The following is a 61,622-nucleotide window of genomic DNA, read 5'->3' on the forward strand; positions in this document are numbered from 1 at the left end:
TTATCAAAATTTTGGCAAGAATGAAAAAGATGAAAAACATACCAAATTTTATCTTCATCCGATTGGGTGTTTGAAAAATTGGGTTTATATTCAGATAAACAAAACCCTCGATGAGTTGTTTCTCAATGCTACCCCCTACAGGTTTTATCATGAAATTTTTGAAAATGGCATTTAGCCATAATTGAAGAAGCCAAAGTGGACCTCCTGTGTTGTTTATTTTGTTGTCTTGGAGGTCACAGACAAGTAAGCCAAGTTCTTCGAAAATGTGCCCGAGAAGAAGTTTGGCCAAGTTGAGAACTTTTCCCTCATGTAACAGAGCAGCTAAAGGAAGGAAGAGTTTTGACATATGAACACTTCGAGAGGAAAACAAAATTGCATTTAACCAGTAGAATAAAAAGGCTACATGTTCATCATTAGTGATTTCTGTACCATCTTTGCCCATGTTATGAGCGATGAAGTCACTATAAGGGGTGCTGAAATTGACATTCTATTGATGTTGAGGTTGCATGTCAGGAGTGCAGTCCAGAGAGTTTATCGGGAGCCTTGTAATAGCGGCTACATCAAGGAGAGACATTCCAATCATTCCACAAGGAAGGTGAAAATTGTTGGTAGTTCTGTTCCAGAAATAGGTCACTGCTCCAATCATCCAAGGATGTGTAGTGAGTGAGAAGTGAGAAAGCCTCAATAGTTCTTGTATTCCTAGGGTTTCCCAGGAAGCACCCTTTGTGGGTTCGAGGCGTTGATACCAAGTTGTAAAATCAAACCCTTGAGGTTTAATTTTTGGGTTGTTTCGGAAAGGTTTCTGGTTGATAAAGTTAGAAATGTTGAAAGTTTGATTTATCAGTAAATCTTCTCCTTCAGCATTTGGGAAGAACGAAAGTTTTTTGTTTGTTCTTTCAAGAGTTTCAATCGGCCCGAGGAGACAATGTGTATCTGCACCAATTGTAAAAGAGATAAGAATCCTGTTATCGTTAATTTGAAGATGGGGTCATAAATAATTTCATCATCAATTTGATTAAGGATGCGAAGAGCTGGTGGAGATGGTGGTGCGATGGCATGACCTTTGCCTTTGTCTTGAGTAGCAGCATGAGAGGAGGAACTAGCCATTGTCAAGAAGAATTGAAGGTTGGAGATTTTGTGAGAAAGTTTTGATGCAAGGGAAGTTCAGAGAATAATGAATTTAAGAGACTCAAATAAAGTGAGAAAGGTGAAATTTAAAAGTATCATTGTAGTCGTTATTATAGAAAAGATACAGATGGAGGTAACTTCGTGAAGAAGATAAAGTGGTGGAAAGAGAAAACGTAAGTCTCAGAAGACGTGTCGAATGGATCAGCAATAATGGGGAGTTTAAATGTCAATTATTATTGGTTTGAAAACTGACGTCTTTTGGATTAAGTGTTTTATTGATTCGATAGTAATATCGAAGCCAACCACATTAATCCAAGGGGACAATTTGTTGATCGAAAAATATTTTCGATACAAATAAGATGAGTCGAAACAAATCGTATGATTTTTTCGAAGAAGATACAGGGTCGAGATGAAGTTGAAAGTAATCGGCTTTAATTCAGGTTTCAATTGTGCTGCTGATTGAAAAAGTCAAATCGAGTAAGAGTCTCGATTCGAAGAATAAAGAAGAGCTTTCGAAGAGCCGTTCGAATATTGATGGAAGCGGCAAAGTTTGTGGCTTTTATCACACGAGAAAAATATTGAAAATATCTACAATCACATAATGGAACGGTTACCAAGAGTGATTGCATTTCGAATTTGTAATTTTTCATTTAATTGTAATTAATTGTAATTAAGTTAACCGTTATGTAAGATAATATATAAATACTGTGAAGCATTAGGGAATAAGGGTTGGAACTTTCACTCAGAAAAAACACTCTAAGCATTCTCACATCTCAGCGATTTCTTGAGTTTGCGATCGAGTTATACTTTCTGTAGGGTTCTTTCCACTACTTTCTTCTTTAATTCATTTTCCTTTCTGTAAAATTTAACATTTCAAATAAGCTTATTCTTCCAGTGTTCTTTATTTTCTTTGTCTATTTAATTATTCTGTATTTTATTCTGTTTGATGAATCTTTCAATTTAATTTAAATTATCGTTATTGATTTTTCTTTTAATTTTCAAGCGAATCTTCATTTTCATAATTTATTTAGTCTTTGTTCAAAAATTTTAATTTCTGAATTGCATTTATTAATTTTACAAATTTATTTTTATTTTCATTGTAAAAATGTGTCTAATTGAAGACGCTTTTTTATGCATTTTTAGAAAACTGGTACTCGCACAGAGGAGTTGGTTTCACTCTAGACCATTAGAATCGAACCACCATCGATTTGCTAAAAATCGACAAAACACATATAATACTCTTTTGTCCATTTTTAATAGCTCATGAATATTTTTTAATAATTTTTTTTTAAATTATATGGTGAGATATTACATGATTCGAATTACACATGGGGAAGTTCGAATCACTCTTATTCGAATTACATGGTGAACAATTTGAATTCTATACAATACTCTTCTGCCCATTCTTGATAGCTCATGAATATTTTTTTAATAAATTTATTTTAACTATACCACAAAAAAATATTTTATTCTATGCAAAATAATTTAAAAAATGGCTTAAAAAATATTAAGAGTACTATAAAAATTTGTAATGTTCTAATGACTTAGGTAAATACATGCATATACACAAATTTTAAATAAAATACTCTACATAGTCAATAATAACTTAGAAATTAAAGAAAATATTTTATTCCATCCAAAATAATTAAAAATATATTTTATTCTATACAAAATAATTTTAAAAAAATGGCTTAAAAGATATTATGAGTACTATAAAAGTTTGTAATATTCTAGTGATTTAGGTAAATACATGATAAAAATATATTTTCTTTAATTTTTAAATTATTATCGACTATGTAGAGTATTTTTTTAATGTCCTAAGTCATTAAAATTTTTATAGTACTGCTAACATCTTTTAAGCCATTTTTTAAATTATTTTGCATAAAATAAAATATTTTTTTGTGGTATAATTAAAATAAATTTATTAAAAAATATTCATGAGCTATCAAGAATGGGCAGAAGAGTATTGTATAAAATTCGAATTGCTCACCATATAATTCGAATCAGAGTGATTGAACTTTTCCATGCGTAATTCGAATCATGTAATATCTCACCATATAATTTAAAAAAATTTATTAAAAAATATTCATGAGCTATTAAAAATGGACAAAAGAGTATTGTATGGAATTCGAATTGATAGCTCATTAATATTTTAAAGAAGTCTCGTAATTAAATATTTTGTTAGCTTTTTTTTAATGCATGAAATAAAATATATATTTTTTAATTTTAAATTATTGTTTTTTTAATAAATTTTTTAATAAATTATTAATTTTTTTAATAAATTATGGTGTAATTCGAATCAACCTAATTCGAATTATTGTATGTGTGTAATTCGAATCAGGTTGATTCGAATTAGTGAGTGTGTGTGTTTGTGTGTAATTCAAATCAGGGTGATTCGAATTACATGTAAATCAAATTCAAAATAATCTAATTCGAACTATATAAAAATGTGCATCGGTTGATTCATGAAATAATTTTTGATTTGGCGAATTTGTGTAATTTTTTGCTTCCCTTGGCTTATTTAAGTGATTTGCCCTATAATTATAGAAACAAATCAAATTTGTCAACCACGTAAATGAATAGTAATTATCTATAATTATATATTCTTCCTTTTTTAATAGTAATAATTTTAAGAGTGAAAATAAATTAATTTTTAGGCCTTTTTTTTTAATTTTATGGAAAAATATTTCGGCTAATACTAAAGAAAAAATATTTTTTATTTTATTTTTTAATTTTTTTCATCTAATAAACTTAATTCTAATTTGGTTAGTGATACATATATTTAGAGTAAAACCCCAAAATAGTCCCTCAGATTGAGCCCGTGCACCATTGTTACCCCTGACATTCAAAATGTTCTAATTGAACCCTTCAGATTGAGCTCCGTGCGAAATCCTGGTCCTTCCACCCAATTCCGGCGTGACTCAGCTGCCGGAGTGCTGAGCTGGCTGCTTATGGTCCACGTAGGCAGCCTTAAACGACGCCGTTTTGCCTGGAGGGTGTTAATGAATCAGAACGACGTCGTTTTGTCTTGGAGGGAAATTGAAAGGTTGCTTGGGGAGAGGGTTGATCATTCGTTAGTCTTTCTCCTACCTTTGTTCGAACGTTTCTTCTCTCTTTCGTCCAGAGAATGCTGTGACATTAGGGCACGTTCTGGTTAGTGCTTGACTAAGCTCATTGGCAGGAGAAGGAAGGACGCCACAGGTACGAAGTTGTTCAAGCAGAGGGTATCGTCATCGTCAGCTACAACAAGGTTAGTAATACACTGTGCAGTTGAAGTTTTAAATTCTTTTTCTGGGTTTTCATTGATGGCTCTTAACGTAGTGTGTTGATTGAAGCAGATTTCATCTTCGTTTGGTGTTTTCTTTAGATGTCTATGTTGTTAGGTTTTTGGTGGTTATGCTGTTAGTATGGGGTTTGGGTTGCTCTGTTTTTTTTATGTATCCAAGAAGGGTTGTTTCCTCTGATGATACAGTTCTGTAGTTATGCTCAGAAGTTAGTGTTGCATGTGTTTAATTTTGTTTGTTTACTTATCTCGCAGATGGATGAAGTACTAGACATTATGTTTCATCATGGAGGAACTTTTGAAAAGGGTGCGGATGGAAAGATTGGTTACTATCCGGACAACAGAAACTGCCTTGGTGATGTTGAGGTGGATAGGCTGGACGTATTTTATCTGAGAAACTATTATAAGGAGCTAGGCTATGATAGAATGAAAGAAGTCTAGTGGCTTGTACCTAGAAAGAGCATAAGGGAGGGATTGAGGAAGTTAAAGAGTGATGCAGACCTAAGAGAGATGTGTGAGATGGGTTCACAGAATGCGGGTCTTGTTGATATTTACATTGAACATGAGGTTTCGTCACCTGAACTGATAGAAGGGGAGGAGGTTATGGTATACATTGATGATCAAGTAAGGGACCTTGGGACGCAAGCTAAGGAAAATGTTGCAGCTGCCCCACACAATGGTGCTCGGCTAAATGATGAAAAGAATCCTGCTGCTAATGTGAGTCGACCTAGGGACGAAGGGGTTAAAGCATCTGTTAAGGTGCTGATTTAAGAAAAAATTAAAAATAAGGCCAAGAACACCCCGAAACCAAATCAAACAAAATTTCATAGGAGGTATTGCCTGAGGTCTGCCACTGGGATAGGAGGCAGAAAGGCTCAAAAAAGGGGGCAGGGTAGCAAGATCCCAGTGATGTTGATGTCCTCTGATGAGGAGTCCTCTAATTCTGATGATAGTTCAGAAGATGAACCCTATAAACCAGTAAGGAAAGACAACTCATCTGACTCATGTGCTGCAGACCCTGTTCCTTCACGTAAGGTAAAGGATAAGAAGAAAACAAGTAATAAGAGTGATTCACAGGATAAGGGTAAGGGGAAGAATAAGACGAAGGAGAAGATTTGTGTTGATGACGATGCTTATGTGGAGATTAATTCTGATGTTGAAGTGGATTTTGGGAAAGTAGGAACTGATAAGAATGATGAGTATGATGCATACGATCCTGGTTCCGATTCTGATGGTGCCAACTCTTGGCATTCATTGGAGATGAAAACGCCACCCAATTCTGAAGATGAATTAGAAGAGGAGACCGAGTCTGATGAGGTGTTTCCAGTTTTTAGAGAGGGGGCTAGGTTCGGGGAGCTTCACTTAGAGGTTGGAATGAAGTTTTAATACGAAGTGGGATTTTAAAGAGGCTGCTAGGGAGTACACCATCCAGGAGGGAAGGCGTATTCGATTCAATAAAAATGATAGGAAGAGGCTTAGGGCAGTTTGCAAGGTAAAGGAATGCAGTTGGGTTATCTTTGCTTCCAAGGACCGAGACGATACTTGCTGGCAAGTGAAGACTTTCAGAGATGATCATAGCTGTGCAAGGGAGGATAAGAACAGAGCAGCCAATCGTAACTGGGTTCCTAGTAAGCTAGTGAAGAAAGTCAGAAAGTATCCCAACTTGAGGCATTGTGATGCAAACACCTTCTTCAAGACCAAGTATGATCTGTCATTGAATAGAAACTCGATCTCAAGGGCACTATCTGATGCTAGAAACCTAGTATATGGTGATGAAAAGGCACAATATGCAATGGTGAGAGACTATGGAGAGACACTGTTGAAGACCAACCCGGGTTCAACTGTCCAAATTTGTACCATCCCACAGCCAAACGGTGATGTCATATTTGAGAAAATGTATGTGTGTTTAAGTGGCTGTAAGAATGGATTTAAGGCAGGATGTCGTCCACTCATTGGACTTGATGGTGCTTTCCTGAAAACTGTCTTTGGAGGGCAGATTCTATCAGCTGTTGCCCAGGATGCAAACCACCACATATACGTCATTGCATGGGCAGTTGTGGAAGTTGAAAACACTGCCAACTGGAAATGGTTCCTGGAACTATTGCATGCAGACTTGGGAGATTACAAGACACATGGTTGGTGTTTCATTTCTGATATGCAAAAGGTACATGGCTGCTAATCCCTTCTGATTTAGTTTCCTCTTTGGTTGCCTTCACTATATTATAATATATTGCATTTGTTAAGAGGATTGCTGATATGACAGTAGGACTACTTTAGGTGCACGATAGAAAAAGTTAGGGACAATTATGATGCGTTTAAAATACTCTCAGGGACTATTATGGTGAAAATATTAAAAGTCAGGGTATATTATGGAGAACAAATAACTATCTTTTCTACCAACTTCTCTCTACTATTTGTGTGTTAATTATTTTTTGCATCCACTCTGTGTTGCAGGGACTCATAAATGCTGTACAGGAGGTGATGCCCAATGTGCATCACCATTTCTGTGTATGGCATTTGTGGAAGAATTTCAACAAGCAACGAAAAGATCTGGAGCTAAGAGGCTTGCTGTGGGATTGTGCACGCGCCACAACCTTTGAGGAATTCAGGGAACATAGGGAAAAGCTGAAGCGGCTAAATCCGGAGGCATGGGCATACCTAGAAAAATGGCCAACACATTCTTGGACAAGATCTCAGTTTAGTCATAGGCCAAAGTTAGACTCAATATGTAACAATGCGTGCGAAGTATTCAACGCAAAGATTAAGGAAGCTAGGAAGAAGCCTATAATCACACTGTTGGAAGAGGTTAGGATGTTCGTAATGAGGACGATGGCCAAAAATAAAGTGAAGTTGGATAATCATGTGGGGATACTTTCCCCAGTGATCAAGAGCAGACTGGAGAAGCTGAGGAAGGAATCTAGGCAATGGCAACCAATCTTGGCTGGAGACACCGGATACGAGAAGTTCGAGGTACATGGACACTCTACACACCATGTAGTGGATTTGGGGAAAAAGCTATGTACTTGTCAGTTTTGGATGCTAACAGGTATTGTATTTAACTGTTATTTAATTATTTAAATACTCTGCCTAGTGAGTCTTATTAACTATGCACCTAATTGTTATTGCTGATTATGGTGTTGCAGGAATCCCATGTGTGCACGCATGTGCTGCTATTGCTAGAGTGAACAAGTGGCCATAGGATTTTTGTCACAAGCTCCTCACAATGGAGTCCTACAAAGCCACTTACTCCCACCACATAAATCCTTTACCTGGCCAACAATTATGGGAAAGTTCTGAGGCCAACAGACCTTTGGCACCTTTGGTTAAGAGGAAACCTGAACAGCTCCAAACCAAGAGAAGGAAGGATACGGATGAGGGGGGTCAGTCTAGCAAGAAATCAAAGCCAACCACCACTCTGAAGAGACAGCTACGACCATTCACTTGCAAGCATTGCTTGCAGAAAGGTCATACAAAAAGAGGGTGTGAGAAGAAGAAGGATGCTGAAGCTGCAGAGGCTGAGAAGAAGAAAGCTGCGGAGGCTGCTGCTAAAGACCCTAAGGCTGCTACTCATAATGTCACTGCAACTGCCTCTGCGTCAGCTACAACAACTACTTCCAATGCACCTCAAGCTGCAAGTGCCTCTGCTACTGCTACAGGCTTTGAAACTGCAACAGCGTCTGCTACTGCTACTGCTACTGCATCTGCCCCTGCTCCTGCCACTCTTGTGGATGTGGATGTCCAGCAGGCTGAGATTGATTTGTCTCAGCCCTCATACTCTGAAGATGAAAACTCCCAAAAGGTATTGTGTTTAATAATGCTTCATGTAATGTGTTTTTATTTGTTGACAATCATCTTATTTCCTAGGCCTTATGTAAGGTATTGTGTGTATTGCAGGAGCATGAACAAAAGAGGAAGACACCTACAAGATCTGGAAAACTGCCACTTAGAAGAAGGTCACCTACTCCAATAGAGGGAGCTAGTAAGGCAAATGCAGCAAGGCTGGCCAACTTCCTCAAGTTTGTGCCCACTCCAGGGTTTAAACCACCAAAAAAGAAGTGATTATATTCCTAGCTTTAGGTTGAAATTATGAAAGTTTGTAATATTTTGTGAAACAATTATCTTAGTCTTTTTTGTCTGGTCATGGTGATTCATAGACACCTCTGCAACTTTTAAATACTAACTAAGTTGCTGGAATCTAGCTGAAACAATGCTCAGTATTTTATTGCTTGTTATTGACATCAATCCATTATTGGAGAGTTTTATAAGAACTAATGTTATTGTCATTCAGTTATGAATTGTGCCTTATGTAAGCTTTTTCTATTGTTGCTTATCCATTAATTGGGTGTTCAATTGTGTTTACAAAAACTAAACCAAATAGTCATTCAATATATCAAAAACAATCTAATGTCAATTACATTGTTCTTAAACTGGATTACACTGGTTCTGTGTTTCAGTTCTCAGCCTAATCAAACCTTCAACATCAACATCAACACAAACACAAATAACATGAATACCCCTAAACCAAGCACTTGGACCATGAACTTTACATTTCTCATATCTGCTTCTAATTTGCCCACCTTCCACACAATATTCATCTTCATCCCACCATGCTCATCTTCTTCATCAAACTTCAGCGGCACCTCATCCTGTACAGAATCTGCCCAGACAAATAACCTACACCAATTCTTTCCACTAGTCTGCAAATATGCATCAACCTTATCAAACAACTACCTCATCTAACCATTGCTAGAAACTTCAGTCAGTAAATGCACTCACGTTATAATTCGGACACCCGAAGAATGGCTTATTAGGATGACTCTCCGTCCCTGACCACCGAAGGACAGGCCTGCACCCACAACCACACCACTCTGGAACTGATGAACGCCGGCTACGCACATTGTTCCCTCTCCAGTTTCCGGTCGCAGATGAGCGATTCGACCTTCGAGAAGCGTGACTGTCACTCATGGCGGGAGAGGACGAAGAAGAAGAGGGAAGAAGAGCTTGAGCTGGACGACGAACCAATTCACGCAGGAAGAGGGAAGAACAACTTTAGGGTTTATAATTGGTACCAGGGACTAATTTGGGGAATTCAGAGATTCTTTGATCAAACTCCACGTCAGCTAGCCGTTTAAGGCTGCCTACGTGGACCATAAGCAGCCAGCTCAGCACTCCGGCAGCTGAGTCACGCTGGAATTGAGTGGAAGGACCAGGATTTCGCACGGAGCTCAATCTGAAGGGTTCAATTAGAGTATTTTAAATGTCAGAGATAACAATGGTGTACGAACTCAATCTGATGGACTATTTTAGAATTTTATTCCATATATTTATTAACAATAGATCAAATAATAAATGGTCTCTAGTGTCACAAATTCTCTTTCTTCCCCATTTAAAAGCCAACCCCGTGAACTACTAACATTACTTGGCTACACAAAACTACAAGAGCTAATAGAATTGTCCAGTGTTCACAATGTTATCCACTTATCCTCACAAATTCTCCCACGGTTCACGATACTACCAGTTTTATCTTCACGATGCACCTTCACATTTATGAGTCTATATTGTTATTTTAATACTCAATTTGCACCATTAGAATTTTTTATTGTAAGAATCCACGACACTGCACACTAGACACTACCATAACAACGAAGCAAAACAGTACAGTGGCATACTTAAAAACTTTTTTATATTATGAAAATAATATATCTAAAGTTATTCTACCAAGTACGCGCGGCGCCCCTATTTTAAAAGGAAAAAAAAAAGAGTAAAGTCCATTTAATTATAACGTTACCTACCGCAGAAGATAAATTTTAAAAGAAGCTTAGCAAATCATCGTGTGAACAAAATATAAAAAAAAAATAATGCTGTATAATATTAATTAAGATCAAGATCCAGCTTTTAGTTATGGGAACAAACTATAAAAGAATAAATAATGCTATATAATATTAATTAAGATCAAGACGCTGTTTTTCGTCATGTGAACAGAGTCAACAAAATATAAAAAAATAAATAATGCTATATAATATTAATTAAGATCAAGTTCCAGTTTTTAGTCATGGGAACAAACTATAAAATAATAAATAATGCTATATAATATTAATTAAGATCAAGACCCTGTTTTTCATGATGTGAACAGAGTCAACAAATTATTTAAAAAAAAATTCTTACCAGCTACTGCTTGTGTTTTTACTTTTTACTTCCTTAACAAATAGTTAAATAATACTCTTCTGTCTTTTTCTACAACACTTATAATTTATAAATGGTAATGAAGATTTAATAATTATCATTATGTAAAAATATATTATTTTGACTATTAAATAATAGATTGTAGAGTTTGATTTTATTTAAATTAAAAGTGTTACTTTTATTTAAAATATCGTAAATTAAATAAATTATACTTTTTAAACAAAAATCATTGTGAGAAGAAATTTTTGGCATCTTCACGAAAGTGACTGCCTTTATAAATATCCACTTTCGTAGCGATTGTTGCTTGAAACATGATTCCACCAGTCTAGGCTATTTGATTATTGAAAGAAGCCTCTGTTGCCTTTGTCTTTTCACTTCACTTCTCTTTCTTTCTCTTTTTTTCTTTCTTTTGTTTTCCTGGTCTTGCATGCAACACATTACTATTTTCACGTCTTTTTTATAAACCCAATTCTCACGGAAAAAAAAAAACACAAAACATAAAAAACAAAAAAAAAACAAAAAACACAAAAAAGCTTCTTTGAATTGACCAGACAATCAGGGCTTCTAATTTCTGTTATGGTTGTTTGCTGTCTTCGATCTGGTTAAGGACTAATCGCAACATGATACATCCTGTTTGAAGTGGAGGTTTGTCTCTCATTTCATTATCTACTTTTTTCAGATTCTTGTATCTTTATTGGGTTTATATATTGGTTAATTTTTTTAGTTATGAAAATTTAGAATGTGTTATGTTCAATTATAAAAAATGGTGTTTTTTATGGATATAAAGATAAAAAAAAAATTTAATTAAAATTCACAAATCGAAAGCTCAGTTTTAAAAACAAAACTTTGGATCCGATTTGGGATAATAAAAAAATCTGAACTTTAAATTTGTATTCGCTAAATGAAAATTTTTAAAATTTTTTATTAATAATAAATTTATCATGTGTTTTTAGAACACAAATTTACTAAATCATTCTTTTTTTTTACATGTATTACCAATCACTTTTCGAAAAGAAAGAGAACTATTAATTTATTGAGCAAGACACAAGCTTTAGATTATGGTCTTACTAAGAATATTAATTACTAGAAAATTTTAATCCAAAGCTTTAAGTTCAATGTAAATTATTATTATTATTATTATTATTATTATTATTATTATTATTATTATTAACAATCTATTTTTTAATTATTTTATTTTATGTAAAGTTAATCAAAATAATAAGTATCTTATAATTAAACGAAAAGTTTTGAATTCAAGACTTATTAAATACCATTTTATAAACTAAATATATATTATAATAATAAGTATAAATTAGTTAAAATAATAATTTTTTTGACATTTAAAAAAAAAAGTAAATTTTTTTTCATTCTTTAATAATGCTTTTTGGATTTTTTTAAAATTAAGTTTATAAAATATTACTTTAATGTAACTTTTTACTAACTTTTTAAAACCCAAGATCCATTGACCGGTATTTTTGCTAATGCAGGAGATTGGAAAAGGATGCCCTATTAAAGGGAGGGTTGATAGACTTGAAGATTGATATAGTGTCCAATTTTGGAGATGATCCCACAAAAAATGAGGTAAATATTTATGATAATTTTTTTTTTCTTATTTTTATTTCATCGTAAGATATGAAAGTTAATATCATATTCAGAGTTTTAAATTAATCTTATCTACGCATAGTAGGATTTTTTATTTTAATAAATAAAATAATTATAATAATTATCGGAATAAATAATTTTATTTATTACAATAAAAAATCCACGCATCCTAATAGAAAGTATGACATAATTTTTACTACTTATTCCGTTGAACTGATCAAATGTGTGAGAGAAACAGTACAACATTTAAAATTGTAACTCTATCAATACAAAAGTGAGAAAAGAAAAATACAAACATTGTGCTAGATAAAGTGTGATGCCCTGAGAGAACTAATTTTTATTTATTTTATTTTGTCGAGAGTAGTGAACTTAAATTTAAAATGCTCTCTTATTGGAAGTTCTTGGGGAGAGGGCACATATTTTTCTCTTTTAATAGAATGAAAGAGAGATTAATAAAGATAAGATCTACATTTTGAATAATAATAAAATAATAAAAAATAAATATAAAAAGAATTATATTCTCTCTCTATACCACTTACATGTGTAAAGTAGAATGTCCTATTTATTATAAACCACTCTTTATGAATTAGGCTGATAGATCTTTTACTCAGATCTAGAAAACCGATGAGTGATATTCATATAGTCAAACCCCACATAAGATATATAACATCCTAAAAATTAAGATACAATTCTTAAGTCATAATATTTTAATTACAATTATTTATTTGACCTCATTCCTTTTTAATGTAATATTTATATATATCTTGTTAATAATAATAATAATAAAAAAATAAATATAAAAAGAATTATATTCTCTCTATACCACTTACATGTGTAAAGTAGAATGTCCTATTTATTATAAACCACTCTTATGAATTAGGCTGATAGATCTTTTACTCAGATCTAGAAAACCGATGAGTGATATTCATATAGTCAAACCCCACATAAGATATAACATCCTAAAAATTAAGATACAATTCTTAAGTCATAATATTTTAATTACAATTATTTATTTGACCTCATCCTTTGTAATATTAGTAATAATATAATAATAATAATAATAATAATAATAATAATAATAATAATAATCTGTATGAAAAATTTTGATAAATTTATTCTTCTTGTAAGACAAAGAAATAATTAATTATGAAAAAAAATGAGAAATTATATGATTCACATATTAAAAAAATATAAAACACAACAGATTCATAAAATCATCATAAATATCAACAAAAATTAATTATAAATAATATTATTCTAAGTCTTTATTTAACTTGATTAAATTTAATTCATGAAAAAATTTAAATATATAATATTATTCATAACAAAAACATGAGAAAAAAAAAGGAAATAGGTACTATCTAGCCTAAGCAAAATAAAATTCAAGCAAATTTAACACCTCTATGTGAGCGAAAAAAAATTGCCATTCTCACATAAGCAATTTTTTGTAAATGGGAAAAAATTTACATTCTTGCTACTCATAAGTTACGGTAATCATCCTCACTATCATTCACACCATTCATTAAACACATAAGATAACAAATCACAATCTGTTGTGCAATCTTTGAATCTTGTGAAAGATCATATTATAATTCTTGATGTGATAACTTCAAGCTTTTCTTTTATAATTTTCAAAAGACAATTTCATTTCTTTCATTAATCATGCTTAAAATGCATAATCACATTATATTGTTTAAAGTGTCTGTTATCGAATTTATATAGTTTAGTTTCAATATATAAGTACACCGGTTCACAAGTAATAAGAAAATGAATAAAAAAAGATTGTCTTTTTCTTGAAAATTAATTCAAGTAACATACAGTTCAATTGAATCTATCACTATTAGACTATTCAAAAGATGATTAACTAAAAAATGACAAAATAGCAAAAATAAAAAACGGTAAAATTAAGAAACAATGAATTCATACTAGATGTTTAGATTCAACTTCACTTGATGTTTTAAACTCTCTAGTAATTGTTTACGGCATGTTCGTGTATGTAAGAGTCAAAGGATTGCAAAAAAGAGGATGCTAGGATAAAGTTGCCCATTTTATTCTTTTGTAAAGATGTTTTTCATTTTGTGGTTGTTATTGATTTAAAAGCGTATTATTAAAAGTGTTACTTAAAGAGAAAGTGTTGTCCTTAATCGTTAACTTGGTTCTGATACAAATTTTTCAATTTCGACTTTTCTTTTAATTCTTCTTTCGAAATTTCTACTAACTCTTCATATTTTGCTTCGAATAAATTTATAATTTGTATAGATTCAATAATTTGCAACTTCATAATCTAGAGTATCTGTAATTTCTCTTGTATTTGTTAAAAGATTATTTATTACTAGTTTTTGATGTATATTTATAATTCTGATTTCATATTTATAGTTTTTTAATTCTGTTCTAATTTCTATTATAAAATCTTTTATAACTTCTTTTTATTTCTACACTTTCTCTTGTCTCCATCTTTTCTTTTAACAGTTTTAATTCTTTTAAATCGTAATATGATTTTCCAAGCATTTATAAATTTTCTAATTTTCTGAAAATTGTTTTAATTCTCTTTTCTATATTTATAAGGTCATTAATTTTATCTGAAAATTTTTATTCTCTTATCAATCTTTATTTATTTTTTTTATTTTTATCTCGTAAATTAGTTTTTAATCTTTTTATCTCGTAAATTATAATCCTTATTATATTTTAGTTTTGTTTTATTTTTTCTGCAAACTTAGAATTTCTTCTTCATTATTTTATTTTCAGAGATTTTTAATTTTTCTAGCTTTTCAACTTCCCTTTTTAACTTGTTATAGATTATTTTTAGAGCTTTAAATGCTCTTTGATTTATTTCAGAAAATTGCAAATAATTCAAATGATTTTCTCTTTTAAAGAGCTCTTGTTTTTTATCTTGATAAGTTACATATATTTCTTCCTTATTCATTGTCATAATTTAGTATTTAGGGTTTCATTTAATTTTTCGACCTTTTTTGTTAATTCCTTTATTTCAGAGTTTTCTTCTTTAATTTTTAATTTAGATAAACTTAAAGGACTATTGATTTTAGATTCTCTTATTTGAAAATTTGATTAAACCGATCTTTTTTATGGTTCTTTTAATAATAGAACTGGGTTTTCAATAGCTTTATATTTTGGTATTTCTGTTTTTACAATTTTCTGAAATAATTCATCAACATAAATTCTTTCTCTATTTTTAAATATTATATTATGATGGCTATTTGTTAAAGCATAATTTATTGCATATGTAATTGAAAATGGTTCATCATCTTGTTCCATTAAACTTTTTCTATGAAATTTATAAGGTAAACTTATAGATCTACCAAGATTTTCAATTGATAAGGGTATAGCATATCCAAGATGGGCGTTAAATTTAACATTTACATTTGCTAAATTTTCATGAACAATTCCAATTATTTGATCTATTGGGTCATCAGTAATTCTTTTGTCACAGATTGCTAAACTTATTGATGAATTAATTCCTTTCATATATGTAGATTTGATTAAAACTTGTATGGTACTAATATGAATCCATCCAATTTTAGATCTTTTCTGTTGATCCTTAATTTTCTCAATCTGTTTACTTAATTGTTCATCATTTATCAAAGCTATTTCAAGTTCTCCATTAGCAGATTTTATTTTTATAGGGGCTTCAAGTTGAATTTTTTTATAGTATATTATATTTTTTCTATTAAAAACTTCTTTTAAAAGACTTTGTTTATTAAAATTTTCATTTGATTTGAGATTTAGTTCTGTTTTTAGAACAGCCTGTTTTTCATTATCAAATAAAGCAGTTAATCTATAATAATCAGATTCTTCCGTTAATTCTAAGCTTTCTAAATAATTCATAACTAAAAGATTAGGACAAAGACGTACCTTTCTGGAGAAAAACTTCTTTTATTTAGTATATTTTACATAAGGTGTTTTTATCTCTAGAGGGGAGATTGTAGATATTAACTCCAGAGGGGAGTTTAAAACTATTCTTTCCTAAGGGAATTCTTTTGTCAGACTACAAAATCGCCTTGGCAGCTTCCTCCTTGCTCTCCTAGTATATGAGTACTCTTAGCCTTCTGCTTTCTGTTTTCTGATCCCTTCTACAATTGCCTAAGCAATCTATTTATAATGGTTGGGTCTGATGGACAATTCACATCCTTACCCTTCTTATGACGTCATTGCTTACGTCATTGTTTATTATCTTGCACCAGCTACATTGTTGGTGCTCTATGACCTAAGCGCTTACGTCATTATGCAAGAATATTGAGGGATGCTTCAGATGCGCTGTCCTCTTCTTTTATCATGTGGGTGGATGCACTGTCTTCTTCTTTTATCATGTGGGTGGATTCCATTTCATTATTGTTTTCTTCAGATATTTCCGAGGCACATAGCTGGCACTTGTGGTCTTTTCTGTCTTTTATCAAATAGCAGAGATTCTTTTTTATCTCTTCAGGGAAATTTTCTAAGAGTCCGGATAGATTGTAGAATGCAGATTCAAATTCCACCAAGAGTCTCATCTCTCTTTCTTCAATTTTATTTCTTTTACTGGACACAAGCAGAGTATTTCTACTTTTATAATTAATTCTTGTGTGAGATTCCCTTGTTATTTTTTGAGTTCTTTCAAAGACCCTTGCTAATGTGCTGGCTAATCTTCCTTCATGACTATAGATTGCTAAATCTTGAATTTGATCAATTGGTTGAAAGTTTCCTGGGAAGACATGAATATTACTTGGTGTGCTGAAACTAAGCATTCTTCTTCTTCATTAAAAATAGGTTGACTATTTGTAAATTTTAGGGATATATCCCTTAGATTTACATTGTCAATCATATTTTTAAATCTCTTTACTGCATCAACGAATCCTGCAGGAAACTCACTAATAATTTTTAGATCATTAAAAATTAAAATTGTATCAATTAATCCATACTGGAAAAACTGATAAGTGTCAGATGGGGAAGCTTTTGGAAAAATAACCAGTTTTGTTAGCTGTTCTTTGGCGATAGGATAGTATCCCAAACTTGCCCTTTTTTCTTCAGTCCAATTCAAGACTATATTAAGAGTTTCTCTGAGATTTGATCTACAGACCATTTTTTTCCTTGATTTCAGCCCTTGTAGGAATGTTTCTCATTATTCCTGTTCTATGGGCTTGAACTGGAGTTTTATCTGCTCTTTTTAGGGTTTGCTCTGGATGAAGAGCTTCATATTCCCTGAAGGATTCCTTTGCCTCTTCTAGTGTTAAAAATCCTCCTTTATGAACTATCTTTGATTGATGTGTGAATGGCGCTGTTTTTTCCCAGGCATCATATACTCCTTTCATGGGGCCATTATAAATTACATAATATTTTTTATCTTGTGTGGATTTTTTAATAATTTCAGCAATTGTTTTATTTTCTGAAATTTTTTTTTCACCTGGTTTGTCCACCATACTTGCCTGGCTGAACTCTGATAGTGTTGGTTGTTGTGTTAATTTCATTGCTTCAATGGCCTTCTTGAGGGATTGGATATGTGTCCTTATTTGCTGACAATACTTGCGTTCTTCAAGTTCGTGCTAATATTTTTGAATTTCTTGATTTAATGCGTTGTAGACGAACTCTATTCTCTTGTTAATGTATCTGCAATAATATTTTTGTCACCCTTAATATATTCAATTTTTATTAGATATTGTAACAAAAATAATTGCCATCTTACCAATCGCCCATGATTATAATCAACTTTTAAATTGTATCGAATGAAACCTGTTAGGTAACTTGAATCTGTCCTTAATGTAAATTCTTTGGGTAGTAAATCAATTTTTCATTTTTTAAGAGATTTAATTGCTGCTAGAGTTTCTTTTTCATGAGTAGTATATCTCTATTCTGTTGGAGTTAAAGTCCCTGAAATATACCTGCAAAGTAATTTCTTTGGGGAATATTTAGAATCTAGTAATTCTTTTTCTTGTTCCAAACTTTTTATAGCTTTCTTAGCTTTTAGACATCCTGACCAGGTTATGTCTGAAACATCTGTTTCTACTATTAAGTAGTCGTTTTCTGCTGGAATATAAAGTTCCGAAAGTTTTTCACATAATTCTTTAATCCTTTGAATTTGCGTACTATCATTTTCTTCCCATTTCCATTCTTTTTTAGTACTTATTTTTGAAAATAAGTTTTTAGTGTATTCTGTTATATTTTTTAAAAATTCTTGATCAGAAATATAATTTATACACCCTAAAAATCTTTGTAATTGTTTTCTATCTTCTATTTTATTAGGAAATGAATTTACCTTTTCTAAAATATTTGGTTGAAGTTTTAGCTTTCCATGGGTGGATAAAATTAACCCAAGAAACTCTATTTCTTGTTTTGCAATTTTTGCTTTTTTTGCTAAGAACTAATCATTTTTCTTTACATCTTTCTAAAACTATTAATAATTTTTGAATATGATCTTCTTTATCCTGTTTTGTAAAAATTAATATATCATCAATGTAAACTAAAATAAATTCATTTAATTCTTTTAGATTTTTTTTCATAAATCTTTGATAGATACTTGGGGCTTGTTTTAATCCGAATGGTAAAATATTCCATTCATAGAGCAACACACTTGTTGATTCTTTTATTGGGCAAGTAAAAGTAGTTAATTTCTTTGTTTCTTCATCTAAATGAAGTTGCCAATATCCTGATTTTGCATCAAGAGATGAAAACCAAGTTGCTCCCTTGATTTTTTCTAAAATATAATCTTTTCTTGGAAGTTTATGAGCATCACCAACAGTTGCTTCATTCATTTTTTTATAATTAATTACCATTCTTCGTTTTTCCCTTTTAATTTCATTATTGTTTTCGACATAAAAGGCTGGAGCCGCATGAGGACTTTTACTTAATCTTATAATTCCTTTTTCCAAAAGATCTTTACATTCTAATGAGAACTCTTCTCTATCTCTTGCGGAATAAGGAATTTTATTTGGAATATTTATTTCTTTTGTAGGATCTTTTAATTTAATGCTTACTAATTCTTTATTTGTATTTTTAATATCTAAAGGATTTTCAACGCAAATTTCATCCAAAATTCTTCTATTTTTATTTCAAGATTATTTTTTGGGATATTTATCTGAAAATATAAATTTAAATAACATGTTTCTAATATCGAAAATATTTTAAATTTTAAAATCTTATCTATAGTAGTAGTTGGTATCTTTATACGTTTTGATTTTTGATTTATTGAAGAATCGTGTGGAGCTTTTAAAACTATATATGTTAATTCTTGAATGAATGGATGATATAGCTTTAAGAAGTTATTTCCTATGATAAAATCCATCCCAGAATCTATCATATATATATATGGATGGAACAATAAACCTATAATTTTGAATAAATACTTCAACCATTTCTGCTTTTTAGTCAATTTTATGTATTGATTTGTCAGCTATTCTAACTCTTAATGATTTCTTTAATTTTTTCCAATCAAGTTTTATATTTTTACTAGCAAAGCATTGTGTTGCTCCAGTATCTATGAAAGCATTTATAAACTTTTCTGTTATTTTTATAGTAATAAATGTGGCATTATTGCTCAGTCTCTGAGTCTGTTTCTGAGACATATTCAAAAATATAGTCTAAGTTATCATCTGATTCTTCTAATGGTTCTATGAAACAAGACTTAGCAATTTCTAATTGTTTGGTAATGTCTTTTTTATCCTTCTTTTTTGGACATTCATTTGCATAATGTCCTTCTTCTTGGCAATACCAACACTTACAATTTTCTTTTTTATTTGGGCAATAGTTATTTTTTTGTTTTTTATTGTTATTTCTTTTTCTAAAATACCTCTTTTTTCTCCAATTTGGATAGTATTTTCTTTTTCTAAATTGATATTTTCTTTTTCTTTAAAAATTTTTATTAAGACCATATTTTTGAGGTATTTCTTCATTATCCTGACAGCAAATTCTAATTATATTTTTAAATCTTTTTTGAGTTGCTTCTTGCATACAACGTTCTTTTATTTCCTCTCTTATTGCAGAAGTTGCTCCGCCAAAATTGTTTTCAATTGTTCCTCTATTTATTTCTCTTATAAATCTTCCCATTATAAATTCATTAGTAGGGTATGGAAGTTTTGTTATATACATACTAAGATAATGGTTTTTATCTTCTTTTAGTTTATAATAATGTATTCTATATTCACATATGTAAGATTCCACATTACATAAATCATATATTTGAATATTAGCTAAATGGTTTTTTGTTTCTTGATATTCTTTATTATAGACTTCTTGTCTATGATCTATAATATTTTTTCCAAAAAATTCTTTATATAGAATCATCATTATATGTAATATCTTATCGTAAACTGTTATTTTTATTGCTAATTCTTCTATTATTTGGTCTTCTATTGATGTCATATAATCTCTTACAGTTCCTTTAGTATGAAATCCTATATAATTCCAGATATCTCCTCCTGATAATTCACTAAGTTTTGGATTAGTAAAGGCTTCTAATAAGAAGGAATTCAACCAGTTCTCGAAAATTTCTTTTTCATTCTTTTTACAGTCTAAATCGAGCATTCTTTCTCCTTCCGTTTCCTGGATTTTAGAAACGTACTTTGATGGTATTTTTGTATACTTTGAATTTTTATTTATAAATCCCTTTTTAAAAGCATAATTTTCAAAACTCGTTTCCCATTTAAATTGAGATTGATTATCCTTAGATGTTCCAGCTTCATTTTTTACTTGTATTAGAATTGCTGGTTCTTCATCACTTGAATAATCTAGGATGTGTTCTTCATTTTCTATATTTTCAGAATTTACTAATTATTCTTCTATTTGAAATTCTTGTTCCATAATATTATTTTCTTGAGCCATTTTTAATTGTTTAAAAAGCATTGTAACTTCTTCTAATTTTTTTCAATGTTCATAATTTTAATGGTGGTTTTACTTTTAGTTTTGTTATGTTGTCTATATTTTGAATTTTTTCTTCTTTGGGATTCTCTTTCTGAAAATATTTATTTAATGTCTGTTTAATTTCGTTTATATTGGGTTCTTCTTTTTCCTTATTTCTTTGAAATTTTATGGATACTAATATTTCTTCAAGCATATCTACTATAGACTTTAATTGTAGGTTAAAAGTATGATAGAGATGTGGGGAATCATTTCCATAGTAGCATTTTTTAGAAATTCCATGTGAAATATAAGTTTTTTCAGGTTTTTTAAGTCCTTCAATAAAACTTATAGTAAAATAAAGATTTTGAGAAAAATCATTTTGTATTGATTTTAAGAATTCGGTGTCATTACAATTAACATTAGTTAAAATCATTAGTTTTTGATCTATTAATTTTGATAATTTAATTATTTCTTCTCTTAAATCTTTTAATTTACTTTTTTTCATTAGGTGACGCTTTTCTCATAAAATGCTATGGTTTTAAGTGTTGTGTAGTTAAAAGTGTGGTTTTAGAATGTATGGTTTAGATTTTGCCACGTAGGCATCTTTAGAAAAAGTTATTTTTGGGATCTTTATGTGAGTGGTGCCTTTGCAAAAATCTAAGGCGGATTCTTTTTACATGGAAAAAACATTGATGTCTTTGTTGAAAATAGAATTATTTAGAGCCTGTTTGAGAAGTAGTAGAAGTTATTTTTGTTTATTTTTGGATTATGAAAAGTCACGATCTGCGTGTTTGGCACTTTCTTAGAAAAAACTTTTAACTTTTCGAAAAGTTAATTTGCAACTTTTTAAAAAAGTAAAAATATACGACTTCTTTACTTCTCGATAAGTCATTATACCACTTACTTAACAAAATTTAATTTTAAAACAAAAAAATTTACTTTCCTTCTCTACTCTGTGAAAAATACTCACCCTTCACTACCATTTTTACGCAAGGTCTGTTAGAAGCACTGTCCGTCCACCATAATTCCAAATCTCACTATTTTTACGTAATGATTCATCTGATGAAAGTATTGATTCTCCACCACTATTTTCAGATAATAATGCATTTGAACAACCTACTGCATATATTCTTTCTAAGTATTTTTTTATCATTTTATTACTCTATTTTTTATTATTAAATTTATATTTAACTGTGGTATGAAATTTCAGTTATAATTTTATTTTTTTATATGTAATTTTATAATTTGTTATTATTTTCATAGTTAATTATAACAAATTTTTGACCTTAATAAATGAGAAGAGTTAGTAAGTCGGTTGAACCTCCTTCATTGTAGCTAGCAAGTCGGTTGAACCTCCCTCCTCTACAAAAGTTTCTTAAACTTTCTTGGGATATTTCTCCTCGGTGCCTACGAACTATTATTCTTTATATCCTTGGCCTTATCATGGCACTCTTTGCAGAGGGAAATTGACCCTATTAGACTTAGTAGTAATAACATGAGAATAAACCAGTCCACCATACTTCTTAGTTGAAATTTCTATCGATTGAGTAAGTAGAACGGATGAATCATAAACAATGAATATAGGATTCAAAATTACATTAAGTAACCGGCTAAGCACCAAATCAACACATATGATAGAAAGACCTTGTCTGTGTCATGTGAAACGCGTCAAACACAATCTAGAATTTAACACAAGAGGTTTCACTTGGTCCTTAGGTTATGCAGTTTTTGTATTTTTCTCAATTTTAACAGCTACAGAATCTGATTGCACTTCAGGAACAACGGTTAGAAAATTATTAATTTTTTAATCTATTTATAAAAAATACATATATTAATTATAAATTATAATCATAAATTAAATTATTTCACATTAAATGACTTATATAAGATAATTTTATTTATTATTATAAATGCTAAATTGAATAAATCATTATTATTTTTTATTTAAAATTAAATAAAAATAAAATAAAAAATATACTATTTTATTTAAATTTTAAAATTTAATTGATACAACACTCAAATATAAATAATAATTTTAGAATTTTGGTTCTCTAACCTAAAATTTCACAAAACATTATATAAACGCATCAAAAATCAAAATCTATATCTTAATGTCCTTTTACATTTCTTTAGATTGTCACCAAGTTCCACTTTCTAATTATTCAAACCAACCGATTTTAACCAAAACCTAAACCTAGGATTTTCTATAAATTGGGAAGGGGAGAATAAAAGGTTTTCTCACCTTTGCACCAAAAATTTCATAATAGAAATCTCCCACAACTTATATTAAAACTCTTTGTAAGAATTATATTTACTAACATTAATTTTGGAAAAAGCCTAACAAAAAATTGCCAAGATACTATGAAGAGAGGGAATTTTTAGAATTTGTTATTTTCGATAAAATTTTCGTGTTCTTAAAATCTCGTTATATTGTTTTGACAAAAAAAATTTGTTGTACTGAACAAAATTACTACAATGTTGAATTGAATGATTTATTAATTTGGAATATTAGGGTTGATAATAGATAGAATAGGATAAGGTTTAGACTCCACCTTAATCCTACCTGCGAATTTAAATTCACTCTAAAATTTAATTTTACCTTACTCGTGAGTTGAGAATCTCTTAACCCTAATCTTATCTGTACTCTAAAATTCCATATCCAACTTTAACTTACCCGACCCACAACAAATCAATTTTTTAATCAAACATAATATTTAATTATTCCATAGTTGATAAACATATTAATAAAACAAAAAATATAAAATTAAACCCATATTAAAATTAAAAATAATAAAAATCATAATAAAATCTTTGTTGAAATTATAAAAGTGAGAGGATTTGGGTTCAATCTCCATCAACTTCATTATATATGTATAATTTATTATTATTATTATTATTATTATTATTATTATTATTATTATTATTATAAAGAGCGGGTTAGTCGAGCTAGGTTAAGCATAAATTTATACTCGATCCTATCCGCAACTCAATCCGCTCCACTCTCAACCTGATTACTGCGAATTGAATTGCCAACCCTACTCAAAAAGTTGAATCAAATTGGATACCTACGGATAAAGTTAGTATTGCGAGTCCTATGGAATACATTGCTGATATAAACAACAGAAAATAATGCAAAAAATCACACAATATATATAAAATAGCAAAACAACAAAGAAATTTTAACAAATTTAGGTTTGGTTGGTAAAACTGTTTTAAAAGATGTTTGTACTTTTAAAAAATATAAACTTATTATTTTGTATGAGGTAAATAAAAAAATATGTACTTATAGTTTTTAAAAGATAAAAGTATTTTTAAAAACACTTAAGATAGAATTTTTTAAAATAGATATATGTTTATTAAAATTAAAAAATTTAATATAACCTCATATATTAATTAATTTCTAAATTTAACTTATATATTTGTATTTATTGTAATATTTTTATATTTTAAAAATTATTTTATTAAATATAATTGTTATTACTTGTATTTATTAAAAATTATTTTTAATTTAGTTTACTAAAAATATCTTTTAAAAGCTAATTTTCTTAAATTACTTTTCAAAAATAAAAATTTTATCGAAATAAAACTTAAAATATCAATAGATATTTGCAAATTAATTCATGCAGAGATATAACACAAAATTAGTATAAAATAATAGAAAATAATAGCAAAATAGCACAGTTGTTTTTTATTTTTCATTTTTGTTCGAAAGTAACAAGGAAGAGAATAGACACGGGGAGTGGAGATCGGGTTTTGGGAACAATGGTTCTATCCTGCCAACTCCTTTAATTTAGAAGAAAATCTTCTATTAATCGAGGACTTGAGCATAAAAAAAAAATTGAAGCAGAATTGCGACTCAAAATCTGTTATTGGAAGGACATAGAGTAGAGAGGGGCAGATCAATCTATTAAAAGAGAGAATGTAAACTAATATGGTTTGGGATGTGAGACTTGTTTGGAATTTGGCTAAAATAACACTTGTTCACGTCGTATTCCAAAAGATGAAGACTAATATTGTGAAAAATTAATTTGAAGTATCATTTAAAAAAAAAAAAGATAATATTGCATTTTCCAAGAGCATACTTTTGAAAAATTGAGCATTTTTATATTGTTAAAAGAGTTAAAATAGATTCTTAAATAAAAAGTACCTTGTTCAAAATTTTGATACAGAAGAGAAAGTTATGAGATAGGAAAATATTATGTGCCAAATAGCCAAATATAGAAGTAGCAGAACTTTTTTCTCCTTCAATTTTTGAATTATTAACAAAAAGTAAACTACTACATTACAAAAAACTAAATTTAAATACGCATTCAAATAATTTATTTATACATCTAAAATTATAAGAATATAGACTAATTATTTTATTAATACATCTAAAATTTATATTCAAATAATTTATTTACACATTTAAATTTATAAGATTATACATTTAAAATTATAAAAATATATGTTAATTATTTTATCAACAAATTCAAAATTCATTAAAATGATTTGTTTACACATCTAAAATCATAAAAAATGTACTTTAATTATTTTATCAATACATCTAAAATTTATATCTAAATGATTTGTTTACACATATAAATTTATAAAATTCCAAATCAAACAGAGTACTATAAAAAAAATATTCTTAACACAAATACATCTAAAATAAATATCACACATCTAAAATTATACATAAATTAAAAAGATAGAATCTTTTATTAACCCAAAAAAAATAGATGGGACACAAAAAACTCTACCAACCACAATTTACACATTTAAAATTTGAAAGAAAAGGTGGGGTTGTTGAGATTCGTGTCGAAAAAAGCAGTGGGTCCACATAAGAGGCGCGGGAGGTGCGCGTCACCAAGGAAGTACGTGACGCCAGGATAGGTGTGCATCACCGATGGTGGATATCGTCGCAGGGGAGGTGTGCAGCCGGAGAGAAGACGAATGGCGATAGACGAGGAGGGAGAGACGAACGCAGCTCTAGATTTTTACTGAAAAAAGATTTTACTGTAAAAATCTGATTTTGAATATTTTAAGACTTTATTTGAAATGGGTTAGTGTTTAAAAGATTTAAATTTTAAATTTAAATTTTAAATTTAAATTTTAGTTTTAGTTAATCTTTTTACTGTAGATTTATATTTAAATGAAAAAGACAATAATATATTTTGATGTGTTTATTTTAATTTTTTTAATTAATATAATAAAAAAGTTGAATAAAAGACTAGTTTAAAAGATACTAATTGTACGGGTAAATACCCTTTCCGGCCCCTGAACATTTTAAAGTGGGACATATCGCACCTTTATCATCCAAAAACCTCAACCAGATCCTCAACCATCAACATAAGTGGACAAATCGACCCCTGTGACCGGTTTCCAACAGGTTGCTTGGATGACGTGTCAGGTGGAGGCTGAGTTGTCAACTCCAGGTGCCACGTGTAAGTAGAAATTGTTGCAGGGACTCAAAACCCCCTCCCTGCAACTGAAACGGCGTCGTTGCATTGAGTTAACTCAGATGCAACCTACTCCCTGACCCAATCTCTCTCTCTCTGAAAAAACAAAAATCAGCCTTCATGAGCTCCTCCGACCTCTCTTCTCTCTGGCTCCCTCCGCCACAATCCGCCGCCTCCACCTCCACCTCCGCAGCACCACCACCACAGCAACAACAACCACCTCCTCCGCCGCCGTTCAACCAGGAAACCCTTCAGCACCTCCTCCCTTCCATTTTGCCGGCTTCCTCTCCTCTCTTTCGCGGCCTCTTCTCCGGCTCAACAGCCTCCTTCACCACAGAAGCTTCCAAATCCGAATAAATCCGAATGATCTGAATCTCCGCCTCCGCCACCACCGGACTTCACATTGGAAGCCGGCAAGATCACGCCGGAAGTAAAAGACAGTATTCCATCCTCAATGCTGCTCCGCGAAGTAGGGGATCTCCTCTTCTTGTTCTCATCGGATACAAACTGCAACTGAGACTGAACAGAGAACAAATTGTTTCCACCATTATTACTGTTTACAGACAAACTCAGAATCTCACCAGATTCCGGCTTCAACGAGCTCGAGAAATTCAATTCCTTCAGCACAAATCCCTGATTCTGTTGTGGATTCTTCGGATACAACCGGCACCGTTTTGTTGTTGGCAACCGTTTCGATCCCACCTGCCGAAGAAGAAGGGTCGTTGAGCCACAACGAAGAAGGATCGTTCTCTCCTTGATCACAACGCAGCTTCATGCACTTGTGGTGAAGCTTGGGGTTTCTGGGTGTGTTAGAATCTGCAATGCTTATATGGGGTTGAAGACTGTGGTGTCTTGGACTGTGGTCTTGGAAGGTGTGGTGAAAGGGGAGGGTTTGGAGAATGGGCGGAAGGTGTTCGATGAAATGCCAGAGAGGAATGAGGTTGCTTGGACTGTGATGATTGTGGGGTATGTTGAGAATGGGATGACTAGGGAGGCTTTTGAGCTTTTGAGGGAAATGATTTTTGGGTGTGGGTTTGTGTTGAATGATGTGAGCCTTTGTTCGATTCTTTCGGCTTGTTCGCAGTCTGGGGATGTGAGCTTGGGGAGGTGGGTTCATGGGTATGCTGTGAAGGAAATTGGGTGGGATGTGGGTGTCATGGTGGGGACTGGGTTGGTTGACATGTATGCAAAGTGTGGGAGGATTGGCGTTGCCTTGGTTGTGTTCAGGAACATGCCAAGGAGAAATGTAGTGGCGTGGAATGCCATGATTGGTGGGTTGGCCATGCATGGGAAGGGAAAGGATGTGGTGGATATGTTTGATTCCATGATCGGAGAAGGAGTGAGCCCTGATGCAAATAGTTTGGGAAGAGAAAGGATGTGGTGGAGGAGTGCTGGGGAGGGGTGGTGAGTGGAGGGTGTTGCCGGTGGGGATGAGAACAGTTTGGGCAGGGAGGGGGTTTTTAGTCCCTGCAACAACTTCTACTTACACGTGGCACCTGGAGTTGACAACTCAGCCTCCACCTGACACGTCATCCAAGCAACCTGTTGGCAATCGGTCACAGGGGTCGATTTGTCCACTTATGTTGATGGTTGAGGATCTGGTTGAGGTTTCTGGATGATAAAGGTGCGATATGTCCCACTTTAAAATGTTCAGGGGACGGAAAGGGTATTTACCCCTAATTGTACTGATGTTTTAATGGGCTCTTTAGACTTTTTCATTCTCACTCTTCAGTCTTCACACTCTAGACTTCCCCTCCACCATTCACGCTTCTGGACTCTTCACTCTCCAAACCCCACTCCGGCACCTTCTTCCTCAACGCTCGCTCCCTCGTCATCCACTCTGCTCTTCACGCCGACGAAACCATCCCCTTCTCCCTCCCCACCACCTCTTACCCCATTAAGGGCACCCCCTCACTCACGCTTTCCAACCACTCTTCCTTTATCCTCACCTTCTCCACCTCCCCTTCCTCCTTCGCACTCCAATGGTTTTTTTCCTCTACAAACCTATAACAAAACCCACCCTTACGTCTACACTCAGTGCCAATCCATCCATGCGCACTCTATCTTCCCCTCCTACGACATTCCTGTCCGAAGGATTTGCTATTCCGTCATTCTCAACATTCTTTCCGAGCTCTCTGCAGCCATGGCTTCAAACTGCGTGATGACAACGCCCTCCGTGTGGCGACAACGCCATTGCCCTCGCCTCATTGAACTTGAACTGGTGCAGCCAAGACCGCGTGGTGGAGGAGTTTGTGATGGAGCAGCCGGTGCCTCGTTATCTCTTTGCCTTCGCGGTTGGGACCTGGGACTAGGGTTTACATGGAGGAGGGTTCGACGGTGCTGGACTCAACGGCGAAAGAGTTCGAGGGAAGAGAGGATATGATTGGGGAAGGAGAGAAGCTCTTCAAAAAATACGACTGAAAAAGGTTTGATCTTTTGGTGCTGCTGCCAGTTTTCTTTACAGCCGAATGGAGAATTCAAAGATGGTGTTCTTAACTCCCACAAAAGAGATGGAGTGGTGCTCAGGTTGTGGCTCATAAACTTGCTAACATTTCTGGCTCAATAAGGGTTTTACTACATATGAGAGAAAATAAAGGAGTTATGAGAGAGAGAGAGGGGAAAAAAAACTGTTTTATTATATATGGATAAGAAGTTAAAAAAGTTTTAGTTGATAAAATTAAAATTAAATCTAATTAATAATTTATTTATCTAAAAAAATAAGAATGTATTTTAATTAAAAAATAATTTAATAATATTATTTAAAGTAGCATTTTTTTTAAAGTATAAACCAATTGAATCCTGTTCTTTGTTTTTTTAGTTTTTAAATTCAAAAAATTAGAATAGTGGAAGGTTATTTTTTTTTATAACAGATCTCCTAGTTTTTAATTAATTGGCTCTAGTTGATTATACTCATAGTTAATTTTCTAGCAGAATCGTTTTGGAAATAACACTTGATTATATTCTTTGGTATGGAAATATGTAATCAGAGCAAAATAGTATGTGTAAAAAAAGGAAAAATTAAAGCTAGTTTGTGATTTATGTCAAATTTTAAAATTTTCATGTTAAATAATGGTATAAGTTATTATTCATATAAATTATAATAGTTCTTCTGTAATATTTTTTACCCGTATATATGAATTGTTGACATATCCATAGTATTATACTTATATATGTATACAATACTCTTAATGTATACGATATTATTCCAATATGATTTAGGTTATGTTAGGTAATCAATGACTTTTTTTTAATAATATGAATAATTATCAATAAAATAAAAATACACTATATCTCTAAATTACCCACCTAAATTTTAATAATAGAATAATTATTCGCACACCTAAAACATCCAATATATCTATTATTCACATTGTTCACCAATGTTGTTGGTTACCTATATTTTTCCATATGATTTTTTAACAAATTAATGCTTAAATCGTTTAGATTGAATTTCGACTGGAGAATGGTGCATATTTTCCTAATGAGAAAGTCTAGGGCCACGAGCAAAATAAAAATGAGTAATTCTCCACGTGAGATGAAATTTCACACTATTAAAAATATTATTAATAGCTAATTGATAGTTACAAATTACAAAATCTGCTGGTCCTAGCATTTCTCTTTCCTAATTTTTCCAACATAGCATTCCATTTTACATTTCCCATATGTTCTTATTGTTAATTATATATATATAGGCATGCATGCAGAAAGATGATGTAAGTCAGCAAGTTCAGCAAGAAGAAGGATAAAAGCATGTGTAATCCGATTCCTGATTTTATACAAGAACGTATTTTCGACTTCGTAACTGAAAAACTTGTAGTTGCATGGAAGAAGTATGCAAGCAATCCGGTGGATTATGTGGTGAACAACAAGAAGAAACTTAAGGAGCTAGAGAAAGCCATAAATGATCTCCAGGAGGATAGAAACAGGGTATATGAAAAAGCCGAGGAGGATGAAGTGCGATTCGGGAGAGAAGTATATCATGTTAAGGCATGGTTGCGTCAGGTTGACATAGTCGATGAACATGACAAGTTGAAACAAGGTAGGCAGAAACACTTTGTGGCGTCCTTCCTAAATCCAATTCAAAGGTATGTCTGGAGCAAAACAGCACAAGAGATTAAAGGGACGGTTGGAGAGCTACAAAATGAAAAGTGTGATATTATTATATCTTCTTGGCAAGATCTATTATCCATTGGTGTTGCGACTTCTGAATTTGATGATGTGAGTTTCTACAATGCTTGTTTATAAATGTTTTATATTTATGATTATTTTTCTATTAAAAGATTTGTATTCCAGATACCTTTAAGATCAAGAGAAACAACCAAGAAAAAGATCAAGGAATCACTGGAAGACCCTAATGCAAGATTGATCGGTGTTTTTGGGGCAACTGGTGTGGGAAAGACCACTTTGGTAAAAAGTGCTACTGCTCTGTTGGAAAAGACGAACAACAAGTTCGATGTGGTGATAATGGTTAAAGTGACAAAATGTCCTGATATAAAAAGGATACAAGGCCAAATCGCTGACATGCTGGGAGTGAAGTTTGAAGGGGAAAGTGAGCATGCAAGAGCAATCACCATACAAGAGAAGCTTAAGAATGAGAAGGACAACATCCTTATCATCCTAGATGATCTATGTGCAAAAATAGATCTAAATTCATTGGGGATTCCATCACCAACCGATGATCTTGGTCCTCTTCTCTTGACAAAAGGTGAATCTTCTGCTGACAAACAAACTGATGGAGCAGACAAAGAGAGAGAAACTTCCACACAAGATAACAGGCAAAGAGCTCACACAAAAACTATCTCCAATGGCTATCGCAAGTTGAAAACAGAAGAGGGTAGCAGGGGGTATAAGATTTTGTTGATTTCTGATCTGAGACAAGTATTGACCGAAATGGATGTGAAGCTAGAGCTTATTATCCATGTGAAACTCTTAAATCGTAAGGACGGAGAGACACTGTTCAAGGAGATGGCTGGAATAGGAGCCAACAATTCTGAAATTGAAACATTAGCAGCAGAAATAGCCAACAAGTGTCAAGGTTTGCCGATGTCAATAATTACAACTGCAAGGGCATTGAAAAATCAGAGCCACTTAGTTTGGAAGGATACTCATCGAGCGATTCAAAAGCTTGAAGAGGAAAACCAATTAGCAGCACCCGAGTATTCTACAAAGTTGAGTTATAGGCTTCTAGAAAATGAGGAGCTCAAGCTTACCTTCTTGCTTTGTGCACGTATGGATCATGACGCATTGGTTGCGGATTTGGTGAGATATTGCATTGGTTTGGGTTTTCTTCAAGGCGTTTACTCAGTTTGGGAAGCCAGAGACAGAGTACAAATGTTGCTCGTCAAGTTAAAAGAGTCAGGTTTGTTGTCTAATAGTTATTCAAGTGATCGTTTCACCATGCAAAATCTTGTTCGTAATGCAGCTTTGTCAATATCATCTGAAGAGAAGCATGTGTTCATGATGACCGAAGAGAAACTAGATGAATGGCCTGATGAGGATCTACTTAAAGAGTACACTGTTATTTCCTTACAACGTTGTAATTTCATTGGGAGATTTCCTGTGAACATATGTTGTCCTAGGCTTAGAGTCTTTCATATTGAAAATAATGATCCATCTTTACAAATGCCAGATAATTTCTTTCAAGAAATGAGAGAACTTAGGGTGTTGATTTTGGTTGGGTTCAACCTTCTATCATTGCCTTCCTCAATTAAATACCTAAAAAAACTAAGAATGCTTTGTTTTGAGAAATGCATTTTAGGTGAAGTTGAGCAATTAGGTGTCTTGGGAGAATTAATTAATTTAAGAATACTTAGCTTTTCAGGATCTGATGTCAAAGTTTTGCCTAAGGAGCTAAAGCATTTATCTGAGCTTCAAATCTTTGACATCAGTAACTGTTACAAGCTTAGAGAGTTTCCACATGATGTAATGAAAAGTTTGACTAGGCTTGAGGAGTTGTATGTGAGAAACACTCGCATTCAATGGAAGGCAATTAATGACAGTGTTCTATCTGTGTTGGGTGATCTGAATCAATTAACAAATCTAGACCTGCAAATCCCAAGTGTTGAGCATCTGCCCAAGAATTTGTTCTTTGACAAGTTGTACAGTTACAAGATTATCATTGGCTCTTTAAAAAGATATTTAGAGGCTGATTTCAAGATTCCAGATAAGTATGACCTGTCAAGATGTTTGGCATTATGCCAAAAAGATGGCTTTGACATTCATTCCCAGGAGGCAATCAAAATGTTGTTTGAAAGGGTTGAAATCTTGTTGCTGCAAAACTTGAACGGTGTCCAAGATGTTTTTTATGAGTTGAATCTAAAAGGATTTCCTTATCTTAAACGTTTATCCATTGCAAGCAGCAAGAGTGTTCGCTCTCTCATTTGTAAGCAGAGGCAGCATTCTGATCAGGAGGTTTTTCCCAAATTGGAGTCATTGTATCTCTATAAGCTTAGGAAAATGGAGCAAATTTTCTCTGATCAGCAACTCTCAAAAGATTCCTTTGGTAACTTGAAAATGATCAAGATCAAACTCTGTGGTTGCTTGAAGAATGTTTCCTTAATGTCTATGGTTGGACTTCTAAATAAGCTTGAGACAATTGAAATTTCAGAATGTCACTCTTTGGAGACTTTTGTTGGAGAAACAAATAATGATAATAAAACAGAGCCTCTTAAGTTTCTCAAACTTCGTTCTTTGACGCTGCAATCTTTATCCAAGTTTATTGGGTTCTATCCAATTTCATCTGAAGAAAATACCAGATCATCTGAAGAAGAAGATAGTAGATCACTGTTTGATGGCAAGGTATGCTCATAACTACTTTTCAGATTTGATTCTCTAGTACATTTTGAACTTTGTTTCATAATAGGAAGAAAGCTTGTATATGTACTAAAAAAAGTGACAAAAGAAAATAATTTGAGAAAATTAAATTCAACTACTTTTGGAATCAGCATTAGTTGTTTATATTGCTTGGCAGATTGAATTTCCGGAGCTAGAGAGAATTGAGTTGTCTATGCTCCAAATCAAACACATATGGAGTGATCAAATATTGGCTTGTCATACCGTTGACCAAAGAACTTCTCCTTTTCATCAAAAGTTGACGAGACACTTTGGGAAAAAGCGCCACACTATCAAACAAACTTATTCTTCCTTTCAAAATTTGATGCACCTCGATGTGAATGGTTGCTGGAATTTAGAAAGTCTATGGTCTTTCTCGATTGCTAGACATTTGGTGAATCTTCAAAGCCTTTTTGTTACTGATTGTAAGATGACCCACATCTTCCCCCAAGATCAAGGTGATGGTGAGGCTAAAACGAAGAAGAAGGTACGTAACTAATTCATTAACATTACATTAGATTTGTTTAATTAATTAGTTCTTGATAAAAAAAATTCAAGTGCCTCTAGAGAAAATTATAGATTGGTTTTAATCTATTTATTACATGACATATTATTTATTAGATCCATATATCCATATATTAATATAAACAATAACAATAATATCAAATAATATCATTATGTCTCATCATGTGATGTCTCTTGTGAGATTGTTCATAGAGACGTTGTTTAACCATCTCATACAAAATCTTTTTAGATTTTTTTTGCTTCTAACTACTATAGGTCTATCTTTTATCAAATCTATCGTCGTCTTTGTTGTATGATTCATTCTTTTATTATTGTATTTAATTAGTATTTGATATTTTAATTGAATAATAATAAATAAGAATTGTTTATTTTAATTTTTTAAAAATATTTTACCAAAAGGTAATTGGCTGATTTTTATTTTTTGTCAAGTAATTAGAATTGTTGACATGATATTATAGAAAAAATAAAAGATGGCTTAAACTCATTATAAAAAATATTAGTATCAATTTATATGTTATAAATAGATAGATAGAGACCTTTTAACATATTTCATGTTATGCTAAACTTAATTAGTACTCGTTAAATTGCCTTTAGCAAATAACAAGTTGTAAGCCAAATTTAGGCTAACAAATTTACATTACAAATTAGGCCTATTAACAGTGAAGCTTGGCCTAACCTTACTTGTCTCCACCCTTAATGCTCAGTTCTGAAATTAATATGAAAAGATGAAGACTTAGAGATGAACCTTTTTGTAACTTTACATCAATTAAATTTTTAAACTAGATGTAACTCATTCTAATGCCCTTAATTGCATAAATATATATAATATTTACTCTCTTTTTATCCAAAACTTTACATGTAAATCGTTTTAGTATCCTGTACTGTTATATACATTTTTTAAGTCAATAAATATCATATATAAATCTTTTTTAGTACTCTAATACATTTCCAACATTCTCCTTAGCATTTATAAAACTTCTGTAATAAATCTATTTGCCATAAATCAAACTATTTCTCCAAAATTTAAGCCTCTTGTCTCAAAATAATATATAATGGCATATTTCTCGTAAAAAAACCAAATATGAATGAAATTGTAATTGACTTTGAAAGAACCTAAGAGTTTGCCATAAGTTTTTCATTTGCACCATCACTTATATATATCTAATTTAGGAGCTTTCAAAGTCAAGTACAACAGTTTCATATATATATATATATATATATATATATATATATATATATATATATATATATATATATATATATATAAAATAAAGATTAACTATACTAAATTTTACTAAAATTGGAGATTAATAAACATGCGATCAATGTGCAACCAATTTTGATTTATATGCATTTTGAACATATATTACATTAATTTTTAAATATACACGTTATCAAGTAGTTTTCAACCCACTTACAATTTTGTAGACATAACTTATAGGATATATAAATTTATGTTCAATACTTAGATTTTTATACAAAAAAAAAAACACCTACCATATTGAAGAGTTATTCAATTATATAACAATTGTTTAAATTTTCACCAATCATTATTTTATTCTAATTCCATATATCTACGACAAGTGTTAATGCGCTGCCCAAAAAGTTAGGATTAATACTCTTTAAATTTTAAATTCTAAATTTTTAATATTAAATTTTAAATTATAAATCTTAAATTTTAAATCGTAAACGCTGAACCTAACCCTAAATTCTAAATTCTAAACTTAATTTCTAAATTCAAACTTTGAGTCATTGATGTAAAATATCATAAATAAAGAGTTAAAATTTATTTAATTGGCAAGAAGTACAATAAACCTTACTTAATAATAAGAAATGTTTAAGGATTAAATTATAAATACACACATAAAATAATCAAAGTAAAATTCATATAATATACAGAGAGATAAATTAATTATATTATATATATTTTTTAATAAGTGTTATATTATTTAAAAATTGATTAGATAATATTAAACTAATGTTAAATTTGTATATAATTTCATATAACTTTTTTGAATTGTTTTATATTAAAAATATTTTGCAGAATATTTTTTTGATAATATATATATAATTTTATATAATTATTCAACTAAAATGTAATATAAATTATATAGTTTATTATTTTAAAAATTTGAATTCATTTATTCTAAAAAAAACATAGACCTTTTATATTAGAGTTAAACAAAGTTACATCTTTATTTATTTTTTTCTATTTAAACATAGGCTTTTTATAAAAAAGTTTAAAAAAATATAATATAAAATTATAAATTAACTTTATAATCATGATATATTTGAATATACTTAATAACTAGTAAAAAGATGTACTAAATTTAAATTTACTTGGGTTAGAAAAAAATGAATGAGAATAAAAAATATAAAAAATATAATAAAAAAATTATAAATTAATTTTATAATTATGATATATTTGAATGCATCTAGTAAAGGAGATGTGCCAAATTTAAATTTATTTAAAGAAATTTTTATCAATTGGAATGAGAGATTAAAAAATAAAAGATAATATAAATCTTATATAGTATATATAAATAGACTCAAATAGTATAATAGTAAAATTGTAAAATTTTTAACATGTATAAATTATAGAATTTTAATATTTATAACTAAAAGTCTTTATAATTATTATTATGATATTTTATTATATTTAATTAGTACTTTATGTTTTAATTGAATAATAATAAATAAAAAATTTTTTAATTTAAAAAAATTATTAAAAAATAATGGGCTAATTTTATCTTTTGCTAAGTTATTAAATTGCTGATGTAATATAATTAACAAGATAAAAATGATTTAAATTTATTATAAAAAAAATTGATATAAATTTTTATATATTATAAATAGATAGATTTTAGTTTGAGAACCTACAACACTCTTTTTTTTTTTTTATATATACAGAGAAATAATATTCATTCTCATATATATTGTCGGTAAATGATTGACGATGACACTCCTAAAATATATAACATTGTTACTGTAGAATATAATAACACTAATAATAATAAAGAATACCAAAGAGTTCTTTATAGTCAAATATGAAGAAAATCAAATAAATTTAAAATTGATTTATAGTTAATTCTATCTAATTTAATCAAATTCTAACTAATAATAAAATTAAAAAATATAAGAATTAGCAAAATTTATTATTTTTATTAATATTTTTAATTATTAATCTAATTTTTTAGTTTAATAATAATAATTTAATTATATCTTTAATCCATACTTTTAAATATTGCTTATTAATTATTGGCCAAAAATAATAAATTTTGTCTATTCTTTAACATTCTTTTAGTAAAATTAGCATTTAAATATTTCATAACAGAATAAGTGATCTCATTTTCAAAAGTTGGTGAACATTTGACATTCAAAAAAAATAATGTCATGTTTTAGAAGATCCTGAAGCCTAATGCTATTGCTCATAAGCCGCTCTGAATCTCGTGCTTCCTTTGTTACACTGTCTTGGAATGAAAATGTAAAACAACGAACAGGGCTTTTAGTTCTCCTTCCTTTGCTGCATATATACTTATCTCTTCATCCATTCGCATTCATATTCCTTATTTAACTTTTTTATAGATCCATGCACCTTCACATGAATTTCTATACCGCTTCATTCAATCACCCATTTTGAATCCAATACAAGTATTTATCATAGTTTCTAATTTTGATTAGCTTGCTATATTGTATGTCAACCAAAAGCAGGATGCCATTTTTCCAAACCTGAAGACCGTTAAGCTGAGTAACATGAAGAGATTGTGTAATATATGGAATTCTGATGAAGCTCCTGAAAATTCCTTTGGCAAGCTGAACACTCTGATCATTGATAATTGTGATGAACTGGTCAATGTAATTCCTCATAATATGGCTCGAAGATTGTCTAGTTTATGTTGCTTGAGGGTTACGAACTGCGCATCAATCAAAGTTATATTTGAAGAAGCTAATGATGATGATAAAAGACAAGATGCTATGCATAATATCAAGTTGCAAGATATTCATTTAGAAGCACTCCCGAAACTGGAGAGTGTATTCAAATGGGAAAAAGAAGTAAAATGGAGTGATCTCAAATTGCAAAAGATATGGGTGCATCATTGTGGAAGGTTGGAAAATATATTTTCAGTTTCTGTAGTCAAGAATGTTAAAATAAGCCTTGAAAGCCTTGAAAGCCTTGTGGTATCAGATTGCTCTCAACTCAGAGAAATAGTGGGCAACAAGGGAGAAGACGATGCTGTCATCGACAAAAATGGCCCTGTTAAATTCATCTTGTCTAAATTGAGAAAAATAGTGTGCAAGGGAGAAGATGCTGTCATCAACTCAAGTAGTCCTATTCAATTTGAGTTTCCTAAATTGACTACTGTGAAGTTTTTTGGATTATCAAAATTCAAGAGCTTCTATTCACCAGGATCTTATGAATTAAGTTGTCCAACATTAAAAGACCTATCTATTAAAAGTTGTGACTTGTTGGAACTATTTGAAGAAACCTCATCACATGCAGAAATAATGAATGTTCTTTTTCCAGAAAATTCTAAAACTAGAGAAGAAGAAGGAGAAAGAGAAGTAAAAGTAAAAGTAAAAGTAAAGGAGGTAATACTAGCAAGTCTTTTAACTCTCCATAGATTCTAGCTTGCTAGTAGTAAAATGGAAGAAAGTTTATGGCATAAGAAAAATTAAACAAATTAATTAAAATAGAACAGTCAATGACAATGTTGTATATAAATATATTTTAACATATTTAGATTCTATTATATATAATTTATTGATTTTCATTATTTATTTGATATAGGTAATCAATAACAAGTTAAAGTCCATGCACATTGAATCACGACATCTACTGGGGTCATCCATGGACTATGACTACAGAAGGGATAGCTTAGAAGAGCTTCAGTTGTCTGGACTGACGGATTCTGATATTATATATTGTTTCCTTCATTCCAACCCTAACCTCAAGAGCTTATGCTTGAATGATTGTTTCTTTAGAGAATTGAAGCCTGGTGGAACAAGAAGGCCCGCTATTGGGGTTGTGCCAAAGTTGAAAAGCTTGACATTAACAAACACGTTTCTTCCGAAGATTTGCTTTGAACAAGATGCAGTTCTTCAAAAGATAGAGTCATTGGTTATAAACAATTGTTTTAAGTTGCACACCATAGCACCTTCGTCTGTGTCTCTCGCTCACTTGACAATTCTAGAAGTGGTTGACTGTAAGGACTTAAAATATGTGATGTCACCATCAACTGCCAAAAGCTTGGGTCAACTCAAAACCATGAAGGTAATCAATTGTGAATATTTAAAGGAAATTGTTTTAGAGAAAACACAAGAAGGACAAGAAGAAAAAGAAAATGTAGGCACGGAGGTTCCCATCATTTTCAAACAATTGACAACTCTTGAGCTTGTGTCATTGGAGAGCCTTAATAGTTTCTGCAACTCCAAGAATTGTGCCTTTAAATTCCCATCACTGGAGAATTTTATTGTGAGTGCATGTCCCAACATGAAAAATTTCTCTAAAAAGAAAGTCGAGTGTGGGCCAAATTTGCAAAAAATATATTATGTGCATGACAAAGAGAAAAAGAGATGGTGCTGGTACGAAGACAATATAGGATCTACAATAAGATACATATTTGACAATAAGGTAAGTCTTTTATGAAATTTCATTTTTTTTTGTTAGTGGTTCCTTTTCATTTCCTCATTTAATTAATAATTAAGACATATATATTATTTCATTTTATTTTATTCTGTAACTTATTTCATTTTATTCGAATATTAACTTTGTTTAAATTATTTGGACAAGACCTTATAATTAACATTTTTATTTACGCAGTTCATTATTAGATGAAATATTCGAATAATATAACAAGTATACTTCAATTTTTTTTTTTTTGTTCTAGTAAACTTTCGAGTTGCATTTTTGTTAGTGGTTGGTTGCACTTATATCTCTAGCTATTTGACTTAAGCTAATAGGAAAAACATTTTGATAATAGTCATGCATTTGGTTTGCATGAACTAAATTATAATTGTGATAACTAATTTTGCATTATTCACAGAAATTTTTTGAAGGCATGAATGAGTTGGATTTGGATGAGTTGAATTTGGATTCTGATAAAGATCTTCTAATACCAATCTGGCAAAGTAAAGAAGGTCCCCAGAAAGATTGGTTTTCTGGTTTAAAAACTCTGACGCTATATCACTGGTATGCATCTAATACGCATGCAATTCCGTCAAATGTTCTCTGTTGTTTGAAGAGCTTACAAGAACTTCAAGTGTGGAAATGCGAGAGCATAGAAAGCATTTTTGAGATGGATGACATTAAGAGCAGGGGATCATCATTCCAACTGAAGAAGCTAAGTTTAGGGGGACTATCAAAACTGAAGAGTGTGTGGCAACATGACAAAGGAGAAATCCTTCTAGGCTTTCAAAATCTGCAGCAGGTCACTATCAATGGTTGTAGTAAACTGACAAGTGTGTTTCCTACTGTCTTGGCCAGAGATCTTAAAAAGCTCCAGGAACTTGATGTAAGCGATTGCGCTCAGTTGCAAGAACTTGTTGGAAAAGATCAAGAGGAAGCAGTGGAAGGATCACAAAAGTTTGTGTTTCCTCGTTTAACCAAACTAAAACTATCAGAGTTGCCACAGCTAAGAGACTTAAACTCTGGAAGATTGACTCTGGAGTGCCCCGAGTTAAAGCAGCTGGAGCTGTTTCCGAAGCAACAACAAAAATATCCGGAGGTAATAAGCAAGTGCATGGGGTCTATATACACTTTTTCTTCTCTTATATATTTTGTTTCTTATCATTTGCGTTGCCTTAATTCATTAATAGGACGGTGTTTCCAAGGTGGAGAAGTTGTGGCTCAATCCAAATCACACTTGGGCGAAGCAGTTTATGAATAAAGGCGGCTTTCATCACTATTTAAATGAACTTTTCCTTAGGTATTACTATGGTTACAATGATGATGGAGAGAACTCTACTTCACCATTTGAGATACTTGCTGACAAGATGCTTCCCAAATTAGAGATTATTGATATATATGGGAACAAACATTGCAAAACCATCAATATTCCCAAAGAAACGGGTGAGAGGATGCTTCACTTGAAAGAATTGAAGTTGGACTCACTACGTGAGCTGAACTCCATTAGTGGGATAGAATACTTGTCAAATCTGCGGCTATTGGAGGTTTCTTATTGTCCAAAATTGACAACAGTATTAGTACTACAATCAGGCTCCAATCTGAAAGAATTGCATGTAAAGGACTGTAATGGATTGGAATGTTTATTGACATCCTCAGCAGTAAAAATGCTAATACACCTTGAGGAGTTGAAAGTTGATGGGTGTGACTCATTGAAAGAAATAGTGCAACAAGAAAGTGGGACGGAAGACATTATTGAATTTAACCGCCTACACAGGATAACTCTTGTATCTCTGCATAACCTGGAATGCTTTTATTCAGGGAATGCCACACTGCAGTTCCCCTCGTTGATTCAGCTGGACATACTAAGCTGCCCCAAGATGAAAATTTTCTCGCAAACAGAAATACATGGGAAGCTGAAAGTATTTTACTCCTCTTATGAAGCTGAAAGGTGGTTCGTCCATGATCTAAACATAGCTGTTGTATGCGAGTCTCTACAACAGGTAAAAACTTTTAAATTTATTTCCATCAAAGTTTATTTCTTTTTTTTGTTTAATTCAAGTTTTGTTTTCTTTCCAAGTCTAGCCAATAACCCTTGCTTATAATAATAATAATAATAATAATAATAATAATAATAATAATAATAATAATAATAGGACAAAGATATATAACTTTTTAAAAAAACTTATGCATATGGTTTTCTTTTTTAATCCGTAAGACAATCTTATACGACTATATTGTGATGTTAAACAATATATGTTTTGCACTAATTTTCCATTTTCATTTTGTCTATAGAAAATTATTACTTTTCATGATGTTATCTTTCCTAGCTAAATGTTTTGTATACATATAATTAAGTATGACTTGGCGCCATTATATAAGTACGTATGGCTATTCCTATTTCTCAATGTATGTTAAATTTAAATTAATTAAAAAATTATAGCACATATAAATAAATAATAGGTTAAAAATAAAATATGTTTTCTTTGAATAATGACTTTCAAACTAATTTTAATATTTGTCTTAATAAAAGTCGCTTTGATTATATACAATATAAATTTAGTTAGAATTATTTACCATGCTCAACTAATTTAACTTAATCCTAGTTAATCTATTATATATCTATTACTTATAAATTTATCTAATGTAAAATATAAAAAAAGGCTATACAAGAGTAGTGAAATGGGTGAGGTATGTAGGTGATGTCAAAAGAAATTTATTAATAAAATAAAAATTTTAAATATAAATAAAAAGAGAAATATGAGCAAATGAGGATAGTAAGGAAAAGGTTGAGGTGTGAAATTACCAAAATAAAAGAAGGTGGTAAGTGGCATAAAAAGAAATCTTCAACCAAATTTAAGATTTACTAATTTTTTTTGTTTAGTGAATGAAATAAAAATAATAAGATAAATTTATATAAAAATAAAAAATATTTGATATTTTTGTCATATGCCATTAAATAAAATTTTCCAATAAAATTTAATATTTATAAAAATATATTGTGAGAAAGATTTCAAAATAAAGAATAATATATAATATTTTGTATATTCAATTATTTAAGAGTGATTTTATTTAATAATATAATTTTAAACGTTAGTAAGATTTAATATTAATATGCATCCTTTTGTTTTGAAATTATCGTAAAACAAAGAGATCAGATTATATTATAGTAGATAAGTGTATATACATACTCTATTGTTACTTTATTATTAATTACTTTAACTTTTTCTTTCTTTTGTTTTGTTTCATACCATTTTTCATTCTCATTTTTCTATCCTAATAATATATAACTAAATTCTTCATTAATAAGTTCATTTAGAATTGCTCAACTACTTTCTTTCTTTTTTTACTAATTAAATGTTATTTAGTAATTTTTTTAGATTGAGTTTAGGTTTCCTAATAACCTGACATCTAAACGTTAGTAACTAGTAATAAGAGATAAAAAAGAATAAGTGAAGCATATTTTTGAAAACAAAAATATTACGAGGAGAATTAGAGAGTCAGCAAGTTTTGTGATTTGTAGTCATTAATTAATCATTATTAATATTTTTAATGGTATGAGATTATATCTAAGGATATAAAATTACTCATTCTTTTACAGTTAAGTATTGGCCAAATTTTAATAAAACTGCTGGTTTCTTAGACTTTTTCAAATACTATTAATATATAATAATTCAATGACATCTAAACAAAAATACAATTGTGACATAATAATTTTATATGTAGGTTTTTTCAATCAACAAAACAAAATAAAAAGAAAACATATATTAATTGTTAACAAAATGCAAATATCAAAATGATATTTACTCTAACTCACTAACGCTATATGTATGACGGTGTTTTGATAAATTTTTATATGTTAAATCTTAAAAGCATATTTAATTCATGTTATTACAACTATTTATTTTTAGATTTTGTACTATTTTTTATATTATAAATGTCTTTAAAATATATATTAAATATGACATACTGACAAAAAACGGATCACCTATTTTTATATTGTTTATATTGATATAAATTCTAGAAAAGAAAAGTTTTTTGTCAAAACTATATTAATGCAAGCATATAAATGTTTAATTTGTATATAAGCATCTCGTAAGGAGATTAGCATATATATAATATTAACCACGTATTATACGTGTAATCCATATATAAAAAATTTGAGAAATCTTTTATTTTTCACAAATAATTTTACCAAATTGACTTTTGAAAAATAAATTTGTAAAAATTATACCATTTATATTTTATAAATTAAATTAAAAATAATTTTTAATAAATATAAATAATAATTATATTTAATAAAATAATTTTTAAAATTTAAAATGATCATATTATATATAAAAATAGAGAGATTTTGATTGAAAATAAAATTTGGCATCAATAATTTAATAAAAATAAATATAAATATTTATTAATATATAAAATTATATTAAAGACTTTTTAATTTCAATAAATACAAACTAATTTTAAAAAACACTTCAAATAGTATCTCCAATTTTTTAAAACTAAAAGTATAAATATATATTCATTTTGATTTACTAAATACAAAATAAAATACTGTGACTTTTTAAAAAGTTTAACAAAGCAAGCTAACATCACTCTTCTATATCATGTTACTCTACAATATTTTTTGGTAGCATATCTCAATATTCAACTAAAAAAATTATTATTTTTCAATATAAAAGAAATATATAAATATTTTTAATTCGAGGTGTTGGATACCAGAATAAAAAAATAGAATAATGCAACTAAAATACTATAATTATTTAACAGGTGATGTATGATGAAAATATCTTTAACAAATTTTCAATTTGGATCTATATTAATAGAAAAATATTTTAAGCATTATTAGATTATATTCATTTTTATGTTTTTTTATTTAGATAATTATTTTTATTTAAATTTTTGTTCCATAATAATATCTACTCTTACTTTTAACTTTCTAGGCTAATATATGTTTTTTATTTTTTATTTTTTTTTGTACAAGTATATTAAAATAAATATATGACGTATCTGCTTATAATCTATTTATTTCTTTTTTTTTTCACCACTTCAATTTTTTTTTTCATGATATCACTCTCATTTTTCTAAACGCCACTAAATTATCATCAGTTATATTTTTATTAATCAATAAATGCATTTATTTAGAGTAATATATAAAAAGGATGCGTGGAGTATAATTTTTTAAAATCGACGAAGATAAATTTTTATATGTTTTTAACATTGTATTTGATTTATGCTATCACAACTATTTTTTTATATATATGTTTGTACTGCTTTTTTATAATATAAATTAACATAAGTGGCTATAAATGTCTCTAAAATTACGTTAAACATGCTAAGATCTTAGTACAAAATTCACCAGTTAAGAAATTGATCATATATCCTTTATTATATATTGATATAAATTTTAGAAATGAAATGAAAATTGGCAATATATTATTTTTTGGTTAGCTGTTTTATGGTCAGGCCAAAAGAAATATAATTGGTTAAAATAATTTTGACAAAATGATCAATGTGGGTGAATATAAAATTCCAAATATATATTTATAAAATATTTAATTTGAATATAGTGGTAAGTGATAAATAAATAATTAGAAAATAAATTATGCTAACCATATCTAAACCTTTGTAAATAAGTGATACATAGATTTTTTTTATACCAATTTTAAACTATCGGCAAAGGAATTTATATGTTACCCATTAAAATTTGATAATGATCTTTCCAATTAAAAAGCTCAGAATCTATTTATTATTTTTTCTGTAATTAATTATATTCACCATTATTATTATTTCTGATAAGAAATTTGAAATGTTTAAAGTTCTAATTAATCTTTTTTATTATATCTATTTTCCTGACATAATAAAACTCAGGAATCTCTTGATCTTGGCGATCACCCAGAGCTGAAAGATTTATGGCTTGATAAAGTGCATATTCCAGCTGAGGCCTTTTCCTCTGGTTTCAATTTAAAAAGTCTGATGGTGAAAGGGTGTGATGAATTTTTTACAACCGCAATACTACCTTCTCATTTACTTCCCTTTCTCAGTCGATTACAAGAGTTGGAGGTGCGGGGATGCAATTCTGTTGAGGCCATATTTGAAATCAAAGATACAACAGCAGATATTGTTATTCCTTTGAAGATATTGACTTTGCAGAAACTTCCAAATCTAAGGCATGTTTGGAACAAGGATTTTGAAAGAAAGCTCAGCTTTCCAAAACTAGAGGAGGTTATTGTTGATGAATGTGAAAGTATAAAATCGGTGTTCCCAGAATCAGTTGGCAAGGGTAACATACAAAGGTTAGAAGTGAAGAATTGTGCAGAGTTAGTTGAAATTGTTGCTGGAGATGATGTAGCCAAACAGGTTAGCATCTTCTCCACGCTATCTTCTCTGGAGCTGTGGAATTTGCCAAATTTGAAGTGTCCATTACTATCGCATTTGCTACCTTCTCTTCATAAATTAGAAGAGTTGATGGTTGGAAAATGTGGTTCCTTGAAGACTATATTTGATGTGAAAGATGCGCCAACAAATGAAGAAGATACAAACATGATTACTGTTATTCCTTTGAAGAAATTGACTTTGGAGAAACTTCCAACTTTGATCCATGTTTGGAACAAGCATCCTAAAGGAAAGCTCAGTCTTCCGAAATTGGAGGAGGTTATTGTTGATGAATGTGCAAGCTTAAAATTCTTGTTCCCAGAATCAGTTAACATACAAAAGTTAGAAGTGAAGAATTGTGAGAAGTTAGTTGAAATTGTCGCAAGAGATGAACTAATCAAAGAAGAAGATGTAGATAAACAGTTTAATATCTTCTCCAAGCTATCTTGTCTGAAGCTGTGGAATTTGCCAAATCTGAGCTACATTTATCATGGAATGGAAGACTCTGAATTTTCATTATCAAATGCATTATTACCATGGCATATGCTACATTCCCTTCATAAATTGGAAGAGTTGGTGGTTGGAAATTGTGGTTCCTTTGAGACAATATTTGATGTGAAAGATGCTCCAATAAATGATGTGGAAGATACAGACATAATTTCTGTTGAGGTTATATTTGAAGTCAAAGATACAATAATAGATATTCCTTTGAAGAAATTGACTTTGGAGCATCTGCCAACTCTAAGTCATATTTGGAACAAGAATCCTAAAAGAAGTATTCTCAACTTTCCATGTCTGGAGGAAGTGGTTGTGAATGGATGTAAAAGCCTCACAAGCTTGTTGCCAGCATCATTGCCCATGTCTAACATGGAAAAGATAGATGTGAAAAATTGTGAGGAATTGGTTGAAATTGTTATAAAAGATGAAGCAGACAATGAAAAAACAAATAAGAAGCTTATTATGTTCCCTAAGCTAACCTCATTGACTCTGCACAATTTGCCAAATCTTACATACATATATGCTGGAATGCACATTCTAAATTTGCTCGAGTTAATAGAATTGGATATTTCTCAGTGTAAATTTGCAACAGATTCCACTGCAAAGGTACGAAAGCTCCTACCTTAAAAATATTCGTAACTTTCTAATCTTGTTAGTTTTATATATGATATGCTTATTTCTCCGTGGAATATGTACTTTTGAAGAAACTGCATTTTATTTATCCCAATAAACAGCTCATTCTTTTAAATCATTCATAATGAGCCAAATGCATGTATCTATAATATCAGAAGCTACCCACCATTAGAAAATACGAACAGCTTTTGCCATTTCTGATCTCTTGTATAGCTTATATGCACATCTAAGAGTCAGTTTAAAAATTGCATGCTGAACATATAAAATTGCATATGCATATATCGATTTATATTAATAACGTAATAATGTTAGATATTCGTTTCAAAAATTCGTTAACATAGTTTATTTTTTTTATCAAAAAAATATTTTTATTCTTAAAAAAAATATACAATACTAAACTTATTTTAATTCTTTTATGATATTACTTAAAGAAATTAACACTTTTGTCTTTCTTTTGAAAATAAGCTTATTGAAAAAAAGTTAGTTCCATTGATTTGTTGCCCTCGTATGTTTCAAGTATAATGTCAAATAATATTTTTGAAATTATCTGTAATAAATTCTAGTTTGATAATTGTTCCGAGGGTTACCTGAAACGTGTAGCTCGGTCGTCTGGAGAGGCCCGAGGTGGGGGTTCAGGGGCCCGAGCTTGATATGCAGAGTGGTTGGTGGTTGTACCTGCAATGACACTCCGATGCTTAAGTTAGCATGGGTCCAAGCAGATATGTGTAGAATGTGGGATGAATGCCATACCTGGGTGCTCCAGTGTATTTATAGTAGTTGGCCGTGATCTTCCCTGGATAAGATATTCTTATCTTATCTTATCTTTGGGAGTTTTATCTCTATCTTTGTGGAACCGCCTTTTCTAGGCCTTTTCGGCCTTTAGGTTTTGGGCTGCGTTCCTTTTGATGGGCCTTCCTTGCTTTATGGTCCGAGGTCCGACCTTTAGGCGTGGGCCTTAGGACGAGGTCGGACCTTTTATGAATTTGCCGAGTTTGGAGGAGCCCGGTCAGGGTATGAACAGTGCCCCTGCCCGAGTCCGTCCTTTTTGGGAGGTCGGGCTCGGGCATAGTAGTTTTTCAAAATTCAAAAATGGCCGTTCCTGCATTTATTGCATTTTACCGTTTTTCCTCGATTTCCGTTCGGGCTTCTGTGAAGGCTTTATTTATTTGCCCCTTTTCCTCTTTCTCTGCGTTTTTGTTTTTCTTTATCCTTTTCGAGCACTGCTTCTTCTCTCTCTTTGCTCTGCTTCCCCGAATCTCTCCGTGTGTCTTTCTGGGGTTTCCTCTGTGCCGTCGTTTTGTTCTCCTTGCTTCGGAGCTCGTCGTCTTCGTTTCTTTCTTCCAGGTTTGTTCCCATGTTTCTCTTTTCTTGTTTCATATATGCTTCTGTTCTTTGTGTGGCTCTTTGTTTGTTTCTCTTTTTTATGCCTGGGTTGCCCCGAAAAGAGGCGCCGCCATTGCTTGTTTGTTTGTATATGGGGGGGGGGGGGCTCTTTTTGCTCTCTGGTATTTTTTGTTCCGGGTTGCCGCATTTTCTTCGTGGGGTTTTTGTTTCTTGCTTTGCTGAATGCTGTCTTCTTTATGTGATTTTTGCTTGTTGTTGTATTCTTCTTTGTAGGTAAGAATTTTATGTCTCGAAAGGTTCTTCAAGCGATGTCGACTAAAATTCCATGTGGTCTTGGTTGGGTAGACCCTCTTCCTCTAAGAGTCCCTTCTGTGGTAGATTCTGAGTATTTAGCTAGGTTCCGTAGGCACTGTAGCATATGTTTCCTCCGCAGCCTTCTGTTGATGTGGAGTCCGGAAAGAATCTTGATTCTCTGTAATCCTTTTATCTTTGGTTTTTTGCCCGGCCTGTGGGCTCTTTTGTTTTTGGATGGTTTCTGTGAATGCTTTGGACACCTTTTTGCTATTAGCTACTTGTAGTAACTTTTTAGCTTATTATGCGGTGCTTTGTTCGCGTTTTGACTTTTTGTTCCGCTTTTATGCTTTTTAGTTGTTTTTGGATAACAACCTTTTAGCTAGCGCTTGAAACTTTTGTTTTACCCTTTCCTTCGATTTCGTTTTTTCGCTTTGTACTTTTTAGTTGTATAGCAACTTTTTAGTAAGCGTTTTCGAAATCTTTGTTTTTCGCCTGTTTTAAGGCTTCTTTCTCGGATCCGGGCTTTTTCTCAGACCTCGGGTAGGGCGGTCGAGTACTTCCCTTTGTTGGGCCCGACCTTGTCGTTGGTCGGCCTTTTAAGTTATTTTTGTAATCTCTTTTTATTTGGCTTTTTTGAGCCTTTTCAGAGTTGCTTTATAACTTCTCACATTAATTTGAACCTCGTCGCTTTTATCTTTGCCGACCTTGTGTGGTCTCTTGGCAAATGATTTTTTGCGTTTTGTCGAGCATAAATTAATGCGCCTTGGCGGGGTACTTTTCAGGATTTGTTTCATCACGAGGAAGAAGAAAAGAAAATAGAAAAATTTGATTAGTATTAAAAAAGAAAGAATATTTACAGAGTGTTTACCCTTGGCTAGGTCGGGTGCCTTACTTGACCGGGTGTCTCATTAAAAAACCCTTGTAGGGAAAAAGAGTACACCTCGGGTTAAACTTTTCTAGCTGTAGTACCGTCTTAGATTACAGGCGTGCCAGGCCCTGGGCAGCTCATTGCCTTCTAGGTCGGATACTTTGTAATAGCCTGTTCCTAAGACTTCTGTTACTTTGTAGGGTCCTTTCCAATTTGCAGCTAGCTTTCCTTCTCCCGACTTTTGTGTTCCGATGTCATTTCGGATTAGAATTAGGTCGTGAATGGAGAAGCTTCGCTTTATTACTTTCTGATTGTATCTGAGGGCCGTTCACCGTTTTAAGGCTTCTTCTCGGATCTGGGCTCTTTCTCAGACCTCGGGAAGGAGGTCGAGTTCTTCCTTCTGTGCCTGCGGGTTACCTTCTTCGTTGTAGAAGATGACTCTGGGTGACCCTTCATCTATTTCGATAGGAATCATTGCTTCCATCCCGTAAGCTAGTCGGAATGGCGATTCTCCCGTTGTAGAGTGTGGAGTTGTCCGATATGCCCATAGTACCTGGGGGAGCTCCTCGGCCCATGCCCCTTTGGCCTCTTGGAGTCTTCGTTTTAACCCGGCCAAGATGACTTTATTTGCGGCCTCTGCTTGTCCATTGGCTTGTGGGTGCTCGACTGAGGTGAATTGCTGTTTGATTTTTAGTTCGGCCACCAAGTTCTGAAAACTTGTGTCCGTGAACTGTGTTCCATTGTCTGTTGTGATGGAGTAGGGGACTCCAAACCTTGTGACAATGTTTTTGTATAGGAATTTGCGGCTTTTCTGAGCCGTAATGGTGGCTAAGGGTTCAGCTTCGATCCATTTTGTGAAGTAGTCGACCCCTACTATGAGGTATTTGACTTGCCCCGGTCCTTGGGGGAACGGGCCGAGTAGGTCAAGTCCCCATTTTGCGAAGGGCCATGGTGCGGTGATGCTGATAAGGTCTTCGGGTGGTGCCCTGTGGAAATTGGCGTGTTTTTGGCAGGGGGGCATATTTTCACAAATTCCGTTGCGTCTTTCTGCAAGGTCGGCCAGTAGAACCCGGCTCGGACTACTTTTTTGGATAATGCCCGAGCTCCGAGATGGTTCCCACACATGCCTCCGTGGACTTCTTCGAGGACGTTCTTTGTTTCTGAGGTCGGGACGCACCTAAGGAGGGGGTTTGAGAATCCTCTTCTGTATAATACGTCGTGAATTAGTGTATAATTCTGGGCGTCTTTCGTGAGTCTTTTAGCTTCCTTTCTTTCGGCGGGGAGAGTTCCCGACTTCAGGTAGTTGAGTATGGGGGTCATCCATCCTTGCTGTTGGTTGGATATATTTAGCGTTTCTTCCTCTCTTAGCACGGAGGGGGATTGTAAGGTTTCCTGGAGGAGACTTCTGTTGTTGCCCCCGGGCTTGGTGCTGGCGAGCTTTGAGAGGGCGTCTGCCCGGGCGTTTTGTTCCCGAGGTATGTGCTGAATCTGTACCTCTGAAAAGTGGCGTAGTTGTGCCTGTGTTTGGTCCAGGTATTTTTTCATGGTGGGGTCTTTGGCCTGGTAGCTTCCATTTACTTGTGATGTGACGACCTGGGAGTCGCTGAAGATCGTGATTTTCTGGGCTCCGACCTCTTCGGCTAGCTTTAGACCTGCTAGTAGGGCCTCGTATTCGGCTTGGTTGTTCGAAGCTTGGAACTCGAATTTCAGGGATAGTTCTATCCGCGTTCCTTGGTCGCTTTCGAGTATAACCCCGGCTCCGCTTCCAGTTTTGTTTGAGGACCCGTCGACATACAGGTTCCATGAGAGTGGGGTTCCAGGGGTCTCAGTGTATTCTGCGATGAAGTCGGCTAGATACTGAGATTTTATGGCAGTCCGGGTTTCATAGTGGAGGTCGAACTCGGACAGTTCCACCGCCCATTGCAGTATTCGTCCTGCCAGGTCTGTTTTTTGGAGGATGTGTCTCATGGGTTGGTTTGTCCGGACTTTGATGGTGTGGGCTTGAAAGTAGGGACGGAGCCTCCGAGTTGTGAACACTAGGGCGTAGGCGAATTTTTCTATCTTCTGATAGTTTAATTCGGCCCCTTGTAGTGCCTTGCTTACAAAGTATATGGGGTGTTGTCCTTGGTCATTTTCTCGTATTAATGCTGAAGCGACTGCTCGATGTCCAACCGAGAGGTATAGTACGAGTTCTTCTCCTTTTAAAGGTCGGTTTAGGATTGGTGGCTGCCCGAGGAATTCCTTGAATTCTTGAAAGGCTTTTTCGCACTCCGGGGTCCATGAGAAGGGTTTCCCTTTCTTTAGGAGTGAGTAGAGAGGTAGTGACTTTATTGCTGATCCTGCCAAGAATCTTGATAGGGCGGCTAGCCTTCCATTCAGTTGTTGTACTTCTTTGACACACGTCGGGCTCTTCATATTGAGTATCGCTTGGCATTTGTCCGGGTTCGCTTCGATGCCCCTTTGAGTCAGCATGAAGCCTAAGAACTTTCCGGCTTCTGCGGCGAAGGTGCACTTTGTCGGGTTAAGTCTCATGTTGTGTTTTCTGAGGGTGCCGAAGACACTGGTGAGGTCGGTCAGCAAGTTTCTGTCTTCTTGTGTCTTTACCAGCATGTCGTCGACGTACACCTCCAGCTGTAGTCCGATGTGCTCTGAGAACACTTTGTTCATTAACCTCTGGTAGGTTGCCCCTGCGTTCTTCAGCCCGAAGGGCATTACTACGTAGCAGTAGTTTGCCCTTGGGGTTATGAACGAGGTCTTTTCTTGGTCGGGTCCATACATCGGGATTTGATTGTATCCCGAGTATGCGTCCATGAAGGAGAGATATCTGTAGCCTGAGGCTGCGTCTACTAAGGCGTCGATGTTTGGTAGTGGATATGGGTCTTTGGGGCAGGCTTTGTTGAGATCTGTGTAATCGACGCACATCCTCCATTTTCCGTTGGGCTTTTTTACCAGGACCACGTTTGCGAGCCATAGGGGGTATTTTACTTCCCTAATGAACCCTGCATCTAGCAGTGCTTGTATTTGTTCTTCTATTGCTTGCATGCGCTCGGGTCCGAGCTTCCCGCGTCTTTGTTGGACAGGTCGGGATCCCGGGTACACTGATAGCTTATGGCACATCAGGTCGAGGCTTATGCCTGGCATGTCGGAGGCTTTCCAGGCGAAGAGGTCGGAATTCTCTCTTAAGAGGGTTATGAGTTCCTCTTTTAGGCCCGCTTCGAGGTTTGCTCCTATGTTTGTTATTTTTTCAGGTGTGTTCCCAATCTGGACTTTTTCGGTTTCTCCCTCTGGTTGTGGCCGAAGATCTTCTCGGGCTTGAACTCGTCCGAGTTCTATTGTGTTGACCTCTTTCCCTTTTAGGCTCAAGCTTTCGTTGTAGCATCGCCGCGCTAGTTTTTGGTCACCTTTTAGGGTAGCGATTCCTTTTGCGGTAGGGAACTTCATACAGAGGTGTGGGGTCGAGACTATAGCTGCCAGTCTGTTTAGGGTTGGTCGCCCAATGAGGGCATTGTATGCCGAAGTGACGTCGACTATAATGTAGTCGATGCTTAATGTTTTAGATTGCTCGCCTCTCCCAAAGGTAGTGTGTAGCGAGATGTATCCTAAGGGATGGATTGGGGTATCCCCTAGCCCAAATAGGTCGGTGGGATAGGCCTTTAGTTCTTTTTCTTCAAGTCCGAGCTTGTCGAAGGCCGTTTTGAACAGGATATCTGCTGAGCTTCCCTGGTCAATCAGGGTTCGATGTAAATTGGCGTTTGCTAGGATAATGGTGATTACCATTGGATCGTCGTGCCCGGGAATTATCCCTTGAGCATCTTCTCGGGTAAATGAGATAGTAGGTAATTCGGGCAGGGGGACTGTCTTCTCGGACGTGATAGACTTCTTTGAGGTGTCTTTTTCGCGAGGATCTGGATGTTCCTCCGCCTGCAAAACCTCCATTTATCATGTGAACGTGTCTTTCAGGGGTTCGCGGGGCTTGTTCGGCCCGATCTTCGTTATCTCCCCGCCTTCTCTTCCTGGTCTCTTCTCCTTTCTCTGCTATGTATCTGTCGAGTTTTCCTTCTCTGGCTAGCTTTTCTATAACATTTTTTAGGTCGTAGCAGTCGTTAGTAGAATGACCGTAGAGCTTGTGATATTCACAGTATTCGGACCGATCTCTCCCCGCTCTCTTGTGTTTTAGCGGTCGGGGCGGTGGGATCTTTTCGGTGTGGCATACTTCTCTGTAGATGTCTACCAGGGAGACTCGGAGGGGGGTGTAGTTGTGGTACTTCCGTGGCTTGTCCGAGTTGGGTTCTTCTTTCTTCTTCTGTTCCCGATCTCGATCTCGGAGTGGGTAGGTTGATTCCTTCCTAGAAGAGTCTCTTAGCTGGGAGGTTTCCTCCATGTTGATATATTTTTCTGCCCGCTCCTGTACCTCGTATAGGGAGGTCGGGTATCGTTTGGATAGGAATTGGCTAAACGGTCCCTCTTTTAGGCCGTTTGCTAGTCTCATGATGGCTGCTTCAGTGGGCAAGTGTTGTATGTCCAGGCAGGCTTTGTTGAATCGCTCCATGTATTCTCGGAGAGTTTCTTGGTTACCTTGTTTGATCCCGAGTAGACTGGGGGCATGTTTTGTCTTGTCCTTTTGAATAGAGAACCTTGTTAGGAATTTTTTGGTTAGGTCTTCGAAGCTGGTGATTGATCTTGGTGGCAGGTTGTCGAACCACTTCATGGCTGACTTGGTGAGAGTGGTGGGGAAGGCTTTGCACCGAATCGCGTCGGAGGCGTCGACTAGGTACATTCTGCTTCTGAAGTTGCTGAGGTGGTGACTTGGATCGGTGGTGCCGTCGTAGAGGTCCATATCGGGTGGTTTGAAGTTTCGCGGTACCTTCTCCTTCATGATCTCTTGCGTGAAAGGATCGTGGTTGCCTTCGGGGGTGGTGCCGCGTTCTGTCCGGTCCTTCAGGTTGGCCTCTATTTTCCGCAGTTTTTCTTTTAATTCTCTGCGCTTTCGAGTCTCCCTTCTCAGATCTTGTTCAGTTTCTTTCTGCTTCTTTATGTCCTCTTCGAGTTGTTTCAGTCGGTTTTGTTGTGCCCGGACTGCTTCTAGAATTTCCGAGCTCTTCTCTTTTTCGGAATTTTGTGGATCTTTGTTTGGGAGCGATGTCTTTGGGCGATTCTGTTTGTTTCCTCCTGGAGTGCGTGGTGATAGAGGGCTGTCCGGTCGTTCTCCGGTGTCAATTTCATCCTCTTGTTCGGATGCAGCGCGGTCATTGTTGTGAGGGTCGTCCGCCATGGTAGAGGGATGACTTCCAGGTCCCCGGCAACGGCGCCAATGTTCCGAGGGTTACCTGAAACGTGTAGCTCGGTCGTCTGGAGAGGCCCGAGGTGGGGGTTCAGGGGCCCGAGCTTGATATGCAGAGTGGTTGGTGGTTGTACCTGCAATGACACTCCGATGCTTAAGTTAGCATGGGTCCAAGCAGATATGTGTAGAATGTGGGATGAATGCCATACCTGGGTGCTCCAGTGTATTTATAGTAGTTGGCCGTGATCTTCCCTGGATAAGATATTCTTATCTTATCTTATCTTTGGGAGTTTTATCTCTATCTTTGTGGAACCGCCTTTTCTAGGCCTTTTCGGCCTTTAGGTTTTGGGCTGCGTTCCTTTTGATGGGCCTTCCTTGCTTTATGGTCCGAGGTCCGACCTTTAGGCGTGGGCCTTAGGACGAGGTCGGACCTTTTATGAATTTGCCGAGTTTGGAGGAGCCCGGTCAGGGTATGAACAATAATGAACTCAAAAGAATTGATTTTTATTTTGAGTTTAGGATTAAATTAAGAGTATCTATAAATTTTAAACAAAGAAACTGAAAATAATGAGTTAATAATTTATTTAAAAAAATATTGAACTATTTTGTAATAGACTTTGTCACAATAATACCTTTTCATAACTAAAAAAAAAAAGTGCCAAATTCTTTATTAAATTTGTTATTTTCTGTTGAACAAATTGATCTTTTTATTTAAAATATTTTTAAATTCAATTGTCATGTGAAATCTTTTTTTATTTATAACAAAAGCTATATTGATCGAGTAAAATCACATTTTTTTCCCAAACAATTGATGTTTTCTTCATCATCAAGAAAAGTAGATTTTTAACACGTTTAACTTACAAGCTTCTGCGTGCTTCATTGATTTCATTTTATTTGGAATACTGTACGCATTTTGCAGCAATTAAAAAATGGAGAAGGTAAATTATGTTCACATGTCATGATGGCCATGTGTTGTCCTTCTTATTAACTTTGAATCCGATGGAGCAGGTTGTTAAATTTGTTACCCCTCACTTACAGCGAGTGTCAATAGACATGGAAGGTGTGATGATGCTTTATTTGAGCCCCAAAAACATAAAATATGTGAGATTGCAGGGCTTTAATGATATTGATGACTTAGATGCCGCATTTGCCTTTAATTTCTTCCCAAAGAAGGTGCCACTTCCCAATATTCAAATGCTTGGGGTGGCCGACAGTGCTTTCAAAGAGATATTCCCCTTACAAAAGCCTGAGATTATTCGTTCACAGCTGCTTGTTCGACAATTGGAATTGAAGAATCTGCACAAGCTTGAATCCATTGGGTTACAGCACACCTGGGTGGCCTCCTCTAATCTCACATGGCTGAAAGTTGAGGGTTGTGCATCTTTGAAGTATTTGTTCACTTCTTCAGCCGCCAAATGTCTTGTTCAACTTAGAGGGTTACACATATCCAACTGTGAAGCACTCGAAAGTTTAATGGTGGATTATCAACCACATGATGTCATCATATTCGAAAGGCTTGAGAACCTGTCTCTTAGCCATATACCAAAACTTGAGAGCTTCTACAAAGGAAACTCAACTTTGAATTTTCCATCTCTATGGATAGTCGAGGTTACTGAATGCAAAAGATTGGAGTATTTGTTCACATTCTCAACTGCCAAAAGCTTGCAAAAATTGTATCAGGTGGAGATTTCCAAATGTGAGTCATTGGAAACAGTAGTTTTGGCAACACAAAAAGGGGACAAATCACAAGAAGATCTCACATTCTCAGACTTGGCATATCTGACTCTTAGTGAATTGCCAAAACTTGAAAGTCTTTTCACCGAAAACTCATCAACTTTGAATTTCCCATCTCTAACGATAGTCAAGGTTACTAAATGCAACAGATTGGAGTACATGTTCACATTCTCAACTGCCAAAAGCTTGCATAAATTGGGGAAGATGGAGATTTCCAAATGTGAGTCATTGAAAACAGTAGTATTAGCAACACAAGAGGCAGACGAGCCACATGAGCTCACATTCTCACACCTCTGGAATCTGTCTCTAAGCGAATTGCCAAAACTTGGAAGCTTTTTCACGGGAAAGTCAACTCTGGAATTCTCAGCATACTTAAACTTGGACATTAAGATCAGTCAATGCAAGATCATGAAAACTTTCTCACGTGGTGACGTGGAAGCACCTCGATTACGGAAGGTGGAGATAGATGGAGTGAGTTGCTGGACAAATAATCCAAATGTTGCAGTCAGTCAAGAATTTGAGAAACGAACGAAGCAGCATTGATGAGTTAATTAGTACAATCATAATTTAATATGTAAGTTATTTTCTATCTGCTCAATTTATATCTTCTTTTACTTTCCGTGTTATACACTGCAGCAAAACATTGGAGCAAGTTTCTGTTTTGGAATATCATTTAATTTGCTTCCTCCATATTCGTTATATAAATTATTGATATTGCTCATTTTATTATCCAATGTTTGTCCTTTGTGAGAATTTAATAAATTAAAGAACGGTATAGTTAATGTATCTTGAGTTAACTAGGTCTTGTATATAAATTCTTGCAGGAAATTTGTTCCTTGCTAAGAGAAGCTTATTTTCAATGCATTTGTTACCAGCAAAACTAATAGTCTAATCAAGGAGCAACGGACAAATAAATAAGGATGGTTGGTAAGTTTTTATTTTATTTTGAGAAAATAAATAAAATGATGCAGTTACATATTTCTTTTTGCTACAGGAAAGTTTTACTCTAATAAGTTTGGGTAACATTGTAACAATCATTCAACTCAAATCATGAAGAGTTTGTTTTTTACAACCTATAATTTTTTTAACATCAACCAATATCTAACAATTGTTTATGAACTTTTATTTTTTAAGGTTCTATGGGACACCAAATGCAGCAATTAAGAGGATATAAGTGGATCATCATGGCAACAAATATTCATTTCTGTTTGAGTAGTGTGGTGTGGTGTGCATGATATGAATAAGTTCCCTGTATCATTATGCAGGAAGAAGTGTGTGATTGCCTTTTAAGTGGCATAGCTATAAACTAAGTGTGTTTTATCAATAAAATTATATCTTGTATTTTATACAATATGTAAGGTATGTGTGCTTTGTAATTTATTGAGAACACTAGTGTATTTTTATGTATGATAGTGAATTGTAATAATTATACAATTTAACTAGGTATCCTTTAAAAGTTGTACAATATTCAGTTTTTTATTACAATAATTTAAAAAAAAAATAAAATAAAGGCATATAAAAATTATAAATAAATTTAGTGTCTTTTTAAAATTAAATACACATTCAAAATACAAACTAAATAAAACTAAATTTTAAATTTTAAATTTTAAATTTCTGTTTCAGATTTAATATATTTAATTATTAATATATTACAATTTAAATACACATCCAAAAATTAGTTAAAATTCAAAATTTCAAATTTAAAATTCTAAAATAAATCTTAAACCATCTTAATCACAGTAATAAAATCTTTGTTTCGTAAAGATCCAGAGCTGCAGTGCCTCCCCCTCCTCATATGTTTGATTTGGGAGTAATAATGTTAACCTAATTTAGATGTGTCAATATTTAATTTTAGATGTGTTTATGTTATTCATTATGTTCTTATGTACATATATAAGTTTTTTTACATAAGTTTTGGATGTGTTGATAAAATATTTAGAGTGCATTCTTATAATTTTGGATATGTATTTGAGTTTAATTTTTTCTGTGTTCAATATGTAATTTAGAACTACAATGAGAATAATTTAGATGTGTTAATACATAATTTTAAATGTGTTTATGTTGTTTATTTAATTTTAGATGTGTTTTTAACATAAGTTTTGAATGTTTTGAATAAAAAAAATAATTGAATTGAGTTTAATTGATTTTGAAAACTTCACTGATTTTTTAAAAATTAGTACACAAAAAATTGTTACTAGTTTTATAGTTTAGTTTGCAAAGAATTAATGTAGTGCAAGTGATTACAAATTTTACGATAATAAGTATTTAAAATAAAAGTGATTTCTTAAAAATAAAAAATATGATTAATTAAAAAATTAAAATAATAAAATATTAAATTTAAAAACTGAATAAAAGCTGAATTTTATTGTCCAAATAGCATTTTTCATAATTATATAGGATTGAAGGATTGTGGTTTGTGTTGAAATCGTAAGAGAATGCTCTCAAAATAGAGTTGAGAATGGTATGTAAATATAACCCTATATTTCAATAAAAATTCAATATGTTTATCCTTTTCTTGCATAAAATGTGCTTTCTATAATAACGAGATGTATATTTTCCATTTTTTAAAAATTTTATTGTTAGATAAGATCTGATGTATTAGTTATGAGTATAGAGATGATGTCTATATTAGTAATCTATTCCAATATAATTATTAGAGCATACATGACATTATGATTTTAAATTAATAAAAAAATATAAAATATATTTTTAGTGCGTACATTTATTTTAAAGTTTTAAAAGAATAATTTTTTTTCTAATTTTTAGGGAACCAAAAGGGTATTAGCCAAAAATCAGTCAAAATATATTTGGGTGAATCCAAAATCTCTATGAGTTAATATATATGGATGTTTTTTCTGTTAAGTATCAGAATGTTTCTTTTGCATACTAAATGGATGTTCTTTTATATATTTTTAGAATTTTTTTTGTATTACAAATGTGAATGTTTCTATTTCTTTAAGAATTTTATTTTTTTTTTAATTTTATAGATATTTAATTATTTTTGCTAAAATATAATTAGATATTTCTTTTTTGTTAAGTATTAGGATGTTTTTTTTATATTAAATGAATATTATTTTTATATTTTTGTAATTGTGTAGTTTGCAGTCTCTTTAATCATCAAAACAGCACCTAATATCCCAAAACACAAAGAACAACATCGTAATGATATGAGGAGCAACATGTGATTCAAGAATGACAAATTCGTCCCTTTCCATTCAAAAGATTGTTATGTATGCGTCCTCTAGTACATGTATGGACAAGGATTAACATGTTCATCATTGGAGCAACAAACAGATCTGACATTATAGATCCTGCATTGCTTCAGCCAGGACGTCTTGATCAATTGATATACATTCCTTTACCGGATGAGGGTTCACGTCTCCAGATCTTCAAGGCGGCGTGCTTGAGGAAGTCATCAATCTCGAAGGACGTCGATCTTTCAGCTCTTGCTCGTTATACACATGGATTTAGCGGATCGCGGTGGGGAGGCAGAAAGAACTTGACGGTGAGAGAGAGGTCTGTATTTGTGATTGTTGTTGAAGGTAGGTAGGTTAATGTGAGAGAGAAGAGGAAGATTTTTATAGGTTTTAATTAGGTTTACTTAATTAATTTTAAATTTTTTAAATTTTGAATTTAAAAAATTTAAAATTAATTATTAATATAAATTAACATGGTTTTATTTAGTTTTTGGTTCCATATACTTTTCCATATAGAAAATACCACAAAAACTTATTCCCAACCTAAATCACAAGCAAAACATAGCAACTCCAATACTAAAGCTAAAATTTAGATAATAGTTCTTCAAAACAACACCATCTAAAAGGCTTAGCTAAGAAGACAACCAAATATCAAACAAACTCTCAACAACATATTAACAACATCCAAGAAACACACCATACTATTCTATTACTATCACTCGAATATACTGTCCTTTAAGTTTGGACACTTTTCTTTGTTACTATGGATTAAGAAATTTTACACACATTATACAACCCACTCTCCTATACTCTCCAACATTCAACCACAAAGGAAACAGGATCGTTACAATAAGTTAGTATCACCAACCTGACTAAAACTAGTTCTTTTCCTTCCTCAACCTTAGCTTGTTTTTATTGTTGACTTTCTCTAAAGCTTTTCTTTTATTTATGATTGTCCTCCGAAATTGTTCCAAAATTGCATTCTCATCACTACAATACATCATAAGTTGGGATCCAATTCTCTAAGTCTTGATTGCTTCTCCTGCTATGTCTTTTATATAATTGTCATTTTTATTTTCATGCCCATAATCTATTTCGTTATTTAGAATTTTCAAAGTTTTTCTAGCTCTTTTCTAGTTAGTTTTTTTTCTTTTGTGACTATCTTTTTTTATTCTTACATCACTACTAAAAAATAGTTGATTAATTGCGAAATTTTCTGCAAATTTTTAATTAGCAAATAATTTTATTTGCTGCTATTTTTGCTGTGAAATTCAATTTGCAACATATGAGTTTATGAATAACTATTGCTGGAAATTTTTAAATTTGCAGGTAATTTATCTGCGAACTTTATCGCGAGAAACTTATAAAATTCACAAATAATTTCATGATAAATTAGATAATTTGTCAAATTTTGTTTTAAATTTAGCTTCAAATTTTTCACATGTACCAAATTTGCAACAAAATTCATAAGTTCATGTGGCAACAACTTTCACAAATAATACATCCGCAGCAAAATTCACAATTAATTTTTGCAATAAACTCCATAAATAACAAAATTTGTAACAAAAATCACTACTCATCTTTGCAGAAAATTCCGCAAATATTCAACTTGCAACAAAATTCGTACCTAATCTTTACAGCAAACTCCACAAGTAACAAAATTCATAGCAAAATTTGTCCTGCTCTTTTGCGTATTTTATATTTATCTTGCATATATTTTTTTAATTTGTCCCCTTTTCTCTCTCCTTTGTTGCTAATTCTTTTTACGTGGATCTTTTTTCCCTTTTGTCTTGCCCATTCAAGCGAAGATTGAGCCAATCTCTTTTTAATAGTGTCTACAAAAATATATATTGCCCCTTTTCTTCCCTATATTGTCTTGAAAATATATATGGATCAATTTGAATCTTTAGAGGTGTTTACGTTCTCCATATATTATACATCTAAGAACTTCTCTCC

General features: G+C 32.5%; 4 protein-coding genes across 5 annotated transcripts; all 4 read left to right on the forward strand.

Annotated features, from left to right (window-relative positions):
• Positions 1-5,320: 5,320 nt before the first annotated feature.
• On the forward strand, positions 5,321-7,610 carry LOC130962541 (uncharacterized). Its single transcript, XM_057888745.1, has 4 exons — positions 5,321-5,728; positions 5,805-6,575; positions 6,866-7,457; positions 7,555-7,610. Exons 1-4 carry the CDS (start codon positions 5,321-5,323, stop codon positions 7,608-7,610), a joined length of 1,827 nt encoding a protein of 608 aa, XP_057744728.1.
• Positions 7,611-7,634: 24 nt separating this feature from the next.
• Positions 7,635-8,470, forward strand: LOC130962542 (uncharacterized). Its single transcript, XM_057888746.1, has 2 exons — positions 7,635-8,210; positions 8,306-8,470. The coding sequence occupies exons 1-2, from the start codon at positions 7,635-7,637 to the stop codon at positions 8,468-8,470; spliced, it is 741 nt and encodes a 246-aa protein (XP_057744729.1).
• A 2,448-nt stretch (positions 8,471-10,918) lies between these two features.
• On the forward strand, positions 10,919-57,874 carry LOC130961659 (uncharacterized). Of its 2 annotated transcripts, none has more exons than XM_057887639.1 (13): positions 10,919-11,239; positions 12,082-12,175; positions 30,153-30,678; positions 30,754-33,258; positions 33,431-33,778; positions 37,528-38,406; positions 38,606-39,448; positions 39,861-40,541; positions 40,633-41,442; positions 45,314-46,921; positions 55,744-57,043; positions 57,294-57,396; positions 57,604-57,874. In XM_057887639.1, the coding sequence occupies exons 3-11, from the start codon at positions 30,211-30,213 to the stop codon at positions 57,010-57,012; spliced, it is 9,411 nt and encodes a 3,136-aa protein (XP_057743622.1). In that variant the 5' UTR covers positions 10,919-11,239; positions 12,082-12,175; positions 30,153-30,210; the 3' UTR covers positions 57,013-57,043; positions 57,294-57,396; positions 57,604-57,874. The 2 variants fall into 2 exon arrangements, with proteins under 2 accessions (XP_057743622.1, XP_057743623.1); XM_057887640.1 differs by having other exon boundaries at positions 30,165-30,678.
• A 1,863-nt stretch (positions 57,875-59,737) lies between these two features.
• On the forward strand, positions 59,738-60,019 carry LOC130962543 (cell division control protein 48 homolog D-like). The gene has a single exon (XM_057888747.1). The coding sequence runs from the start codon at positions 59,738-59,740 to the stop codon at positions 60,017-60,019; it is 282 nt and encodes a 93-aa protein (XP_057744730.1).
• The last annotated feature ends 1,603 nt before the right edge of the window (positions 60,020-61,622 follow it).

The sequence above is a fragment of the Arachis stenosperma genome, chromosome 2, assembly GCF_014773155.1.
Source record: "Arachis stenosperma cultivar V10309 chromosome 2, arast.V10309.gnm1.PFL2, whole genome shotgun sequence".
In the NCBI taxonomy this organism is placed as follows: domain Eukaryota; kingdom Viridiplantae; phylum Streptophyta; class Magnoliopsida; order Fabales; family Fabaceae; genus Arachis; species Arachis stenosperma.

Excerpts from the sequence above, each read along its gene's own strand:
- LOC130962543 (XM_057888747.1), top strand. The coding sequence starts at position 59,738 with ATGTTCATCATTGGAGCAACAAACAGATCTGACATTATAGATCCTGCA.
- LOC130962542 (XM_057888746.1), top strand. The coding sequence starts at position 7,635 with ATGGAGTCCTACAAAGCCACTTACTCCCACCACATAAATCCTTTACCT. Across the intron at positions 8,211-8,305 it reads AAGATGAAAACTCCCAAAAG|GAGCATGAACAAAAGAGGAA; the intron begins GTATTGTGTTTA and ends TGTGTATTGCAG.
- LOC130961659 (XM_057887639.1), top strand. The coding sequence starts at position 30,211 with ATGTGTAATCCGATTCCTGATTTTATACAAGAACGTATTTTCGACTTC. Across the intron at positions 33,779-37,527 it reads AGGCTAAAACGAAGAAGAAG|GATGCCATTTTTCCAAACCT; the intron begins GTACGTAACTAA and ends AACCAAAAGCAG. Across the intron at positions 46,922-55,743 it reads CAACAGATTCCACTGCAAAG|GTTGTTAAATTTGTTACCCC; the intron begins GTACGAAAGCTC and ends CCGATGGAGCAG.
- LOC130962541 (XM_057888745.1), top strand. The coding sequence starts at position 5,321 with ATGTTGATGTCCTCTGATGAGGAGTCCTCTAATTCTGATGATAGTTCA. Across the intron at positions 5,729-5,804 it reads AGGAGACCGAGTCTGATGAG|TGGGATTTTAAAGAGGCTGC; the intron begins GTGTTTCCAGTT and ends TTTAATACGAAG. Across the intron at positions 7,458-7,554 it reads TCAGTTTTGGATGCTAACAG|GAATCCCATGTGTGCACGCA; the intron begins GTATTGTATTTA and ends ATGGTGTTGCAG.